The 72,089-nt window shown below is 25.1% G+C and overlaps 2 protein-coding genes across 7 annotated transcripts; both read left to right on the top strand.

Moving 5' to 3' along the window:
* The first annotated feature begins 913 nt into the window (after positions 1 to 913).
* Positions 914 to 2,578, top strand: LOC145836153 (uncharacterized). The gene is made up of 3 exons (XM_082943964.1): positions 914 to 1,073; positions 1,223 to 1,509; positions 1,783 to 2,578. The coding sequence occupies exons 1-3, from the start codon at positions 942 to 944 to the stop codon at positions 2,108 to 2,110; spliced, it is 747 nt and encodes a 248-aa protein (XP_082800090.1). The 5' UTR covers positions 914 to 941; the 3' UTR covers positions 2,111 to 2,578.
* A 24,504-nt stretch (positions 2,579 to 27,082) lies between these two features.
* On the top strand, positions 27,083 to 64,320 carry LOC145835491 (uncharacterized). 6 transcript variants are annotated; one of them, XM_082943113.1, is made up of 29 exons: positions 27,083 to 27,222; positions 31,788 to 31,976; positions 32,675 to 32,730; positions 32,886 to 33,103; positions 33,293 to 33,390; positions 33,569 to 33,779; positions 34,824 to 34,954; positions 36,240 to 36,305; positions 37,489 to 37,701; positions 37,932 to 38,050; positions 41,077 to 41,194; positions 45,800 to 45,989; positions 47,982 to 48,162; positions 48,810 to 48,945; positions 49,290 to 49,379; positions 51,432 to 51,551; positions 51,993 to 52,068; positions 52,235 to 52,350; positions 54,244 to 54,359; positions 54,444 to 54,560; positions 54,685 to 54,721; positions 54,777 to 54,845; positions 56,302 to 56,416; positions 56,848 to 56,954; positions 58,856 to 58,960; positions 59,466 to 59,686; positions 60,984 to 61,149; positions 63,463 to 63,605; positions 63,893 to 64,320. In XM_082943113.1, the coding sequence occupies exons 1-29, from the start codon at positions 27,121 to 27,123 to the stop codon at positions 63,939 to 63,941; spliced, it is 3,675 nt and encodes a 1,224-aa protein (XP_082799239.1). In that variant the 5' UTR covers positions 27,083 to 27,120; the 3' UTR covers positions 63,942 to 64,320. The 6 variants fall into 6 exon arrangements, with proteins under 6 accessions (XP_082799239.1, XP_082799240.1, XP_082799241.1 ...); XM_082943114.1 differs by having other exon boundaries at positions 54,244 to 54,371; positions 56,848 to 56,939; XM_082943115.1 differs by having other exon boundaries at positions 54,244 to 54,371; positions 63,463 to 63,594.
* The last annotated feature ends 7,769 nt before the right edge of the window (positions 64,321 to 72,089 follow it).

The following is a 72,089-nucleotide window of genomic DNA, read 5'->3' as shown; positions in this document are numbered from 1 at the left end:
TTAAAAAATAAGACTACCATAAAATTAAAAAATCATAAGTTTCTAAAAACATTTTAAAATCAAAGATTTTAAAAGTATTTTTGGACTTGCATAAGGAATTTTAAGTAAAACTTAAAGGATTATAGGAGAATATATTTAAATAACAAACTAAATTTATTGCAATAAGTTTGTATTTTTTAAGTTTTGATAAATAAAGTTAAAAGTATAAGTATAATAAACAGTTAAAATTATTTTAAAACTATGTCTAGTTATAAAAAGTTAGCAGCAAAGTAAAAATAAATTTACATTTCCTACAAGTTTTGCAGGAAACAAAATTACAATCTTTCGCTCGTGCGATAAGGCGCTTTGCCTTTCACCCTAAAATATTTTCGCTTCCACGGTCCCCCCCAATCTCGTCTGGTGCACGCGTGGGAAAGCGATCGACGCGAGTTTCGCACCGAAATCCGCCGTGACGTGTGCCTACCACTTGTGCGGGACCCGCTACTCCCCACACACCCCTCCAATGCAACCGGAGCCGCTACTCCCACAGCAAGGCGCACTTTTCAGCTCGCGACTAGCTCATTTTTCTTTCTTTCTTTTGAAACCCGAGAATTGTGGTCTACCCACAAAAAAACTTCCCACGGTCGTTACAGCGAGTGAAAAAATCTCTCTCGTTTCAGTTCTCTTGTTTTTTAAATGATATAAGGTTGTAAACGTAGAACATATATAAATTTGTTTTACGTTTCAACCAGATATTTTTATTTAAACTAAGTTAAAACTCGTATTGGTATACTTTAAGTTTTTACTCAGCATTTACAAATTCATTACACTAAACTTATTTATTTATATCTATAATTTTATAAAGTTGTTGCAATTAGTGTAAAAACTTTTGCTATTTAATAAACATCTTAATAGAAATAAAAATACAGGTTATTTAAAGTAAAAACTAAACTGAAACTAATATGAAGACTCCTAATTCACTAAAAAATGATAGAAGAGCTTCCAAGCCATTAATGGAAAAGCGAAGACGCGAAAGAATTAACAAAAGTTTAAACGAACTCAAAACTATTTTACTTGCAGCTATGAGAAAAGACGTAAGTTTTTTTTATTTAATTTTTTGTTTAAACGATTATTCGAAAGATAATATGTAATAATCTGTAATTTTCTAATAGCTAAATATCTAAATTTTTAAACATAATAAAATGCTAAATTTGAACTCTTAAAACTTTTTTTTTGATTACAGCAAAGCACGTGCCACTCTAAACTAGAAAAAGCAGATATTTTGGAAATGACAGTTCGATTTATGAAGTCAATCCAGCATAGGTGGACAATGGACCCTCACTTAATTGGAGTTGACACTAGCGGTACTGCCCACTTTGGAAACTCTCCAAACTTTCAAAGATTTCCAAACCAGCCGGCTCCACAGCAACAGCCAAGCCAGTCTTCGCCAATTAATCCACGTTACTTGGAACAACAATCAAGAGTAATGAACCAGCAAAATATTTCACAAAATGAAATAAATTCTTTAAGGTTAGTAAGTTACATTTCAAAGACTTTTTTATTTGTTTTGTTTTGCAGCTAAGTATTTAAAGTAATAAAAAAATAAAAGCAATATAAATAACGTTAAAATTTTGTAAAAAATGTTTTATCTGAACAAACATTTTATATTATAAAACAAAATAAAAACTTTTTTGAATAACATGACAGAACTACAGCATACGATAAAATTCAAACATATAACCTAATTTTGAGTACCGTTTTCTGTAAAAATACTGTTATAATAATTTTAGTTATCTTTTTCAGAATGGTTAGTCATCTTGGCAAAAAACCTGATGCAAACCAGCAACAACCAAATATTCAAGCTCATCTTCAAATCATGCAGCATCAGCACATGATGGCGATGGCTAGTCAACTAGCAGCACAGCAGCACCTTCAACAACTACAACTAAGATCGAGATCTTCCTCCTCAGCTTGTTCTTCATCAAGCTTTTGTTCTATTCCTCCTGTAACTACTTCTCCTATCACATCACCTTCTTCTCCTATCATCGATGTTCAGTCAAATGGAGAGGAAGCAAACTATTCTTCAATAAGCGATTCAGAAGAATCGGAAGGAGTTTGGAGACCATGGTGAAAAGAAAGTCTAGTTAGTGGGAAGCTAAAGATAAAAGATGAGCTATGGACATAGTTGAGAGAAGGTTTCGTACAAATTTTAGTTTAAGAGAAAAGATAAGCTTATAGGTGTGTAAAGTTGTTAATTCTTTTTTTGAGCAAAATTTCGACAGTTTAAAAGTTGTAGTACTTTCAAACTGGTGCATTCAACTAAGCTTTTACTAATAAAAAAGCAATTGTTTTTTCAACTCAATTTAAAACTGTTTTTGATATACTTATAGACATTGTGTTAAATGAGAAATGTTGATTTTTATTAAAAAAACGTTTTATATGTGCCTTTTACACGTTTTTTTAACGTTCCTTATGTTGCTTTAATGGTTTTGTTATGAAAAAAGCGCTTATAAAGTTTTCAAATATATGTAACTATTAAACCAATCAACTGTTTACTTTACGATTGCCTTTTTATCTTGACTACAATGCTTTCAATATCGAACAAAAAATAAATATAGAAGTTGTTATTTAGTCATTAAAATTTAAAAAGTTAACCTTTAACTTAAAAATAAACTGTAAGTAATATAAAAATGTAAACTACAAAGTGTATATACTAGTGCTATATGAAAAATATTCTGGATGTTTGTTTGACTTACTTAAAATAGTTATTATATTAGGTTTAAGTATTTTTTGAGCATAAAAAAAAAACTGTTTATGGATACCTAAAGTAAATATAACTAAAATCTAAAACTATAAATTACAATATTAATGCTAGTTATTAAATTTTAAAAGTTTGTACTCAGGTATTTTTTGAAAAAAACTAAAATTTACATAATTTCTTTTAGATCTATAAAAAAAATAAAACGATACGCAATATTCAAAAGATAACTTAAACTTTTTTTTATAAACAAAAGCAGAACAGAATAAAACAATAGGAAAAAAATGCAATTTTTTAGTTAAAATTACAAATTAAACTAGTTGAAAATTGAGTAAAAAAAAACTTTTTTAACAAAAAAAAAATAAAAAATATGTTTAACAAAATTAAAAAGTACTAAAGTTTAAAAGAAAATGCAATTACGATATATTTTTTAAAATAGTTTTACAATTTAATGCCTCAATATATACGAAAAATGTTTTACTAAAGACTAAACAAAAAAAAATATTAGTCAACATCAATTGAAAAGTAGTAAATTATAAAATCAAAAAATAAGTACAAAAAAAAACATTAATATTAAGGCTGATTTAAATACAACTCCTAATAAAAATGTAACAAGAATTAGTTTTAACATTTAAAAGCCTTTACATCCTTTTTTTTTGGGAAACATCTTATAATTATGTAGACGCTGTTTTTAAAATAGTTATGAAATGTAAAGTTGTCTATTAGTAACACATTGTATTATTCATATAATTTTTAAAATGTAAGTTTAAGTAAAGCTGTTCTTCATGAAAAGTTAGTAATAAAAAAGTAAAAAACGTACTGTTTTGATTAGAAGTTAGTTAATGCTTCAATACACAAAAGCCACAATACACAAAAGTTAACTGTCAAATATAGTTTACTTATTATTCTTTAAAACAAACAATTAAACTTCAAACCAGTTTTGGTTTATTAGTTTTTCTAAAAAAAATATTAACTCACCAGTTCAAGTTTATGTTTCATTGATATAACAAAAGTCTTAGACCTCTACTACCAAAAAAAAAGTTTTAAGTGAAAACATTAGGGAATAAAAAAGGTCATACAAAACTAATTAAAATTTATTATAGTTTTGATTAAATATTCCAGTTTCAATTGATCTAAACTTGTTAAAATTAACTTTAAAGTAAGTATATGTTTCTTTAATATTTACTTTAAATAATGTTTTCAGTATAATCAAACTTCTACTTTTTTGAATACTGACTAAAATACCGATTTGTTTATCATTAAAAAAACTGTTTCAGAACCTTATATTTTTTAACAAGTAAATTTTTAGTTTTCCCAAAACGTATAATTCTAAAAAACTTTAAAACAACATTTATTTGTAAAGATATATCTTGATATCAAACAATTATGACTTTAAAACTTACAATTTTAATATATATAAATGTACAAAAGATTAAAAATAAAGTTATTTTATAATAGAAAAAGCAATCTTAAAGTTTTCAGTAGTTTTTTAAACTTATTTAAAAGGAAATATCGCAACGAGCTAGTCAAATTTCATAATTTAAGATTATTTTTTAAACTTCAAACCCGCTTCTCAGCTGCATTTTGACGTCACATTTTGTTCTAAGCGTGAGAAAGCGGTGTTGCCCGCTTTCACATGGCACAAGCGATTATGACGTCACTTCGTTCAAATAAGCCTGCTACTCGCTTGGAGGGGAGTTGGCTTGCTTCGATTGTTTGTTTTGTTTTTAAACTTTTTTAATCTGAAAACAAAACTCGTACATTTCACCTTGCGTGGTTTTGTTGTTTTATCTTTAAAAATTAATTTAAAAAAAAAATACTAATTAATTTATTTACCAAAACTTTAATAGCAGTAACACTTTTTTTAGTATTTTTTCATTTTGTTCAAAAAAATCAAACGGTTAATAGTTAAGTGCAATGCATAAAAAAAAAATTTAATTTGTGTGTATTTTCAATAATCTGCGCAAGGTTAAATTCTTATATTCAATGAGTTACTTTTCTTTAAATTATTTACTATAAGTTTTTGACACTTATAAATATTAAATTCATATTAAAGCTAGTTAAGACTTTACACAAACGATAATGTTAACTTTAAACAACATAAACAATTTTAATATAGTTGTTTTTACTACAAGCTGATTTTTTTTAAATGTTGTACAATTAAATTTACTATATCTTATTGTCTAAGTTTTGAATAGTTACCTATACAAATCAGCTTATTCAATTAGAATTATTTAAAGAAAAGTAATACAAATACTATTGTAATTACATATTTTAGATAAGCAATATAATATTTACTTTGCAAATCATTTTTAAGAATCTGTCAACAGTTTCCAACATGCATAAGTTTGATTAAAAAAACAAAGACGCTAACAAATTCACTTTTAATAACAAAATTATTAACAAGTTTAGAAAATATGCATTCCTAAAAAACTTTTATTATGACATGAAACTGATAACTCTTTGTTCTAAATGCTATCAGTTAAATCAGTTGAAAAAAACGTTTTTGTTGGAATACTTTAAACTCGATACATTTTTAACCTATAGAAATAACAACTTGTATCATTTTGTTTTAATTTAAAAAATCAAAAATTAAGTTTTTTTTTATTAAATTGCAGTGGTTTTATAAATCTTACGATTAAAACAAAACATAACATATAAAATGTCTAATTAAGCCATACATTTAATAAATTAACACTTTTTTGTTTTGTAAAAAAGTTTTAGAATAAACCATTTTAATATAAAAAATACATTAAACAAAACCAGATTAATCTGTAAAACATTATTTGATAAACAAAATATAGTTGAGTATTTTAAAATGTAAATAACTTCTTAAAAGCATAAACGAAAATGACAAATACAAGAAAAGCACATTCTAAATTATTAGTTTTATAGGCAAAGTTCCTAAGTTGTGCAAAAGTATTAGCTATAATACAAAGAAAAAACATACGAAAGTAAATCTATATCTAATTTTATTTTATCCGGTTTCTGTATATACGTTGTATTAAAGAACTTAAATTTTTGTATTTAAATGAATATTAAACAAGTATAAACTTGTTGATCTTATGTTGCTCACCTTACACTTACAGTAAGGATGAATTTACTGGGAACGGGTCTAAATTGCACGAAGACAAAATTGCACGAGGGGACTAAAGTGCACGATAACAAAACTGAACGAGGGCACAAAATTGCACGAAGACGATTTTACACCAAGGGTCAGTTTTGCACGAGTTACATTTTTGCACAAGAGTAAAAAAATACAGAAAAAAAAGAACGTAAAAAAAAACAATTTAAAAAATAAAAACAAAAAAAGCTACTGACTGAGGGTAAGGGTTAGGGGTAATAGTGATAATAAAAATAAGAAGTTAAAATAACTAATAAAAGTTATTTTAAAAAAATGAAATAAAATATTAAAAAAAAAAGCTACCGACCGAGAATAAGGGTTAGGGGTAACAGTGATAGTAAGAAAAAAAATTCAATTTAACTCAATAAAAAAACAAAAAATTAAAAATTAATTCGTGCAAAATTGTCTGCTCGTGTGAAAGTATCTTAGTGCAATTTTGACAGCTACTCGAATTTACTAGTCTAAATATTAAAAGAATTAAAAATTTCGAATAAATAAAAACGCAAACAAAAACATAAAAAAAAGCTATGCTTTGTTTCATTAAATGAAATTACATTTACCTTTAGAAGTCAAATTATTATTATTATTATTATTATTATTATTATTATTATTTTTTTTATTATTATTATTATTATTATTATTATTATTATTATTATTATTATTATTATTATTATTATTATTATTATTATTATTATTATTATTATTATTATTATTATTATTATTATTATTATCATTGTTCTTGTAATGACTTATAACTTAAACAAAACCAAAGTAAAACAGCTAATAAAGACTATATTATTTACAAACTGGTTTGCTATTATTAATATTTGAATAAAAAGATAGTTAGTTTGCACTTTTATTAACATTCAAACAGTTTTACTTAAAAAGTGACTAAGTAGTTTCATCTTAGAAATAATTTAACAATTTAAAATACTTTTTGCCACTCAATAAAGTTTAGTTTAAAAATACTAAACATCTTCAATAATATTGATTTTTTTAATGATATTTTATTTAAAGTATTAATGGCTTGAATAAAGAAATTCGTTTGTTTGATAACAATTTGTTTTCTTGAAAATTTGAAAATTGTGAGCTTATTAATTACCACTGGTTCATTTATTTTCAAAAAATATGTTCAAAAATAATTGAATAACGTTCTGTACCGTTTGAAAACTTTATAAAAGTAGCTAACTTAGATAATTTATTAATTTGATTAGCGTTTGTTTTTTATATAGACCAAAGTTTTTAAAAGTGTACTTATATTTTACTTTACACAAATCTTATCGAATAATAAAAACATTTTTTAGAGGGTAATTTATTAAATACTTTTTGAAAACTTTTGTTTTAGTTATATTAAGTCTTTTTGTATTGTTTTATACACAAAAACATTGTAAACACAATTAATAGTTTTCTTTTGATGAACAGTAGCTTAAAGTATGCAAAGAACATATTTTAATTGATAAATTTAATTTGCACCAAGTAATTAAATCCTTAAAAGCTTAAGGACTAATTGTATGCCTAAAATCTAAGTTATTTTTTTTTCCTTTTTAGTGTTGTAATGTTTCTAAAATATTTTTAAATTAAAAAAAAGGACGTAATAAGATTTTTGGCTAAATTGTTTTTGTTTTAATACAGTTTCTAGTCAGCGTAGTAGAGGAAACATAAGCCTATTTGCTTTAAAAAGTAGTACTTTCGGTTTTACTTATTTGTTTAGTCTAACAATTTCTTAAAACAACTCTTTACTTATGTATAAAATATGGATATACTTATGCGTACAACTACTGTAGTAGTTGGAAAAATGCATATAAATAAAGCAATTTACTTTTTCCTTTACTAATATTATAATCAGGTAGTAAAATCTGCATATTTTAAAACGTATCCGATATTCTTTTATAAATATTTTCTTGCACAAAATAAAAACACAAGCTACTTAACATCTCAATATTTGTTTTACATGTCTTCTCGTATAATAGATAAAAAGAATTTTACAACTTACGATTTTAAGTTTTATTATTTATTAATTTAGTATTGACAAATTTTCTATTTAACTTTTTAATACAATTTATGTTATCAGTCATAGTTTTATAAATAAGAAACTCTATTTTACACAGTTTGTGTGAAATCTTAGTATTCTAAAATTAACAAAACTTGATTTTAAATTACTATGAACTACTTACTGCTTACTTTAAAGACATACTTCTTATTTTTTTTTTTTACAGTTTTGTAAAAAGCGTTTTAACTAAATCAAGCTCTTAAAAAATATTTCAAAATTTCGTTCAAAAACAATTTAAAGACTAGCCTACTTTTTTGATCCATAACTCGAAATTCAAACACTATATATGAAGCTTTATATAAAGCTATCGATTTGATTAAGAAAAATTATTTTAAATATCTTAAGGTTTAGATTATGACTTTTTAAAGGATAGCTATTAGTAAGATGGCGGTGAGTAAGTACTAAACAAAACACGTCCCTTGTAATATAATTTATGCTAAAAAACATTAATTTTATAGTAGCTAGATTTTCAACCCTAAACTGAACAGTAAATAATAACAAAAAAAATCTATTTTGCATTCTATTAACACTTTCAGTCTAAAGAATCTAGTACTTTTTTAAGTGAAACATGTAAAAGTTTTTGATAATATTAGACTTATAATTTAGTCTTTTATTTAGTTTATTCTTTTTTTCTTCTGTAAAACCGATTTCATACATTTTTAAATAGCAATAAATAGACTTTATATTTTCAAAAGCAATACTCTTAACAGGAAACCTAGTTTTAATTAAAAAAATGTATTGCATTATAACTTAGTTTAAAAGCAGTTATAATATACAATAAACTGTTAACCATTAGTCAAATGAAAAATGTTTGAAATGTAAAAATAACTTAATATATATTTTATCCATAGCAAGCACGTAGATTCGTACGTTTCTGTAAATCTGCAGAAAACTTTTTTTTTTGCGAATTAAGGCGCTTTTGTTACAATTATTTAGATTGTAAATACTCTGTTTTATAGATTTAGCATGCATTTATACTTTCTTTAGCACTAATAAGAGATAATTTAAACTTATGTATAATTTTGTTATATTCTTAGCATTTTTGTTTAGTTAGATGTTAACAATAAGATTTATCTAAAATTTTTGATATAAAATTTATAGACTTTATAGATTTTCTAAAATTAAAAAGAATTCTACCTATAAATTTCTACCAAAGTCATAAAACTTTATGTAATGTAAAGAGTCAAAAAAATAGAACACAAGAAGCTCATTCTTAACTATGAAGTTATACACATAGTTTCGATATAACCAGTTACCAGTCGTTAAAAAAAAGTTGGAGTTTACTGGACTCTAAAAAACTTTTTTTTTAATAATTAGGTTCGAAAATGTTGATCGTTTACATTTAAATTTAAGACATAGATTCGAATCATACCAAATGTTTTGAAACTTAAAAAAAAGTTTTTGGCGTCTACTGGGTCCCATGAAAGTTAGGGTACAAGACGTTGATTATTAACTATGGAAATTAAAACACAGTTTTGGATCGTATTAGACGTTTTAAAAATGAATAATAAACGTTTTGGGGTCTACTTAAAACCATAAGTGTTTACAAAACACAGGGTACAAAACTATTGTCAACTATGAAGTTTCACATTTAGTTCCAAATTGTACGAAACGTTTTGTAAATTAAAAAGTTTATGCGGAGAAGTTATTTCATTTAAATTATTACTTTACATTTTTTACATAAAAGTTAAATATGAGAAACTTTTGCTTTAGTTTATAGTTATATATTTTATGTTGTTGAAATAAGTAGTATATATCATTTTAAGAATTCAAAACTTCGTTTTTGTGGTCATGCTTTTAAAATATGGTTTTTTGTGGGACTTTTAATAAATTAGTTGTAAAAAAAAATTCAAACCTTTATTAGAGGTTTTTGTTCTTTAATGTAACCAAAATAGCTAGAAATAAAGCATTTAAGACAATATCTACTTTTCATTTTTTTTACTATACAGTTTTTAAAAAAAGTAAAATAATTGTACTTTTTAAAAAGTAGTCAAGCTGAAAACATCCATATGTTTTTTAATGTTATAAGTTGATTAACATTAATAAACGTTTTGAACTTTACTTTTGCATACTTGTTTTCGTTACAATCACATCCTAAAAATTTAACATTTTCATCTGGCAAAAGCAAAAATTTATAGAAAATATTTTAAGAAACGTTGAGAACTTTATGAAAAGTAGATTTATTTTGCCTAACTAAATTGTTTTCAAAATAAATTTATGTTTTTTTGCACTCATCTAAAGTAAAAATATTAAGAACTGTACATAAAACGCGACAGATGAGGAGTCATAGGAGGTGCAGAGCAACATAAACTGCCTTAAATACAATTATCTCTCATAGATCAATACTAAATGATTTTTATTTTTTATTATAAAGTACATTTATATTTAAGGTAGTTTGAATTGCTCTGCACTATGAAGACATTTAGCGTCCAACCTAACTTTTTTTTTTGCAGCTATGTAACATTTTTGAGCTTGCCACATAGTGTTCTACAGGGGCGTGTCTAGACTTTTGTCAAAGGGGGTTCACAATTTTTTTGTTCTTAATTTCACGCTTAAGTACTACGCATTTCTTAGATATGCACTACCAGTTAAGTACGCAATATTTAGCCGAATTTTAGATAATATAAAACTAAAAGAGCCGGAAAAAAATATATTTATAATAAAAACATTTTTTCAAGTAATTTAATCTATAAAAATTTAAATTTCACTAGAAAAAAAAGCGTAATTTTCTAGGATGATGTCGCACCAATATCGAGCTAAAACTATATTAAATTCAATGTTGTCATTTTTTAAGCAATCTCTTTTACCATAGTTATAGGCTAAAAAAGTATATTTTATAAATACATAAACAGAACTAATAGATATTTTATTGCTTTTATTTTTATAATAAAGCAAATGATACAATAACTTATATACATTTCTATACTGTAAAATAAAATTAACTAAGTATTTTAGTTTATAACAAATGAATTTAATTCTAACTATGTATTTATATAGCTTGTTTTAAACGAAGTATAATTTTAGATCAATTATACAAGGCTTAAAATATTGGTTTTAAGCGTAAAATTATGGTTCAAAAACATATTAAACACAATATAATTTCAGCTTGATATTGGTGTGACATCATCCTAAATAATTACCAAAAATGTTTAGACTTTTACAACTAAATTTAAAAATCTTTAAATTATAATTAAATGTTTGCCTGATGGTGCAGGAATTCTAATAATGATTTTGAAATCTCTCTGAGTTAAAAACTTCAAAAAATCAAGAACTAACTTTGTGGCCAACAGATATACAAAATAAAACAACTTAGATAAAAAATATTTAAATACCATTAAATGATACAAGAATAAATTGAACTTTTCAAGGTTTAAACCCAGTTGGTTGACACATAAACAAAAAACATAAATTTTAAAGTACACAAGCTTCACACAAAATTATTATATACAACCAAATAAGTAAAATAAAATTTAAGTGATTATATTGGACATTTTTTAAGTAAAATTGTACTAAATAGTTCAAAAACAATACTGTATTAAAAGTTATTTACACTAAGTAACAATTTATAGTTGGAACTAAGAGCATCATAGTAAAAAGTTTCCGGGAAAGAAAATGCTACTTTAAAACTTTTACCTATTATGACGTCAGAATTGAAATTTTATTTAAAATCTTTTTCAGTTGGGCAAAAAAGAGCATTTTTTGTTAAGGAAACTTTTAAATCTTTCAGTGTTATAAATTCAACATTCATTATTCAAAGTTTATTTAATAACTAAAACAAAGTCAATAAACAACGTTTTTAGTGATATTCTAAGAATCTTTTTTTCTTTTTTCTTTTCTTTTTTTTTCAGGGGGTTCCTGGTAAACAGGATCCAGTCAAAACACGCCCCTGGTGTTATATAATTTCAACTAGTCTAAATGGTTTGTAAAAAAACTTATTAACTCACAAATGTTGAAAGCTAGTGGTCTTATGTCATAAAACTCAACAGATAACAACGTAAGTTAAAAAATTAAAATGGGATGAAGTTAGTCTTCCTTTTTTGATTTTAAAGACCGGACAGGATTGAATTTTAGATAAACAAAAGTAAAAAATGGTAAGAACCATTAAAAAAATCAGTCACAGTCTGATTCTTATTCAAATAGAATTAATAGAATAGATTCTATTTGAATGAGAATTGAAAATGTTTGTTTTTTAATAAACGAAAGATCTTTTCAAAGTGCTTGTATAAGACTGTGACTGATTTTTTTAATGTTTTTTACCATTTTTATTTTTGTTAACGTAAGTTTAAATCAGAACGTTACAAAACTAAACTTTAAGATATAAAACATAGGATTTATGTTTGTAGCATTTATTGCTTTTATATTAACTACTATGAATAATTCTCGAGTACAATTCCTAAAAAATGTGTATCTAGCTTAAAAATTGTATCAGTGTGCTATTTTAAAATCGATTTGACATAGAGTTTGTATATTTCTCTAAAACTATTCAATAAACAAGTGAGTATGTATTTTTTTTTTTTAGTATTTTTTTAAATAACTTAAGTAATTTTTTAAACAGTATATTCTGTTGGAGAATAACTACAGCAACTATTAACATATAACAAAAAACTATAATTTTTGCTAATTCTTGAAGAATTTCACATCATTTTAAATTTAAATTTAGTTATTTTGAATTTAATTAATTAAAAGTTACACTTTCATTAAAAGAGTTTTATATCTTTATAATCCTTTGAATTATCAATGAACTTGATTTTTATACTAATTTAAATATTTTCCACAGAAGTAGTTCTTAAATTTTTTGAAATACTGTGGATTAAAACAACTGATGTTGATGGCTCAACATAAGAAAATTTAAACTGTGTGGTGGACTACTTGAGGCAAGATAGACGTCCCCAAGACCTTTTTCTAAACGATTTTGCTGCAGACGCGCAAAACGGTCTGCAGCTGATAATTCCTACCCTTATTTTTTTACACAACTTATGTTTATATTTTCAACTTTTACTACGTAACATAAAAACTAAACAAAGCGAATAAATTATGATCTTTGTATTATAAAAAATACACTAGGCACAATATTAGAAACAAAAACTGCAAAGTTATTTATAATCCATTTAAACGTAGTAGTTAAACACCTTTGGTTTTTAAGCTAGAAACCAACTATTTATTTAAATTTTTAACTACATATAAAATCTTTCTTACGTAGAATACCAAAAATTAAAAAAAAACACAAAGAAAAAGCAAAAACAAAACATACAATTAAAAGAAAATCTTACTTAAATAAATTTAACGTAAAAATTTTATTTCAAAGAAAAATAAAGTTTGCTCAGCAAAATAAACTTAGTCGTATTAATTTTTTATAAAATTTATAACACAGATAAATTTCTAAAAAATAAAATGTATGTGTTTTTGGAACAAAAACCATTCTTTTTATGCATCGGTAGCTATTACATTTTTACTACTTTAAAGATATGTCTCTACTTTTAATTTTAACTATAATGAGATGAATTGGATAGATAAAGAATTAACTGAAACTATGTAATGTACTATACTAGTTTTTAAAAAAAAATAAAACATATATTAAAATAACTAAAGTACTGTTATTGTAATACTTTGTCAGAAATCACAGTTAATATTTTATCTATTTATCTTTTCTTAAAACAGATATATGTTTTTTACTTCCACAAAAGAAGTTTTAATTATTGAACGCAATTTTTACTACTAGTTTGAAAATAATACTATTTTTCATAATCTAGGTTTAAATATTGTCATTAGAACCTAATCAACATACTTAATATGGACTAATCTTATGTATATAGAAAATGTCATTATACTCCTAAAGTATATAAAAACGATAACCCAATGAACAGTTATACTGTAAATAGTTGTTCTTTCAATAAAATATTTTTCAGGTCAACATAAAAACTTTAAAGGTGGTGATGATATTTTAAGTAGTTAATCGTTTCAGCCCACACTTAACTACCCAGATAAGATAGACATTTTTGTCACTATTTATTGTAAAATCATTGTAAGAAATAATGTTTTAGAAGATGATGTTCAATGGTTATGTAATTCTTCTATATATCTAAATTAACTTTAAAATTTAAGTGGTGAAAACTCGTTATAAATTTATATAAAAATACGTCTAACTCATAAGTAAACAAGGTATCAACATCTTTCTATTTTGTTACTTTTAGGCTACTTACACATTCATCATATTTTTTATAATGAATACATTTAAGTGATTCAGTAAAAAGTACACTAATTTATATAAAAATTTGAGACAACAATTCATTTTGCAGTTTATTTTATTTTTTGTGAACTAAAAATTTTTCAATCTACCCTTTTTAATAGTTCTTGTAGATAACTAAATAGATTTTTGTAAAATATTAAACTTAATAAAATTGTAAGATTATGCGTCATTATAGGTAAATAAAATTATATGTACTATACGATGCTATTATAAAGTTGCTTAACAAAATTTAAAGTATCAAGCTTAAGTGCTTATTCACTTATCCGGACACGTTGGGTAAGATTTTTCTGTAAACGTGTCCGGATAACTAAAAATCCGGCTAACTACAAAAAATAATTTTTTTCATGTAATAATATAACTGCTGCATATAATGCAATGCATAATAAAAGTGTTATGGTAAAAACAAACACATAGTAATTGTAAGTAATATATAATAAAATGATAAACAATAAAAGCTAAACTTAATGTAAATTAATTTATTTTTTCTATGGTAGAAAAACATCAGACTTCCTAACCCTCTGCAAATATATACATTTTTTTCAGGTCAAGCAAGTAAAATTCATCATTTGTAATTCAACCTGCCCTAACTATAAGTTTAAAAAAATATTAAATTTTTTTTAAGAGAAAATATAAATTAAATTTATCTTTAAAACCAAAAAAAAATGTAAACCTATCTCTTTAAATGAAACGAAAGACTTCTTTTTTTAATTAACAAAACAGACAGAAAGAAAACGGGAAAAGTTGACCAAGTTTAAAGTCAATTTAAGGGAAACATATCACTCCTAACAAACTAGTTTTTATTAGAAGTATTATTAAAATTATAAATAATAGACGTTTGTTTTACAGTTTTTACACGTTTTTCAGCAGAAAGCTTATGGAATTTAAAAAGTTGGGAAATTTTTTGAATTTTCTTCTGACCGAAACTGTCCGGATAAGTGAGCGTCCGGATAAGTGAATTCCGTATAAGTGAATAAGCACTGTACTAGAAATTGAAAGCATTATAGCAATTTTATAAGAGGAAACCGACTTATTTAAACTTTCTTTAAAATATAATTAAACAACCAAAACAAAACTTAAATGATACATGTTACGTCCTTTACAAACAATAGAAAACATATTATCGTTATAGTTTTTTGCGCATTCTATATTATTTAACAAATGTTCACCTATTGCCGATTGACTTTTTATTGGCTTATGTGTCCCATAGATCGTATACTCACTATCACAGTGGTATTTGTACATAAGTAACAAATGCCACTGTGATAGTGAGTATATTGGGAGAACTTCGCAACGATTCCACATAAGAAGGGACCAACACGTGACCAACGCTTTAAGAAACTGGATGATCTATGCTATGGGACACATAAGCCAATAAAAAGTCAATCGGCAATAGGTGAACATTTGTTAAATAATATAGAATGCGCAAAAAACTATAACGATAATATGTTTTCAATTGTTTGTAAAGGACGTAACATGTATCATTTAAGTATTTTAGAATCTATATTTATAAAAACTAATAAGCCAAGTTTATGCAAACAAAAATTTGTTTATAACTTTAATTTGTTTAAATTATTGTAAACTCGCTACTAAGTTTTGTTTTTGTTGTTTAATTTATTTTAAAGAAAGTTTAAATAAGTCGGTTTCCTCTTATAAAATTGCTATTAATGCTTTCTATTTCTAGTACTTAAGCTTTATATTTGAAATTTTGTTAAACAACTTTATAATAGCATCGTATAGTACATATAATTTTATTTATCTTTTATGACGCATAATCTTACAACTTTATTAAGTTTAATATTTTACAAAAAACTATTTAGTTATCTACAAGAACTATTAAAAAGGGTAGATTGAAAAGTTTTTAGTTCACAAAAAATAAAATAAACTGCAAAATGAATTGTTGTCTCAAATTTAAATACAAAGTTAAAACCGAAAAGAAGTTATTTAGTACACTAATTTAGTTAAACAGAGATATTTTTACCCAAACACAACAAACTGTATCTATTAGAACTCATGAAGAGGGAATTAAAAATAAAATATAGAGATACTTTTTGAAAGTACCTTGTTTTATTTCATACACCAATTGCTTTCAATAAGCTAGTTATTTATGATTAATATTTTATATCCAATTAAAACTACTATCTTTTGTAGCACCCAAAACCTTTTAATTGTTTATACTTTATTTAACTAATTCACATATCTTTTTACTAAATTTATTGTTTTTTAGTTGTTTTTGTCTTCAGTTGTTGAATGTACTTAATTTCTATAATACCTAGCTTAAGTTTGTTTTCAATTAGCATATTCTAAATTTTTCGAAAGTTTTTAACTAAGGTTGACCATATATTGTAGATATGTCTTTTGTTAAACTTATGTATACAACAAAGTGTCTTCTGCAAAATTAAGAAATGTTAAACTAGTGTTGTTCTGCAAATCATTAATGTGTATAAAAACCCATTCTAGTCCTAAGACTGAACTTTGAGGCGATGTAATATCAGTGCTTTATCAGGTTAGAATTAGAATACAACCTCGAAATTCATAAAACTGTTTCCTTTGGGTTTGATATGATCTCATTACCAAATGTAATTTCTTCTTTTTCTGTAAAAGTTTAATATCTTTATAAACTATTCTATCCACATTATTTAGGCGCCTTTCTTAAGTTTAGTAAGATTGCACAAACTATTTCACCTTTATAAAACGTAAACCGAACCTTTCCTTAGCGATTCAAGACAAAGCTAAGTTGATAAAATGGCCCTCTCATTAGAAAAATAAGCTTAGAAAATTTTTGTTTTAAACAAAATTAATAACTTTTTCAAAAACTTATTAGAAAATTTTTAGGTTTTAAAGGTTTAGGAAAGTAAATTATTAAAGCAAGTTTAAAGTTTTTTTATTAATTTAAAAATAAGTAATCATTATTCAATATCCGATTAATACAAATTATTTTTTTTAATTAAAAAAGTTCTACAACTTTTATTTACAAGTAAAAGGAATTTTTAAAGAGCTGACTAAAAAATACAGTCGTGTTTTTTTAAATATATCTTGCTAAAGTTAATAACTGCATTCTGCTTAGGCCAATACATACTGTATTAACAAACTATTTTTTTTAAATAATTCGGCTTCGTTCGCTATTTGTGTGAGGCAAAACTGTATTGTGATAGATCCCTTAAAAGTTTTTTAGAAGTATAAAATACCCTTTTGTTATCAAATTACAAAATATTAAGTGTAATCTTGTGAACTTTGTTTAAACAGTATTTAATAGTGTTTGTTTGAACTATTTTAAATGTAACTTTTAATTTTACTTTAGATACTTTTTATATAATTTCCACAAATGTTATTTAAAAAAATTCATGATAATTCTTAAAAACATTTTAAAACGTTTCATATGCAATAAAACAAAAAACCTAAAGTTGCTTTTTGAAGTATACAACTTTACTTCAATTAAAAATCTTAGAATTCTGACAAAACAATAAAAAACTGCATGCTCATGGTGATTCAATATAAGGGTGCTTACAAAACGCATTTGTTTTTAGATCATGAGATGTTAAGTGTTGATAGTAAACTTTTAAGTAAACAAAAACTAAACTTTACAACCCCTTGCAAACGAACAAGTGATAAAACTACTTTAAATTTAATATTTTATATTTTCCCACAAACTGATCACAGTTTGTTTTAAGTAAACAAACAAGTATTTTTGAAAGAACACTTTAAAGCTTTTCTATTTAATTAACATTATATTGCCCCGTGTAAAAGATAAAAAGTTATTATTTTTCCTAAAATACTTCGTTTTCACTATAACCAGGGGCGTAGAGTGTGGAGGGAAACTGGCGCATGCGTACCACCTAAAAAATGTTTCATCTTTATGCTTTTATTATTTAAGTTCCCTGCTTAATTTATTTCTTTTTTCACTGTTTTTATGTAGTATCCTAAAAGTTAAACGAATTTTCGAATACCAAATATACATAGCCGGGTTCCGATGCGTGGAGATCGTTGTGTACCGGCTTTGATAAATAACTATAATAAAAATTCTTGAAATTCATAAACTTCATTAGAATTTAGGTTAAAAAAGAACGCACCTAATATAGTGCACCGCAGTAGTATAACAGTCAGTGGCGTAGTGTGGTATTTTGGTCAGGGGCAGCGCAATTTTTTCTCAAAAAAATCCCCCAAATTAAAACTTTTGTAACTAGCTATAAAATGATCTTTTTATAAGTAATATAATTAAAATAAATTTATTAAGTAAAATAAGTTCGAAGTAACTGTTTAAAAAAATACTTATATATTACAAAATTAAACAACTAAAAAACAGTAAAATTTTCATTAGAATTACTTATACTTGCACAAATGTTAACTTACTAAATGAAAATTGTTTTTACTACTACAGTAAACTTTATATCTTTAAAAATGAATATATTCAATAAAACGAAAGTATCTGTTTTATTCAAAAAAAGTATCAATCTCTTTAATATACAATACAACAGTGATAACAACACCTCATTGCACATAATTTAAATAAAGTTACACAGAAGTTAAAAACGATCAACTTTATAACTGTTATTGATGTTTATTACAACTTTTCAAAATAGTTAAAAGTATACTTTTTAAATTTAATTCATTTTATTGTATTTGTTTTAAAAAATCGCAAACAAAGCTTATTTCTCATAGGTCGACACGCTTTTTCTTGTATGTTTACAAAAATAAAAACTAGCAGTAGTCTTAACATCTATTGAAGCATAAAAAAAAACTTGTAAAATTATTTAATTTTCCTTTAAGCGTGACGTATTTTTGTAACCTTTTTGTTGAAAAATCTGCCATAAGGTTATACTACAGCGGTTCACTATATTAATTGCGTGCTTTTTGAGTTTAAGTTCTTATGAAGTTAATGAAGTTATAAAATTTTTCCTTATGGAGTTTTTCATCAACATCGGTGCGCTCTTTCGTTTGCGCACCGAATCAGTATACTAGGTAATTTTCCTAACTTTTCACTAATTGGTTCACAAAATTATGTTTATTTTTTTGAATACTAGAGAAACATAGTTGAAAAAAAGTAAATTAAACAGAAAAAATAAACAATAAAGGATAAAGATATACATTCTTTTTTTTTTACTTATTTTCTTTTTTTTTGGTGGCACGCATGCGCCAGTGTCCCTCGCCACGCTACGCCCCTGATAACAGTTAATATTGACTTTTCTACAATGACAAATGCTAGCATTTTGTAAATAAACCTTAAAGCTAAACTTATCTTATAGTTATAATGATTAAAGAATAAGCAAATTGTAAAAAATTTAGCAATAAATAACAATTCATAAAGTAAAAATAAATAAATAATAAAAATAAAAAACATTAATGAGAAAATTTCATAAAATAAACAATAAAAAGCAAAAAGTATTTATAAAAAAAAAGAAATAAAATGAAAAAATAATAAATAAATGAACAATAATAGTAAAATTAACAATTTTAGTAAAAGTAATTTATTTTTTTTTATTAAGATAATGAACACAAAAGTTGTTATTCTATCAGCAACAAAGTTGAAAATTTTATCAACTTTTGTAGCAAGTTATTTTAAAAATTTTTCAGTCACATCATGAACAAATTTAAAGTAACTTGTAGAAACAGATCTTTTTCAAATAACTTTGAATTTAAAAGACAAAATTGATTAATTTTAAATTTAAATTAGTTAAATTTTAATTTACGTTTAAAATGGTATTTCAAAAAATCTGCTTTCTACTAATTAATTGTAACATTTAAAAAACGCTTACCCCTAAAGATCTTAGATAAACTGATTTTAAGATAAAAAAAAATTATATTTTTTGTAAAGTTTTAAAAACTTTGAAAAAGTTGACCTCTAAAAAATTATCTTTTAAGCATTTTGTTTTGTATCAGACACTTTTAGTAAACTTTTTCCACACACTCAGGATAACTCAGGGTTTTATGAAATTTTTTGAAAACTTTAGTATGACTCAGTAAACTAAGGATAAATAAGAATATTTTAAGTTTTTTAAACTCGAGTGACTTAAGATAGCTTTGTTTTTTTTATAAAAAACTCAGGATAGTTTTAATGTTTTTAAAAGCTTCTAGGAATTGGAAAGTTTTTTTTAAAGATTATGAATTAGATCTAGCTAATTTAGTTGCATTTTATGTTGTTGTCTAACCAATTTTGTTAAAAAGCTCAGTTTTTATTAGTTTAAAAAAAAATCTATAAAGGAATTTAGAGTGCTAATGATGACTCAGGACATTTTTAAACTAAATCAAGACAGTTTTTTGACTCAAAGAGTGGCAAGGCAATCCTGATATCTTGAAAACTAACTGTTTCGTTTTAATTCTGTAAAATGTGCTATATTATATTTTAAAAATAAGTAAACATTTTTCTGATTAACTTTTAGATTGTTATTTGTTACTAAAATAAATATTGTATGGAACGTTGCAAATCTAAAAAAAATATCAGATTGGAAAACTTAATTAAAAATTGTAGTTGTTTTAATGAGGAAGTTATGAGTTTATTTATAAACAAAAAGAGAGAAGGATGCATTTTCTTTACAAAGGTAAAATACAAGCATTTAAGTTTTTGTTTAGGACAAACTTAGGTTTTTTTGTAACTATATTAACTTTTGATAAATACGACATCTTTCAGATATATGTTTTTTATTATTAGATTTTACCACTTGTAGTTTGTTTTACAAATTCTATGCTTTGTCTGACTAAAATTAACTTTTATTTTGTGATTACCTTTAAAAATATTTAGCTAATTCATATAAAAAATGTCGCTTTCAAACTTTAATAACTTTGGTATTGTTTTTCAAGTTACTTGTAAATTGCAATAGAGTATATCTAAAAAAATACAAAAACTTTTGTATTTTCGTTAAAATTTAATTCGTTAAAAAAATTTTTTTTTATGCTTTTTTTTTTATTAGATATTTAGTTTTACTGTCATAAAGTCTTACGTATTAAACTTGCTATGAAACAATTTTTCACTATGTCTTGTGTTTTACATTCTTCATTTAATGTTTCTTTTTTGAAAACTTTTGATTTGTACTTAATTGAAAAAAAAAGCAATAAGCTAAGTTCATCTTGGTTTAACTTTTTTATAATTCAGATTTAATTTTCTGCCATTAATATCTAATTAACATTAAATAAGCAAGCAAACTATTCTATTTATAACATTTCACTATCTTTTAACAAAAAATAACTTTGTGTAATATATATGATGTGCAACGAGGTGCTGTTATCATTCTTGTGTTGTATTTTAAAGATATTTATATTTTTTTCGTAAACAAAACAGATACTTTCGTTTTATTGAACATATTCATTTTTATGGATATAAAGTTTACTGTAATTAGTAAAAAAAGAACTTAGTAAGTTTATATTTATACAAGTATAAGTAATTCTAATGAAGTTTATGTTGTTTTTTAATTGTTAAATTTTTTATTATGCAAGGATTTTTTGGAACATTAACTACTAATTTATTTTATTTAATAAAATTATTTCATTTATATTACTTATAAAAAGATCTGTTTATAGCTTATTAAAAAAGTCTTAGTTACGGAATTTTTTGAGAAAAAAAATTGCGCACCTCCTGACCAACATACCCTGCTACGCCACTGATTATAACCATATTTTTTGATTAAAAATTCTGACAGACAAACATTTTTTACTTTAACTGAAGTTATAAATTTTACGAGTATTAGACTTTTTAGTAGTAATAGAAAATTTTTGGTTAATAAAAAAACTTGATAACAAATTGATTAGAACTATTAAAAACAAGAAAAAAATCAATTAAAAACTTGTATTGCTTTAGTTATTTATTATAAAAAAAATCAATAAACTAAAAAAAAACTATGCACGAAGGGACACTTTTGCACAAGAGAAAAAAAATATTATTTAATAAATTCTGAAAAAACTGAAAACTGAAAAAAATAAAAGATAAAATAATAAAAAAACAAAAATAAAAAATATAAGTTACCGACCAAGGGTAAGGGTTAGGGGTAACAGTAATAGTAAAAATGAAAAATAAAAAATTAAATAACTAATAAGAATTATCATTAAAAAAAAACAGAAAAATTAGTAAATAAATAATAATTAACTAAAAAAAATTACCGACCGAGGGTAAGGGTTAGGGCCTAGGGGTAATAGTGATAGAAATAATAAAAATAAAAATAACTATTAAAGAAACTATTAAAATATTAAATTAAAAAAAAATAACTAAGATTAATAAAACAATTGAATAAGTTCAAAAAATATTAAACCAGTGAAAAATTATCTTCGTGCAAAAGTGACCCCACGTGCAAAATGGACTCCGTGCAAAAGTGTCTTCGTGTAAAAATGTCCCTTCTTGCAACAGCGTCTTTATGAAAAAGTGACCCTTCGTGCAAAAATGTCTCTTCGTGCGTATTTGACTCCTACCCAGTTTCTTAATTTTAGATTATCCAGCTTCTAGTCTGAGCGAAGTAATTATTTCAAAAAGGTACAAGCTTTAAAACAGCTATATTTAGTGGAACACCATAAATATTACTAAAATAACTTTTTTCAATTTAAGACCTTTATATAACACCATAAAGTTGGTGTTTACTATTATGCATCCCGACAAAGCATGATATACAAGCACTGTCAGAATTTTGACTAAAATTGAAGCTAAAATTTTTTTCAACTTAATATTTTTAAAACATAACTTGACAATATACGAAATTTATGAAATATATGATAAAAAAGAGTTATATAAAGTTAGAAAATGTTGTTCAAATAAAACAATCTCAATGCATTTTCTAAGTTTGTAAAGTTTTCCGAGCTAGATAATTTTAAGAAAACTTTAGTTTAAATTACAAATCTAAATACTTTTGTTTAAAAAAATCATTAACACAATAAGCACTTTTAACGTGTTTTGTATACAAATATGTTTTAACTAGCATTTAACTTTACCCTCATTTAAAAAAAATATGAAAACGTGTGTTTTTTACTTTGATATGGCCATCTTTAACTTTTTCTTCATTTAAGTTTAATAATTTTAAAATATCTGGGTTGCTTGGATTTGTAGGACTGTTTCTTACATGCAGTTTTATACCGATACGCTATAGTGAGTTTATTTATTTTAGCTTTTTAACGTTTACCCAAAACTTTAGTTAAACCTTAACCTATAGTCTGCTTTTTTCAAATAACTTTAAGAAATCAAAGAAGTTAGTATTATGCTAGTAATAAACTATTTTAGATTAAGTTAACTACTTAAAACTAGTAGTAAAAAAGTAAATTATATGGTTTGTTTGTTATACAACAATCATGTAATCCAAAATGTAATAGTATCAACATTAGTAAGCTTTATTTTTAGCTATTTTAACTAGTTATCTTTTTTTTTCTATAAACTAGAAAAATTCAAGTAACTTTTATTTGACCATATGATGTTTGTATCTAATGGAAAATACGTCAGTGGAAAAGACAAAGAACTGTATCTGTTAGGTATGACTCGAAAACTAAAAGGTTTTTTTTCGTACACCAGGTCCTTGGACCAAACTTATAGAGACTTTTATTTGTGATTCTTTGAAAAACATTAATAAAATTTATCAGCTTCATCTCGAAATTATAATAGCCCTACTAATAACAACTATTTACTAAACTATAGTTAGAGTATATATTAATGATAATCACACTAAAATCCAAATACTTTTTTGTTAGATTTATTTTAAGTTAAAGTTTTGATTATGAACACGTTCTAACTTCTAAGTTTATTTCATTTGTCATGATGAAACCAGTAAGAAAGCAGTATTTTAGTTTTACAGTAAGTAGCGTCGCAAGCGGTTTTTAATTTTATAGTAAATATTCTACGCCTAACTGCTTAGTATAAGTTCTAGTGTTTCCTAGCAACATGCTCAGTTTACAAAATAAGTTGTTTTTATCCTAATGCATTTATTAATATTGTTTAACCAGGTGACTAGTTGACTATTTAACTTTTACTTTAGTACTTCATTTTATCATTTCATTACCAAAGTAGTCTTTACTGTGACTTAAAATATATAACTACTTTTACATAAATATTTTTTTTTAAAGTATATTTTAACTAAAAAGTGTATTTATTTTAAAAACTGCTTTTAAAACCTTTAAACTTATATTTTATGTTTGTAAAGTAGTTAAAAAAAATAATCTTAAATAATTATAATATATACTAGAAATATTTAATCGTTTCTTAAGATCTTTGTTAAAAATAAATCTTAAAAAATAGCTTTGTATTAAACTTAACTATATATAGTCCTGGACAAGACGTTAAAAGGTATCCGTGGTGTGCGACTCGATAACAAAAAGGTTCTTTGTGCACCAAGTCCTAAAACCAAATTTTTTGAGCGTATACATAGAACAATACATGTTGGTTAAAATTGTAAAAAAAAAACTGGTTAAGTTCCTAAAACCTTTATAACTATCTTTTTAAAACCTTTATAGAGCAGATTAATAAAAATTGGTTGCAGATTATAACTGTAATTTTTTTTTGAGATTTTGTGTTATTGTTAAAAAATATAATTTAACAGATTTTAAGAGCTAGCAAATTAAATCGAAAATCTATAAGAAAAATTAGTTATTTTGTGTCAGACTAATAAAATTAATTTTAAGTTTAATTTCTAAAAGTTTTTTTTATAACGATGCAATTTTATTTTTCATTTTTAAATTAGTTATAAGGTATTTATTAAGAAAATATTTTAATGGTGTTCTTTATTTTAACATATTTTGTCTTATTTTTTAATTATTTAACACTACAATAAAAAATGTTTTAAGTTAGATGCTAAACTAAGCTATTTACATAAATTATTTTTTTTTATTTTAGGTTTTTAACTTTAGTATAAAAAAATAAATTACTGATTTGGTATTCAAAAAAAAAAGTTAATAGAGGGACAAATTCATATTCAAGTACAACATTTAAGCATGCAATTTTATTTTTATTAAGCTCACTATACAACATGCAATAATTCCCTTAAAACTTATCTTCATGGGTTCTTATAGAATAGACAATTTGAAGCAACCTTATTCTGTTTATAACTTATCTTCTAATTTAAATTAAAAACTAAAGCAGGGGTTGGCAACACGTGGCCCTCGGGCTAACTGCGGCACTCGAAGAGTAAATCTGCGGCCTTCAAGCATGTTTTTATTTTTGATGGGATGCGGCCCGCGAAAGATAATTCCGTGACCCGCGAGTATTTTGATCAGGCACACAAAATTTTTTATTTTAGTAAATTTTTTGTTAAAGTTCTGTATTTTGACTTATTCCATTTTATAACCCTAATAAAAAGTATTCCACTAATTTTACCGCTTAAACTTAAAAAGGCAGATTTTCTATTTTTAAGTATTTCTTCGCAGTAGAACTATCAGGGTTTTTTAGTTAAATCTGTAAGTTTGTATAAGTAAACGTTATAAAAGTTTACTAAACTGTCGCAAGTATAAGATTTTGATTTAAGCTGTGCGTTGCTCTTTAGCTCAATCATTATCATTTGAAAATTATCTGAGACCTTTAACTAGTCTACATCAAATGGAGTATAATTTAGTTTTTAGTAGACGAAAGTCAGAAAGTATAATTTTATATTTTATTAATAATACAATCTTTCACTCGCTTGAACCTAATCAAACGAGATTATCAGTTGAATAAAGTCTTTATTAGCTGATGATCTCATTTGATTAGGTTCAAGCGAGAGAAACATTGTATTGTATACAAAAAATAAAATTTTGAATTGATAATATAACACACCATTAATAAAGTTTACTAAAAGTGAATTTATGTACTGTAAAAAATTCTCCTTGCCATCATTTCGAGAACTTTTATTGTTATCTATTAAATAAAAAGTACACAGTGTTATGTTATTACATTTTGTACTAGTTTTGTACTAAATAGTGTTGTCAAATATTTCGGTTAGCTGAACATTTTTGTAGAACTAGAATACTTTAAACTTTTTTTGAAAACTAATCTAGCTTTATACTTTTATGTCGCAATTCTAAAGCTAGTTTAGATAAGTTCCTTGTTTTGAAAAAGTCTTGTAAACTTTAATATCTTCTAGCCAAGTAGTCAACTACCTATATAATCAAAATAATAATAATGGTGTTGGACTTGATTAGCATAAATTATTTTAATTTGCCTTTATGAATTTTATTTTCATTTTTAAACTATTCAGATTAGATCACTTAGGCTAACTTTCTTGTCTCAAAATTTGGCCCTGCTTGAAAAATAAACAGCTTACTGAAAAGTTTAAAGGTAAGTTTTTGAAATTAGCCTTTTTTTATAAAAAAAATAAATATATTTTTAGTTTATTTATCTATTTTAGTTTATTAATTTGAAAGATTATAGTTTTGTCAGATATTGAAAGTTATTAAACATCAAGTAGGAAAGGATTATATTCAAGTTATTAATTCATTAAAAAAAATTATCAAAATGAGATAAATAAGGACAATTGAAAAAAACTGGCCAGAAATTACTTTTTAAGCTCGTTTGTTTCGGTGCTAGGTGATAGTTAAGTAGTTAAATTAAGCATAAAAGTATTAGTTTATTAGACAGATAGTGAGTTCGTTAAGACAAAAATCGCAATTTTACCTTTAGATAATATGCCCTATATGTATATTTAAAACTCAGACTAACTCATGTATCAGACTGGTTAAAAATAAAACTAAATAACTTTAAACTTGTAAGCATAACGAAGGTGTTTCAAGTTCAAATTTTGGCCCGCGAGTATCTCCAGCCTGCCGACCCCTGATCTAAAGTATTTAAAAAAAATGAAGTACTTCTGTACATTAACAAAAGAAAGTAACTTAAAGTCTAAGAAACACAGTTCACATTTAAACAATGCATAAATAGGACTTAAGTTGTTATGTAAAAACTAAATAAAAATATTTTCTTGATATCCTTTTGTTGTGTATATTTTGCTTATAAATATTTTAAATTTCAGTTTAATATAACTTATTTACTTAGGTAGTCTAGTTAAATTAACTACTTTTACATAATCTAAATTCTACAAATGGTAATAAGAGCATATCTTCGAGGTGATCAAGATGCTTTGCCATTAGTATCAAATACAACTTTGATTGGAAATTCTGAAGAATGTGATGTGTATTTAAATGTAAGTTTTTATCGTTATATCATAGGAGTTTTAGTTTCAAGACTCAAACCGGTAGACTTAAATACATCTGAACATACTTAATTTGATATAGTATAATATTATTTCAAACAATATAAAAAAGACTCAATTTTTTCAGAACAAAATATATTTCATGCTTCTTTCGTCAGTTGTATACTAAGCAATAAAAATAAAATTTCAAATCTAGCTTATATAGTGAAAATGCAATCAACGTAATTAATGATAATTAAGCAAAGAGTAATTAACAATACATAATTTATCGTCGAACAATCTACGTTAAACAATCGTCGACATATCTATAATAAGTTACTTTGTACTTAGAGATCACCTTTCTTTCTATAAAGCCCATAAATATATTTGACAAAGTTGGCCCTAATGGGGAGCCCATGGCTACTCCATCATGTTGGGAATACATTTGTGAATTAAATGTAAATTGTACACCACTAGTGGATAATTTTAAAAGTTTAAGAATTTTTTTTTCCTTATACTGGGTGTCTCAAGTCTAAACAAAGTGTCAACACAAATATCCAATACTTAATCTAGCGGTACATTTGTGAATAAACTCTTGACATCAAAGGATGCCATAAAAGTATTATTTGAATTAATCTTAATTAATTCTTCTTGGTCCAGCAAATAAGTTTGATAATATTAACAAAGTTGAAAATGAAATTGTTGAAATTCTTAAAAATCTACTTTTTACCAAAGAAATTAATGAAAACATTTATAATTTGATCAAACCTGTTGGTTCCATTACTCCAAGATTGTATGGCTTACCAAAGATACATAGGAAAGATGTTCCTTTAAGACCAATCCTATCCATGGTGAACTCTGCTCAACATAAGTTGGCAAAATTTCTTAATGACCAACATTATCCGTTATAGGAACATTTCTCTTCTTATATGTTAAAAGACTTATTTTCTTTTGCTGATCATATAAAAAAGATTAATTCAAATAATACTTTTATGGCATCCTTTGATGTCAACAGTTTATTCACAAATGTACCGCTAGATGAAGTATTGGATATTTGTGTTGACACTTTGTATAGACTTGAGACATCCAGTATAAGGAAAAACAATTTTCTTAAACTTTTAAAATTATCCACTAGTGGTGTACAATTTACATTCAAATGACAAATGTATTCCCAACATGATGGAGTAGCCATGGGCTCCCCATTAGGGCCAACTTTGTCAAATATATTTATGGGCTTTATAGACAGAAAGGTGATCTCTCAGTACAAGGTAACTTATTATAGATATGTCGACGATTGTTTTGTGCTAGGAAAGATGAGGAAGAGATTGATGAACTCTTTAATGTGTTGAACAAAACACATTCTTCAATAAAATTTACTTCAGAAAAGGAAAATAACGATTAATTGGCTTTTCTTGACGTTTTAGTTAAACGACACAAGGACCAATTTTTGACATCCGTTTATAGGAAGAAAACTTTCACTGGGAACTACTTTTACTTTCATTCGTTCTGTAGCATGAAGAGAAAAACAAATTTAATAAGAACGCTCTACCATCGAGCACATAAGATCTGTTCAAGAGAATCATTTGATGACGAAATAAAACATATAAACTTGATACTAAATAAAAATGGCTATCCACAAGAACATGTTAATAAAATTATAAATTTACATCTTAATAGTTTGAACAAAATGATTCCAGCAGGGCCGGAGAAATGCTTGATTCCTTTAGTATTGCCTTATGTCAATAAGAACTCAGGAGTTTTAGAAAGAGAGATTTGTCAATTAGTAAGTAGGACTTATCATTCGGCAAAGCCGATTGTTATTTTCGTATCCAAACCAATGTTCAGACCTGGAGGAAAAGATCCGATAGCAGAATTTAAACAAAGTATGGTAGTTTACCAGTTTAAGTGCTTCTGTGAAGCTAGTTATGTCGGGATGACCTCAAGACAATTTAGCAAAAAAATAAAGGAACATATTCCAAAAAGTATCGATGAATTTTGTAAGATTAATAAGAAAACTAAATCTTTTAGAGTAATAAATGCTTCAAAAAGATCTGCTATTGCTGAACACTTAGTAAATAACCTTGATTATGCTAGTAATTATAATTTTAAAAGATTTAGAATTGTTAAAAATTGTTTTCACATTTCGGATTTAATTAAACTTGAAGCTATTTGTATTTTGTTAAGAAAACTTAAGTTATGTAAACATTAAGATTTTGATAATACTGTTTCGTTGTTTTTTTAAATTGTTTTATAAGTTGTTGCTCTGTTTTATCATTTTTTTAGTTGCATTGTAATTAGAAGTACTTACGTATTGTTAATTACTCTTTGCTTTATTATTATTAACTACGTTGATTGCATTTTCACTATATAAGTTAGATTTGAAATTTTATTTTTATTGCTTAGTATACAACTGACGAAAGAAGCATGAAATATATTTTGTTCTGAAAAAATTGAGTCTTATTTATATTGTTGAAAGAATTTATTTTAGTGTCAAATAATGTTTAATTATCTATAGTAAAATATTATCAATTGCTTTTTAAGATGTAGTCTGTTTTATAAACTTTTATTTCATAAAATTATGAAAAGCAACTAATCATAGTCAATTTTATTAAAAGTTGAAAAAGTTTTTTTAAGAATCAATTCTTCCTAGACTTAAAAAACTTGAAATTTAAATTTTCCCATTTAATTCAAAAAATATCAGATTAATAATTATTAAATAGTAAAAATTTTGACTAAAACTAAAAAATCTTGAAATTTTAAATAACTATTGAAAATATAAATTTAATCGTTTGTTAACAAAAGATCCTAGCAAAACAACTTCACAGGAATATATAATAATAACAAATTGTACAGTATCCTTCTTTTATTCACTGACATATGTTTTTGTGTGTAAAACGAATAATAATATTATATAGTTTTACAACAGTCGGATTTAAAATTAAGTATTTTATCAATTATTAACCTATAAAAATCTATATTTTATTCTATATCTATAGCAGTTATTTTTACTTTTAATGGACACATGTATATACCTACTTTAGCTTCTATTCTTTCCTTACAGTATTTCTTTTTTTACATAGATCAGTTGACTAGTTTAACACACAGAAACATATGTCAGTGATACTTAAAACATAACTTTTTTTTTTTTTTTTTATCTTACTCAAAGAAATAGACAAACATCGAGTAATTTTTATTTGCATTCAGTTGCACTTATGATACATTTTTTAGCTGAGAAAATTCTTAACATTTTTGAAAGTTTTTATCTAAAAACCTATTTTTTAATCACTTATGCTGTTTTTAGAACATTTTTTTTTATTAGATAACAGAACTTTGTTTTGTCCTTGTTTTCACGCGTAAGAGTTACATAATCTATAAAATAAGTTTCAGTTTGTATATGTGTAAATTAATGATTACAAACTGATTAAATTTCATTCGAGATGTAAAAAAACGAATATTTGAGAGGACTCAAATCTAAGACTGCTATTTAATATTAATAAACCTAAACTGTATTTATAATTTAAATTATAAACTTAATATATCCCTTAGTTAAAAAAGGTTAACTTACAAGTTGGTTGCCTTAACGATTCCAATTTGTACAAAATAAATTACTATAATCAAACATTTATTAAACACAAGAAACATAGCTTAATATACAACATAGAAAAGGTAGAAATGAAACAGTAAGTAATGAAGCCAAAGCGCCCACACAATCTGAATACAATCATATTGATTTTGTGTATTGTTATCATAAAATAATAGAGGGGCAGAAAAAAGCTAGCCAATTAGCGGATAATAATTAAAAATTTTTGAAACTAATAAGTCAGGGTTTAAAAAAGTCTGATCTCATTACAGAGATTATAGAACATTAATAAAAAACAGATACTTACATAAATTTTAGTAAAACTTATTGACGGAACACAAACAAGTTTTAATGAAAAGTGTAACTTCAAGTTTTTTAGTACCGTTGTTATTAGTTTATGCTATTTTTAAACTTCAGATCTAAGTTACTAGTTATTTTTTATCAAATTTTAAGTTTGAAGTAGTTATTAGAAATATAAAGTATCATTATTTAATAGGTTCTTTATGAAGAAGACGAAAAAAAAGTATTTCATAAAAAAATTTCTGTTTTACAATTTGTAGTAATTTGAAACCTTTATGAGTCAAAAATTTTTTGACCAAAATATGTATTTGGAGATTTACGACATTTTTTTTAAATATTTTAGTTCTAGTTACTAAACTTTTATTTTTAATTACTCTAAGTTTTTAAGTACTACGTTTTGATTGATATAATAAATTTTGAGGTAAAAATAAAATAAGTCAAAGTATATTGCTAATTGTTTTTTATTGTTTGAGAAAACTGAATATGAAAGGTGCTGTTTGTAAGTTTATATAGCAAATGTTTATGAAATGGACTTAATTAAATAGTCAAATCAAAATTTTATATTTTGTTAAAGTTTAACAATACTTTTTCTTGAAAACAAACAAAATGGTAACAAAAAACTATTATTAATCTATACATAAATCCCTTATTGACTCAATATGGAAGTTTTATCTTTGAAAATAAAATTATGTCACAGGATGAAGGTGTTTCTGAAAAACATTTAGTTTTAGAGTTTTTTGGAATAGATCAAAAAATGCTCTTAACTGATCTAGGAAGAGGAACTTTGGTTAATAGACAGCTAGTACGTAACTCTACAGTTGAAATTGGTCCAAACGACATCATAAAATTGGGAAATAAGTTGTTTCAATTGGTGTTTAACACTAAGGTCTTTCTTAGCTTATAATTTTTAAGCTCTTAATAAGAACATAACTACGTAATATGAACAACGTTGGTTAAACTTTAACTAATAAATCGTTTATTCTTAAAGAGTATATGCATCCATATTTTTTATAAATAATGTTGTTTTATAGTAAAAAATGATTTTTTTTAACTTTTGTAGTTTACTTTACATTATTCAGTTTTACTAAAGCTAATACCGAAAAGGTCTCACGAAACAGGTATAATACAAAAATAGTTAGTTATATAAAGCATATATAAAAACATGGGATGGCTTTAAATCTTTTCTTTAAAAACTATTCAAATAATAACTGTTAATCAGTATTGCTATCTTTTTAATTTAAGAGTTTTTTATTAAAAGCTCAGAGAGACCGACTCATTTATATGTGTATTTCAATAATAAGTTATCATAATTTTCTTATTCAATATTATAAATTAGTATTTCCTAAAGTTTGTACCACAGTAGTAGATCATACAGAAATCAATTAAAACTGCACAGAAATTTTGATGAGTACAATGAATTATTATTAACATTTTTTTTAAATAGTTTAACAGTTTTAAAAGTCTAAGTGTTTGTGTGCGTTGTACAGTGTACATTAAATGCTAATATATAGTACTCAAGAGTTTTAGAACTAAATAAATATGTTTCTTAGTTGTATAAATATACTTTATTCATTCAAATAACAGATAACAAGCGAGTTCAAGTTAGATGAAAGTGTTAACCAAGGAAGCTTAGTTAATAGGTTAGTAGAGTTTTTGTATTTTGATCATGTTTGTCACCGTGTTACTAAGACTTAGTTTGAATTATTGTTTACTTATTATGTTTACGATAAGTTTTTTTATACAAGTTGAAAGAAGATATAAGAACTTTCATAAATAGTTTATCATTTAAAACTAGGGAAAAAATGAAAAGATGTGAAATAAGGTTTCAAAATCAACAAACAGCTGCTAAATTAATGCCCTTAACTTCAACTTACCGACCAAAAACATCAGAATGCCAGTTTGTAGATACGTTACCTACACTAAACTCCAATGGCTGTAACAGTGATTCCAAAGCTACTAAACCTATTACTTATGCTTACCGTTCTAACGCCTACAACCCTTACTACTTGCAAAGTAGGTTTTTGTAGCTAAGTTTTTTATTAAACTTTATCTTAAACTGACTAGAGAATATTACTAATTTGTTGTTTTTATATATAAGTATTTTTTTTTAAAGATGTTGGTAATCAAAAAAAAAACGAGGATATAAATTTACACTACGAAAAGTAGAACTACTACAAATGTTTACTTTTTTTACTTTGATAGATACTTCAACTGAAGATTTGCAAAAACTGGTCAAAGATAAAGACAAAAAAATAGTTGAAATGCTCGAAGAAATCAATAAACTTTCTAATATAGAAGTTGTAAGTTAGAATAGTGTTATATAGTTTTTTTTCGAAATAAGTTGTAATTGTAATTATGACACTGTAAAAACATAAAATCGGATAAAAATTAATAAGTTTTAAACATTTTGTTTTAGTATGCAACACCGAAAATGTATTTTTCTAAAAACATTTCTAAAACATGTTAAAAAACTAAAAGGAACTACGAGAAAAAGATCAAGTTATATCAGCTATGAAACAACATAACTTAAACAACAACTCTGTGAATACGTTAGAGTATAGTTGTCATCAAAATAACTACAGGAACAGCAATAAGTCTCTATTTAAGAAAATAACAGAAGAAAATCAGCGCAATGAAAAGCTAATTAGTGACTTTAATGATGTTAAAAGAAGCTACCAATCATCTCAAGGTTTTTGTAAAGCTTAATTTATCTCTCTTTTTTTTCTTTTTACTATACAAAAGTAGTAAAATAACCATAGTAGTATATTTTTAAGCTTGACATTTTAAACTTTTGTATAAATATGTGAACAACACCTAAATTTAATTTTAGCTAGCTTATACAAAGTTGAATTCTTTTTTTCAGGAAAAAACAATTGTATTTTCAATCTAAACATACTTTTATCATAAATTTTTGCACTAAATTAAATATTTTATTGTAAGTTGCATGAAAACAAATGTTAAGTTTTTTCTAAATTAATTGTTTTGTCTTTAACAAAGCTTAAATTTACCCGAAATTATGAAGTATGAAATTATGGTGATGGTAAATTTAAATTTAATTATAACTATTAACATCCTACTATTTTATTTTTGTTTAGTTTTGATATACTAAATGGGTTAACCTTTAAAAGTTTAGCTATTTAGTTTAAAACAAATAAAACACAGTAATTGATCCATTGGAAAGGTTGAAAATAAAAAACTTGTTACCTAAAAGAAAAACAATCAAAATGTTTCACCGCAAAGCGGATTTTCAAATTGTAGATCTTATTCAAATAGAATCAATAAAACAGAAGCTTTGCGGTGAAACATTGTAAATGTTTTTCTTTAAAGTAATAAATCATTAATTAACATTTAAAAATGGTGTTGTATTTTATAATTATTGCTTGTATAGAATATCATGGTGCATTTTTCAATTATCATTAATTAATAATAACTAAGAAATGCAATGAATTTTTTTAAGTATAAATGAAAAACACACCAATCAAAAAAAAGTAAAAGAAATAAAGTAAATAAGTTTTTAACATTCATAAATTTAAAGAAAAAGGTTAAAGTCTTGGTTTTTTTTAAATTAACTTATTCTTACTGTTCAAAACTTTTATTACAAGTAGATCAATACAAAAAAGTTTTTTACCTTTAGATTTATCTTTTTTTTCAGATCAGCATTTACAAAAACAGAATAGAAAATATTACTGATTTTTTATTTGAATGTAAATTAGAATAAAAACAATTGTTTTAGGACTGGTTTACAGTCTACAAACCGAAATATCAAATAAAGAAGCACAGATACTAAGACAATCAAAACAAATTAATTGTTTGCGCAAGCAATTAAAACAGAGTGATCTTAAAGTTTCATCTATATCTGTTAGAGTAAGTTATTTTATTTTGATTGAACCTTTATATAAAACTATAGAGTAATTGTTTACTAATATGAATTTTGACAAAGCATGACAAACATGCACTATCAGAAGTTTGACAACATAAGAAGCTTAAATAATTTTTTATGATTTTAATTATTTCAAACATAATTTGACTCCGCAATATAAGGAAAAATTTAATTTATAAGCAAAAACAGTTATAGAAAACTAGACATTTTCATTCAAATACAAAAATTTATACCCATTTTTAAGGATTAAAAAATTTCTTGGTGTAGATTATTTTTATGTAAACTCTACTTTAAACTGTGAATCTAAATCAATTTAGTTAAATAATCATTATTACAGCTACATTTTTAACAATGTCATAAACAGTTTATTTAATAAACTAGCATTTTACTTTATCCTTATTAAAATATTTATAAAAACTTAATTGTTTTTTTTAATCGTTTTTAAGTTTAGCAATTTAAGTTTATCTGTGTAGCTTGGATTTTTAGGACTGATTCATTTACATGCAGTTTTATATCGATACGCTTGGCTGAGTTTTTGTTTATAACCCTTACCCAAACCTTTACTTAAATCCTAACCCATAATACCCATATCTTACAGTTTTACCATAAATTCACTAGATAGTGTCTTTATAAATCTGCATGTATATGAAGTAGTCTTAAACACTTGTGTTACGAATCCAATCCTCTTAATTATCTTAACAAGAAGACTGCTTTTTTCAAACACTTTTAAAAAATCAAAGCAATTAGTATTATGCTAGTATGAAATATCTATAGTTAACTACTTAGAAATATTATTTTATTAACAGTTATTTATATCGTTTTTTTTTTTGTATAAATTAAAGTGTAATGAAACTATAACTAATAAGTTTTTTTTTTTATAATAATCACTTAGATATTTAGATATCACCTAGAAAACTTCAACCAGTTTTTATTTGATTATATGATGCTTGTATGTCATGGACAAGACATTAAACTGTATCTGTGATTAATGACTCGATAACTGAAAAGTTTTTTTGTGCATCAGATTCTTAGAACAAATTTTCTGAACTCTTTTTGTTTTGTCTTTAATAAACAATACATACTTAAATATTTTTTTAATTTAAATTTCAAAAACATAAGCTGCTTGTTTAATGTTTTGATTTAAATATCACATAAATGTTTTTTTAAGTAACTATTACGTTTTATTAACAAATAACTTTTTATTACTGAAGTATAAAAATATATTTTTCATCACTAAAGAATAACTTTGAAAAATATTAAAACTTGTAGTGCAAAAAATTAGCTGCGGAAAACAATACAAAGTCTATAGAAAAACAGTTGACAGAAAATAAATCGGTAAGTTTTTTAAACTCTTTACTCCTTATATTCTTTTACGTGACCTTTTAAAACTTTTTGTTAATTTTTTAACTATGGATATATATGCTTATGTATGTATAGTATGTCTGTTAAAAAAGACTACTTACGATGTTGCTTTTTACTTTTTGGTGCTACAGTTATCAAGTCAAAATGAAGTTTATTTTGCGAAACTTTACAAATATTGTTTATATTTGCACTAAGTTTGAAACTTATTAGTGACATAACTCTGAAAGCGTTAAGTAGTCAAAATAAATTTTATATACAAGCTGATTATTTTTAATTATAAAGCAGTCTAAGAGTTTTATTAACTATATATATTTTATTTTTAGTTTTAGATAAGTTTTACATGACTTCAAACAATACTAATTTTTTTAATTTCTCATAATTTTTTAAAAACTATAAATTAAAAAAAGAAAAAAATGAAATAAGATTTTTTGTGATGTAAGAAGCTTTAAAATAGAAATTCATTCAAACTTTAGTTAACTAAATTTATAAATATGCTATAATCTTGAAGCTTAAATTGAAGTTATAACTTTAAGTTATTTAAAAAAATTTGGAATCTATACTTCACTACTATGTAAACTAATACATTTTAAAACTTTGGAAAGTTTTAAACTATCTTTAATTTAGATTCAATTCATCTAATTCATATCTAAATACTTTGATGGTTATTAAAATCAAGCAAATTACTACTTTTAAACAAACAACTTTTTTTGGGTAAAATTTTAACACACCAGTACTAGTGCTTCGTTTCTATTAAATTTGTTTCTAAATTGCAAAAAAAGTTCCGTTTTTAATGTATAAGTTACAATATATTTTTTTCTACAATTCTACGGTTTTAGCATAATATTATGAAATCAAACTACGTCAAATCGCGCATTTAATGTATTGTCAACATAAAAAAGCTTTATACTCATAAAAAATTATAGTTCTACTTATTATAAATCAATTCCAGGCTTTAGTTTAGATGACATTGTTATAATTAACTAAATAATATATATTACTTTAAAAGTTCCAAAAGATTTTTTTTTTACGAATTTTATTTTAGTCTAACACTATTTACAAAAATCTTTAGCAAAATTATATAACTTTCAAAATAATTTTTAATTCAGAAATATTTCCTTAAACATTATACTTAGATAACATACTAAAACATACTTAGAAAGTGCGAACACTAGAAACGAGGTTAGGAAATCAGATGGAGCTGCTTGAGAAATACAAAAACCAGTTAACGATGACCAACAATAATAAGTTGAAGTTCGAAGAAGATAAGAAGAGAACTATAAGGGAGTTAAACGATCTAAAACAAAAGTATTATAATGTTCAAAGAGACGAAAAGGTACTAAAAGTAAAATTTGAACAAAGTGAAGCTCTGGTCAGTTTAAGTTTCTTGTTAAATGTATAAAAACATGAGATTTTGTTTGATAAAGATCGTCTTGAATTTGAGAAACAGCAATAACTAAAAATAGATAATAAATATTCCAGAATAATTGAACACCATCTTGTTTTTTGATGTTTATAAAAAATTAAATTGTGACCTAAGTTTTCTAGCTTATTTTGAATTACACCACTTTTAATACTTACTTTACAATAAATAATTTTTAGTACGACAAATTCAAAACAAAGTTAGTATATCTAATTCGCGGTGCAGAACCTAGATTTTCTGACAACACTTATTCAGATGGACATATAATTCAAACGCTACAAACAGGTTTTAACGAAAGGTAACTTTATGTTTAATTAATATATCTAAAATTACTGTAAACATATTGTTTATTGTCTTTTATACTGGGCATAAAATATTGACTCTTATAAGTTGAAAAGTAACAATTTAATATTTAAGCCGAGTTTATATGAACATGACGACTTTTATAAACTACTAGAACAGTGGTTCCCAACCATTTTGATGCCCCGCACCCCTAAAGTCTCTTAATTTGATCTAGCACCCCTAACACTATATACTATAATTATTCATTAATAATTTGTTTATAAAATCATTGATTTGTTTAATTAATAATTTGTGTTTTAATATTTATGGTAGTGTACTATATTAACAAAAATAAAATACTTGGAAATTCAATAACATAACAGACTATATTCGAAGAAGTTTTATCTATTTTTTATTAAGGTAGAAAACATCAGAACTCACTCTTCCCTCTGCAATGATAAACATTTTTTGAAGGTCAAGCAAGTGAATTTGGAGCTCATCACTTGTAATTCAACCTGCTCCTTTATAAACTAACTAAAAAAAATAATTACTTTTCAATTAAACGAAAAAAAAATCTATCTCTATAAAAATCAATTTTTTTTTTCAATTAACATTAACAAAAAACTAAACTAATCTTATAAATTTAATAAAAAAAAACCCTAAATTACATGTCGTTATATTCACAAGGTGTTTAAAAAGTTCTTAAAATTCTATTCATGTAATATTATTTTGAAAAGACTAAGAACTTAACTTTAAATCTACTCTAAAGTTAATGACTTTTTTGTTCCTGCTTGTTGCACAAAACTCTCTGAAAACGTGGCATTTTGTTGCTGATTGCAATTCGCATGTCTGCCTGTGAATTCAAGCGGTTTCTTGATTTATTTTTTATTGACAAAAGAGTACTAAACCCAGACTCGCATAAGTAAGTCTTTGCGAATGGAATGAGAGTACTTAGTGCTTTTTCACCAAGTTTTGGAAATTTATTCATTGAACAACACGAATATTGTTCAAGAGTTTTGCTTTTAAACTGAATTTTGAGAAAAGGGTTCATGCATAATTCTCAAGCTATTTTGGGCACTAACTCAAGCTTTTTTGAAGCTTTTTTTCCCAAAACATCTTCTGTCATTTGTAACACACATGGCTTTATCAACTCTTCAGCAATTGTATGAGACTTTTTTGATTTAGCTACGTTATCAGCACATGGTAAGAAACTATTAGCATCTACGAGGTTTCAAAATAATTAAGGTTTGCGTTAAGATTTTAAAAATTTAAAAGATATCTAGTCTTAAATTGTAAAAAGATATGTATAAAAGCAAAAACAAAATAAGTTTGTATGCTTACAACATAAATAAAAAAAATTAGATTGAAAAAGGTAAACGGTTTAAGTTCAAAAAAGGAATGAATAGAAATAAAGATGATGCATTGAATACTTTTGCTGATCTATAAAAATTGGTTTCACTAAAGCTAAAAACAAGTTTTCTTAAATGGTATAATATACGGTAATTGATGTTAAATTTTTAAGCACCACTTTCTGCACAACTAAGCTTAATAAAAGATTACATTATAAATGTAATGGACTTAATATAACCTGTTCTTAACAGCTAATAAAAAACCTGCTGAAGATATTAGTTTTTATCTACGTTTTTCTACTAAAATAAATGCTAGCTCATAAACTGTTTTAAACAACTAATGCCCATTTAAGAAAACTAAATATTTAAGAACAGATGATTAAAATTCACAGGTGTAAAACTATAAGAAAACTTTACTGAAATGTTAATTCTAAACTAACAGCTATTAAATGAAATTAATAAAATGAATTTACTTCTAGAAAATCGCTCTTGCTCTATGACGTACTAATAAAATCAATTTAATCAGAAAATTAGCGCCAACTTCTTTTTATAACAAAATGTACTTTTCAACTTTATAAACTTTATCAGAGTGAAAATCTCCTTATTTATCATACAAAAATGAAAAGCCATCTCGCACCCCCTGGAATGCTGCCTCGCACCCCCAAGGGGTGCGAGCACCCCTGGTTGGGAACCCCTGTACTAGAAAATATAAATCACTTTACTTTTGAATTTAAAGCTATTTAATTAATATTTTTAAAACAATACAATAAAGCTTAAGGCTATTAGCTGCAGAAAATATACTAAGTGTACTGTATAAAAAGTAAAAACACACGTAGTTAAGTTCAGAATACTATAATGATTTATGAAATCTATCATATAACGTGTCATATTTTAATGTGACAATTTAAACCATGGGCTCGCAAACTATACTTCTTAGGCTGGCTTCAGCATATAAAGCGTATATCTCGGGCGCGCTTGATTTAAAATAATAAAAAACTACAAAAAAAATCAATTTAAACCAAAGTTATTTTCTGAAATTAAAATAAGCTGTCACTATTTTTATATCTTATATTTTTTATTGTTTATAATGTTATATAGTATTGTTATTATATTGTTTTTTAAGTAAAATTAGAAAACTTTATTTTACATAACTTTAAACTAAAACTGCCACCCTTAAAAAAGTTCATGTATAAAGCTTGGAATGTTAAAGTTTTTTTTTAACAACATTAAAAACTTTACATTTAAGTAAAAATAATAAAATTATAAAGGCATTATACATTATGGTTGTAACATTAATAAATTAAAACTTAATAAGTATGATTAACAAGCATAAAAAGCTTTATTAAGTTTTTTCAACTAATATCGATTCACAAAAATAACAAAAGAGAAGCCTTTATAGTTTCGAGATAAATCATTAAATATTTAAAAAAATGTTAAGTACTTATCTTATATCTTTAAATTCATAATTCTGTGTAAGAATTTTAAAGAGTTTTAATTTTTTTAATAGTATTATAACTTTATAATCTTCTTTAACTACATAGAATGTGAAATTTAAAAAAATAAAAATAAAATTTTGCCATTTAGTTTCTACAATTAATATATTTTTTTTAGTATACTATATTTTTTCATTTTGAAAACGTATGTAATACTATCTACATAAACTTTGTTTTAATTCTCCGAACTAAACTTGCAGAAACGAACTTCAAATGTTGAACAACAATATAAAAAAAAGTTTAGAACAATACAAAAATTCAGAAGAAAATTTCAAAGAAGGAAAGAAAAAAATAATAACTGAGTTAAAACTAAAACTTGTAAGTTTTTTTAATTGATAAAGTTAACTGTATTTACAATTTTAACTTTATAACAGTCTTATGTGAGGTTTGGTAAGGTCAGGGTTTCTAATTACAAGATAAATTCTTGAGTTTTGTATAGGTAACAAAACGTTAGATTCATGGATTTAGTTTGAGATTGTTTAGTTAGCTTGACCCTTAGGCTGAGCAGCTTTTTTTACAAACTTTACTAATATTAAAACATAATCTAGATGAAATTTTAGAGTGCTTACTGTAATTGACAATTACAAAAAAAAAGGTTTTAAAATGTTACACTTAGTTTTAGGTAGTTCTTTAGGATAAGTTAGTTTTATATTAGTTGAGTATTTTTATTATAACAATTAGCCTAGTTTACCGTTTGAAAAAAAGTACTACACCCAAATAATATTTATGGTCTATGTTTGTTTACAGTTACTAAAAACACAGTACAAATATACAGGGTACCTAAGAATACTCTAATAAATGAAAAATCATTTGTTTGTTTGAAGTTAAAAAAAAGTTCATTAACTTTCCTAAAGTTTCTTTTCTTTTCAATTATAGAACATCCTGAATATTAAAAATAAAAATTTGAAAAATCACCTTGATTCTTGAATTTTACACTTATAACATGTTTAACAATCTATTTAATTTTGTTTTTTTTTCAAATTTTATAGATATAAGTACTTATTAATACTTAAAAAATCATTAAATACATATCTGTAAACAGAAAAAAGTGATTATTTTACTATAAAAAAATTAAAAAAGTTCTATAAAAACTCTTTTGTCACAAAAGATACCTTAATATATTTTTTACCTGATTTTTTTTTGCAAGGGTTAAAATAGATTGCTTATATACCATTTGCAACCTATAATATAAAGTTAATAACTACTAATACTATTGTTTTACATTTTATTCAAAACTTTTTGGTATTTAACTTATTTTTGTAAGAGACCGATAAAAACAAAATTAGGTCCTAACTTATAATCATTTCTTGAATATGCTTAAGCTATCATTTTACGAATTCCTTACATGGTTTATATTAATCTTATGACTTTGTTAATAAAAAATCCATTTTGTTGACTTTCGTACGTATTTAAATTTTAGTTTGTAAAAGGTTTTACAGTTATTGATATTGGTATTTAGTTAAAAACCAAAATATTTGAATGACATTGATATAACAAAATGTATAACTATTCAATTTGTATTGCAAGTTGCGAATAGTATAAAATTTGTACTTAAAAACTTCCTATAATAACACTAAATATGTATATACAAAAATACCTGTAATTTTTAATTAGTTTTAAAAAGTATTTTAAATATTAGAAAAAGTATAATAATTTATAAATATATAAGTATCAAATAACTGTTCAAAATATAGTTTTAATCGTTTGTTAACAAAAGATCCTAGTGAGGTAACTTCACTGGAATATAAATAAAAACAAATTATACAGTAATCTTCCTTTATTCTACCAACATATGTTTCTGTGTGTCAACGAATCAACACACTTCAACTGGGTTCTGTAAAAAAATAATAATTACTGTAATGAGAGAATAGAAGCATAGAATAGAATATGTGTATACATGTATAAAATACTTAGTATTAAATCCGACTGTTATAAAACTATATAATATTTATGATTATTAAGTCTAAAATAAGTAAAGTAAGCTAAATTAAACAACAAAACAACAAATTATAATATAAACAAACAACTCACTTTAATGGGAAAGATAACTGATTCAAAATTTATTGTCGTTATCTAATGAAAAATATATTCATTGCAACTAATAATTACGTCACGATGTAAACGAGGTTATTTAAACTATTTAATTTGTATTGCAAAGATCATTAATTTAGTTTTTATGTAATCTATTTTGAACAAAAATAAAACATTAACCATTAGATAGTTGATCAATAAAATTTAATAAAACTTAACGACGGTGAAGGCAATAAGAGTCACAGAAACTCGATGTAACATGTATATTATATATTGAATGTTTGTAATGATTGAATCAAAGTTAAATAGAATTAGGAAGCAGATTTAGTTCAAATGTAAAAATCAAAATGAAAAAATTAAACTTTAGGAAAAAACCAAAACACAAAAAAACAAAATTGTTATTAGGCTTACGATGTACTGACCGATAATTAATTTACAGCGACATACATAAATTCATAATGAACTAAATTTAATATATATTTTATTTTATAATTAATAAAATAATTAATTGGTAAAGTAGGAGTCGGCTGTTTAATTTAAAATATCAATATTACAATAATATAGCTGTAATAATATTACAGATATTTTAAATACTTAATAAGTAAGTTGTGTTATATATGAAAGTTAAAATGTAAAACAACAAGGTAGTCGTATGCTAAGTATAAACCTGCAGTAAAAAACCTACTAGCTCTCTGGGGCGTAGTAGGTAAAAAAGCACGGTTAACCTGTGATTTGAATACAGGCTTTCAATTAAACTTGGAACTTAACATATAAAGGTGTGAAGAATTATGGTCGGAGGGTAAAGTGAATATATGAAATTTCGGAGAATATGAAGATAGAAAAAGACTTGTGTGAAATAGATATAAATTATAAATGAATAAAACTATATGTTACATAGGATATATAATTATATTAATATATGTTAAGTGAGTGTGTGTGTGTATGTGGAAGGTGAATGAAAAGTATGGAAGGTGAGAAGGCGCCAGGTGTTATTTGAAGAAAAACCGTCGGTTGTGTGCACAGTTGTTTGAAATATCACGTCTTTTATTTAGTAATTGTTTACTATCTTCTGCTAAAATTGCCATTCGTTCAAGGTTGCATATTTGGCAGATCTTGCTTGCGCTACTGATGTTATTGTTGGCGTGGTGGAGGATGCTCCATTCCATTTCTGGTTTGGTTCCATACCTATCAAAATACTGCCAAACGAAATCTGACAATCTTGTACTATTCTTTTTATTTACATGCTTAAAAGTATACTTATGCCCGGTGTACCTATCTTTAAAGTGACCTCCTGTCAAACCAATATACACTTTATCCTTATTATTATCATTAACATTATTATTGCTTTTGTTATTATCTTCATTAAGCTTACATTTAACACGCACCTTATACACAACATTTTTAATTAAGCAGTTACCATGTAACGGACAGTTTATTTTATTTGACTTACGACAGTTACAATTTTTACCTACGTTGTTCTTGAACTTAAAACCACATTTAATTACTTCATTGTTATAAGTATTACAGATATTCGTATTTTTCTAGTTACTACAGTTATTATTTTTATTATACTATCAAATATATTTATATGAGATGTTTCAAGGGAGGTCATTTTAATAAAAAAACAGAAACTTTAACACTACTTTTAAATGTAATCTGTGTAATAAGAAAGTTTATGTTTGATTAAAGCTAAGACTTTAAAACAGTATTAAAGGGAAGAAACTTGTTTTTAGTTTCTAAAAGTTAATACAGGCTACAATGGTTGCAAATAAAATCATAAAGAACAACCCTACAAAATTTTTGAAATAATTTTATTTGTAAAACAATCTTTTTTTTTATATTTTTAGTTTAAGCTTACACTTATAAGGTACAAAAAAGTTGTAATTAAAAAATCAAAATAAAATCAGAAAATCTTGACACTTATAAAACTTAACTCACAACCCTTAATATAGTAAATACCGCTTATATGTACGAATAATGTAGGTAAGTACTTTCAAAGTTGTATATTAAGCCTTCAAGAATACGTCAATGTAAAATTAAAACCGGCTGTTTAAATTTCTACTTTGCTTTTAATTGTTTTATACATGTCGTAGACTTATCTAATACACTTTTTAATATTTGAATATATTCAAGTCAATTAAAAGGCACATTTAAGTTAAATAATTTGAGTTATTATGGTAGTTACAAATATTAAAATTTGTAAAAATATATAAATTTAAGTCTTCATACACAGTAAGCATATGTATTATGAATTGTCTAAGTATAGGTCAATGAATTTAAATAACCTAGTTTTACAGAATGTTTATAACATACCTGTTTGTTTGTCTTTTTGGATAAGTAACCATAAAAACTTATAAAAAAAATTATTTTAATTTTTTTTTTTATAACAACTACTTATAGTATAATAAAGATTTAATCTCATGAATAAGACTTAGTATGAAAAATAGAGGTTTTTCGTTTACAAACTAAATAGCAAAATAAAAAATACATTTAAAATAATTTATTTAAGTTGTTGGCAAATTATGCTTAAAATGGCTATGTAAAAATAATGAATGAATTATATAGAAAACATTTTGTAAAAAAAACTGTTTTTTTCGTACATAATTTTTTATGCATTTTATATAGTTTTTATTTTTAATTTTATAAGTCTAAAGTATATTTTAAAACTAAGTATTACTTTTAAATTTAACTAAAAGTCGATATAATATTTTCAATGATGTTAGATAAGATTGATTAACACTTTATAACAGATCAGAAACTTTATAATTCTAAGATGAAATAATAGAATAAAAGTATCAATTTATTATTTTTTACTTTCGATACTTTTATTTTAATTTACTAGTTTATGAAACTTTGACTTTTTCAATTTTCTTATAAAGCTAATATTTGTAGGAAGCCTTACAAATATCTGGTAGAACATGTAAAAATATAAAAAAACATGTTGAAGAAATTTTAGTTGACGAAAGCGAATTTAGATGGGTTAATAGACTTGTTTCTAATTGTTTGAAAGGAGAACTTGAATCTAAGATGAATTTTCAAGAGCATTTAAGCAATCTTGATATAGTAGTTGATGAAGATAAAAGTGATTATGATATTTTACTTATTTAAGTTTTCTCATTTTTGTTGAACTGAAAATTGTTTAAGTTCCTAATTAAATTGTAAACTTTCAATAAATATTACAATAACTTTTTTTGATCTTACAATGATATATAATATGGGGGTGAATGTCATTTTTGCACGAGGGGACTTTTTGCAGGGAGACACTTTTGCGCAGCGTCACTTTTGCACCGAAGGTCACTCTTGCACAGGTTGAAAAAAAAAATTATGAGGTATATATTTTTTTTCTATCACTGTTACTCCTAACCCTTACCATCGGGCGGGAACTTTTTTTTTCCCTTTTTATTTCTTTATTAGTTTTTTTTTTTAGTTTTTAATTTTTTTTTACTGTCACTGTTACCACTACCCCTTACCCTCGGTCGGTATTTTTTTTTGTTAGTTAATATTTTTATATTTTCAATTTTTAAATTGATTTTGATTTTTTTTCTACTCTCGTGCAAAACTGACGCCGTGCAAAAGTGTACCCTCGTGCTAAAGTGACGCTTGTGCAAAAGAGTTGCCGTGCAAAATTGTACACTCGTAGAAAAGTGACCCTTTCCAATAATATGGTAAGCACAGTTGCTGAAAGTAATCTAAAAGCTTTAAATATCTTAAAAATTAAGCACACAACAAACACTAGGTTAAAAAACGTAAGACATTATTGCAACTGTGAATGAATATATAGTGTCTAACAGGGGCGTAGCGTGGGGAGGGACACTGGCGCATGTGTGCCACCCAAAAATAGTAAAAAAAAAGAATGTAATATCTTTTTCCTTTATTGTTTATTTTTCTGCTTAGTTTGCCTTTTTTCAACTATGTTTATCTAGTATTCGAAAAGTTAAACGAAATTTTGAATACCAATTAGTGATAAGTACGCAACTAATTAGTGCATGGCAGTAGTATAACCTTATGACAGATTTTTCTACAAAAAGTTTACACAAATACGTCACGCTTAAAAGAAAATTAAACAATTTTATAAGTATTTTTTATGCTACAATAAATATTAAGACTATTGCTAGTTTTCTGATCTTTATTTTTGTAAACATACAAGAAAAAGCGTATCGGCCTATGAGAAATAAAATTTGTTTGTGATTTTTATTTAAAACAAAAATTAAATGAATTAAATTTAAAAAGTATACTTTTAACTATTTTACAAAGTTGTAATAAATTGTAAGAACAGTTATAAAGTTGGTCTATTTTAACTTCTGTGTAACTTTATTTAAATTATGTGCAATGAGTTGTTGTTACCACTGTTGTATTGTATATTAAAGAGTTTGATATTTATTTCGTAAATAAAACAGATAGTTTCGTTTTATTTAATATATTCATTTTTTGAGATATAAAGTTTACTGTAAGTAGTAAAAAATTATTATTTAGTGAGTTTACACTTGTGCAAGTATTAGTAATTCTAATGAAATTTATACATTTTTTTAATTGTTTAGTTTTGTAATATATAAGCATTTTTTAAAACAGTTACTTCGAACTTATTTTACTTAATGAATTTATTTCAATTCTTTTACTTATAAAAAGATCTTTTCATAGCTAATTACAAAAGTTTTAATTTAGGGGATTTTTTGAGAAAAAAATTTGCGCACCCCCTGACCAAAATACCACGCTACGCCACTGGTGTCTAACATATTTTCTTTATGTTACAAAAGCTATAAAACTTAAGCTACTTTACCTTTTGAAAATTATAAGAACTATAAAACTTTCAATAAAAAAATACTTTAATTTCTAACTAAATATATAAGTTTTAATATTATAACTAAAAACGTAAGCAGTTTAATTTTTTTTTGACTTAATAAAATTTATCATTGTTGGTAAAACTTAAGCTCTTCTTAACTACAATGTGCCTAGAATTTATAACTATATTTACATATTTTGCTAAAAGTCTAAAATTAGGAATATTAAGTTTTTATTTGAAATTTTAACTTTTGCCTTTAAGTTAAGTCTATTAAACATATTACTTATTTTGCAGCCGAAATTGAATACTTATTAGAAATCAGTAATAAATTATTTAAGTCAAATGAGTCTATAAGTGAATATGAAAAAGAAATACTGCGTTTAAAAAACGATCACAGTTTTCAAATAGAGAAAGTTAAAAAAGATATACACGAGACTTTGTCAAAAGAACACCAGATAGCATTTGAAAAGTCAAAGTAAGTATTATCAGTACATTAAAATTACTCTAGGCCACTTTTATTGATAAACAAGCTTGCATAACTCTTTTTTTTAAGAAACCTTAGTCGTTTTGTGTGATTATCAAAATAACTGTCCGATACTTACTTTGTTGATATATGTCCTAATTATAGTTTTTAATATTCACATATCTGTATTCCACACTACTTGTATATTACTAAGTTGTCGAACGTTAATATGTTTTATAACTCTATAAACTTACTTAACTTTTCTTAACATCTTTAATACTCGAAATATTAATGCATAGAAGAAAAATCGATTCTCAGTTTAGACAAAATTGCTTTTTGGTAAACTATAAATTACAAACTAGAATGAAAAGTTTTTATACTACTTTATTTGTTAGAAATTAAAACTAGCTTTAGAATTCACTTAGACTTAAACTTGTCCTGGACAAGACGTTAAAAGATATCCAAGTGGTGTGCGACTCGATAACCGAAAGGTTCTTCGTGCACCAAGTCCTAGGACCAAATATTTTGTGCGCTTTTTTGGGTCGTTCAATAAACAATTTAAGTTTTATTACTTATGTAATAACTAAAAAGTATGCATTCCAAACATAAAATTATATTTTAACTTATAGTTAATTAAAAATAATAGTTTAGTTTTAAAGGCAAGAATTTCAGTTATCTTATGACGATCAACTTCAAAACGCTCTTAAAGAGCAAAAATCTGAAGTAGAAAATGTTCTTCAAGACGAATGTAAAAAACTTGAGACAGCTGAAAAGAAAGTAGAAGAAAAATATATAGTTTGTGTAAAACTCTTGTTATTAAGAATTTCACTGATTTTTAAAACATTAAATCTTAATGAATAATATGCTCTATAAACAAAAATAGTTTCAATTAACCAACTATTTTAGTTATGAAAAGCTTTACAATATTCACTACAATATAATTAAATTTATAAAAACTTTATTTTACGAGAAAATATTAAATGTAAATTTTACGTGTAAATTAAATCAAATGGTTAAATAGCTTTTTTATCTTTAAAATATTCTATAAAGTTATGCATTATATCTATAATAGATTATAGTTAGTTTTTGTTAATAAATTGTCATGTACCTATTGCTTATTTTATATTTTTATATTACAGTTGTTACAAGAAAAAGAAAGCAAAATACTGGAACTTAGAAACATGTTAGATAAAGCAAATAAAAGTATTAAAGAAAAGACTACCATAGAAGTTTGCTTTATACTTGATATTAAATTAAAGACAAAGTTTTATACGTTTAACAAAATATCTCAAAAGTTACTTTCTCATATCATAAGAAGATGAAAAAGTTTTATATAACCTTTTATCGAAAAACGGTGTATTTTCTACAGTTTATAGTATCAAGAAAAGTAAGCATCTAAGTAAAGATCACTTAAAAAGTTAATGTTTACTTAAATTTTAGTTACAGAACTCTAGCTGTTTATTTTTTTGAAAACTGGTATACAATTTCTTTTTAGCTCCAACAATTTCCTTTTTTGTTTGACATAGATTTTAGAGCTTTTCAGCTCTATTACTTTTTATATACAAGTTTTTTTATATGCAATAATACAGTTTATAATGTTGTTGGTAAAACTACTTTAATTTAATTCATAAAATGTTTTAATAATAGTTGATCCAAATACTGTTAGTCAACTATTTCCTATCATATTAAAATTATCAAATTAAACATCTCGTGTAGCTAAAATCTTAATCAGATGTGGTTGAGTTTGGTATAAAGCAGTGGCGTTGCATGGTATTTTGGTCAGAGGGTGCGCATTTTTTTCTCAAAAAATCCCCTGAATTAAAACTTTTGTAATTAGCTATGAAAAGATCTTTTTATAAGTAGTATAATTGAAATAAATTCATTAAGTAAAATAAGTTCGAAGTAACTGTTTTAAAAAATGCTTATATATTACAAAATTAAACAATAAAAATAAAGTATCAACTTCATTACAATTACTTATACTTGCACAAATGTGAAATTACTAAATAGTTATTTTTTACTACTTACAGTAAATTTTATATCTCTAAAAATGAATATATTAAATATAACGAAACTATCTGTTTTATTTACGAAAAAAAAGCAATCTCTTTAATATACAATACAACAGTGATAACAACACCTCATTGCACATAATTTAAATAAAATTACACAGAAGTTAAAATAGACCAGTTTATAACTTTTATTACAATTTATTACAACTTTGTAAAATAGTTAAAAGTATACTTTTTAAATTTAATTTATCTGATTGTATTTGTTTAAAATAAAAATCACAATTAAAGTTATTTCTCATAGGCCGACACGCTTTTTCTTGTATGTTTACAAAAATAAAGATCAGAAAACTAGCAATAGTCTTAACATTTATTGTAGCATAAAAAAAACTTGTAAAATTATTTTATTTTCTTTTAAGCGTGACATATTTTTGTAAACTTTTTGTAGAAAAATCTGTCATAAGGTCATACTACAGCGGTGCACTAACTAGTTGCGTACTTTTTGAGTCTAAATTCTTATGAAGTTAATGAAGTTGAAAAATTTTTTCTTATGGAGTTTTTCATCAACATAGGTGCGCACTTTCGTTTGCGCACCGAATCAGTATATTGGGTAATTTCCCTAACTTATCACTAATTGGTATTCAAAATTTCGTTTAACTTTTCGAATACTAGATAAACATAGTTGAAAAAAGGCAAATTAAGCAGAAAAAATAAACAATAAAGGAAAAAGATATTATACATTCTTTTTTTTTAACTTTTAACTTTTTTTGGGTGGCACGCATGCGCCAGTGTCCCTCCCCACGCTACGCCCCTTGAAAGTACTTAAATAAATTTAAAGAAAATGAAATGCATTCTGTTATATATTTTTAGTAAGTTATGCACCGGAAAAAAGCTGTTCAAACTTTATTTGTATGGGTAAATTATTACGACTTTGTAGATTAGGGTAGACAACTTTAATCGGGCAATAATTAATGCAAAATATCTTTCACGCAAGGACTTGTTTAAAAAGTCTTCGCAGGACGTCTAACTTTGAAAAGTTTAACTGTAGTTTTTTAGTATATAAAATCATAAGGATAAAATTAAGAGGATATTTAAAACATTTATGATATAAAAATTATTATTTCATTCATTTTGCACATTTGTTTTCTAGCTGAAAATTACGTCGCGGACCAGTAATCCCTGCTTGAATCCGATCAAGCGCTACTGTAGACCTTTTTATTACACATGTTTACCTTTAAACACTACTATTTACTTATTAGTACGCAAATACAGGAGCAGAAAAGTGCGGAAATATTTTCTATCCAGGAGGCTTGTGAAAAACGTGTACAAGAGGCAAAAGAAAAAACAAATAAAATTTTCGAGGAGGCTAAAGAAAAAGTGAAACAATATGAAGTATTACTGTTTTTAATTTTTAGATTAATTCTACTTGTATATAGAAGAAAATACTAGAATTTAATATAAATTTTTACAGAATTAACAACTCTAACGTAAAAAAATAAGAAAAAAACTAATGGTAAGATTTTTTTTAAAGTAAGAGATCAAAAAAACTAAACCAACATAGTACATCATAAGAATAGCTTAAAAATCAATTAGTTTAAAAACATAACAGTAACATTTTAATAATACTTTTTTTATCTTAAAGATCATCTAATTTTAGTAAAAACTTTTAGTTGTTCAGAAATTATGACGTTGCTTTTTTTTTATTGAATAATCTATTTGTCAAAAAGTGCTTAAATATGTTGGAGGCTAAATAACATATATAGGGATTAGCAAGTATTTGTAAAAGGTAAACGGAAAACTCAATACATTTACTTATTTTTGAAATACTTAAAGGAAGAAACCAAGCAGCACGCACTAACTATTGTGTCATTAGAAAAGAAAATTAAAGATAAAAAGGAATATGAAAAAAGTTGGTAAACTTTGATATTAGTTAGCTGTATTTTTAATATATTTCTACTAAAAACTTTATAAGTATTTTTTCTATATACTTCAATAAAAATAACGTTTCAAAAACACACTTATAGAAAAAAAATATTTTTTAAAGTCCTAATAATAACAGAAATTTCAAAATTTAGAAATAAGAAACTCAAGGTCAACGCAAACTCATAAAACAAGTGAAGACACTACTAGTACAGACTTAGCGAAAGGGAATTTAGTAGTTGAACTTGATGTCGCGAGACAAAATTTACAAGTTTTTTTTTTGATGTTTATGTGTTTACAAAAAAACTTTAACATAATATTTAACGGTGAAAAAATATAATTTTAAAAAGTTTGCACTTGCGATTGACAGTACTGAATTTTATTTGAGCTCAGAAAACTAGTATAAATAATCTAATTAGAAATTAGAATTTATTACATTTATTTATTGAATTTATTATTATTTAATTACTTGAAATAACGTCGTAACCAAATAATCATTACACCAATACTAAGTTTACTTGTTAACTTAAAACTGTGATTCTTGAGATCAAAAAAAACTTGCTATAACCCCGAGGAAAGGTCTTTCCTGTACTGAAACGTGTCTGGACCGGATGCATTGTTAGGTAATCAAACCCTTACCATAGTTTAAATGATACTTAATTGTCACAGACTTTGTTATACTAGTTTGTTTTGTTTTCATTGATTATTCTTTTTGTACCATCAACATGTTTAACAAATGTCAAATATGGTAAAACAGATCATGTACACTGTTGAAGTTTAGGGCTGAATATTTAATCAACAGACCCATGCTTAGCAACATTTACAATAAAAGATAGCCACATCAAGTATTTTTTGTCTAAATTACTTAAGCTAAAAAGATAAAAGGCGTATTTCTTCTAAAATAGTGTCAAAGGCCTTTAAAAATTTTAGAAGAAATTTTGTGTTAACCATAAGCTTATAAATTTGCAATATTCTACTTAGAAAAAGTAGTTGTTTTTTTAGATTAGTTTTCAATTGATCAAAAAAAAAGTAAATATTTACCAAAAATTACCGTACCTGGCAAGTTTTAACTTTTAAAACGGAAAAACCTTTTTGACAAAGACTTGCTACAAAATAGGCCTATAAGATACTTTTCATGGGAAATGATTCTAATAAGTTAATGAGGTATTTGCTATATAAGGATTTAACCCTATTGGCCTACGTTAAGGGATTACTTTTACATTTAGAGTTAAAGCTCCTCTTAGTCTTATTGTTTTTTTTTAACAGCCAAACGCTTAGAGCTTACGATTTAGTGTTGACAGAAAACTGGGTCAAGCAGTACAAAAACTTCTTGTTGCTTGATTTTATATATGGTCAAAAAATCAAATTATTATAGTGCAATGTTTTGCAGCCGTTTATATATTAAAAACAGTAAAGACAACTATTTATCTAATTATTACGAAAATACCTAGGTTTTCTTCGGGCAGGTTTCAACTTTGCACTGATGACTTTTACTCAAAAACTTAGCATTATTTTTAAAGCTATTGAATTTTTATTGAATCTAACATTAAATGTACAAAATGAATTATAAAACTTTACAAAAGCTAAGTCTAACGTTTAAACATAAATTAAACTAAAAAAAAGTTAAATTTGAAATAAACTATAATTCAAATATTTTTTGTTAAAATATTAATATATATTAGAATACGCAATTCAAAAGTTTTACAAATATTAATTTCAAACATTATTGTTAAACTTTAGCAATCTATCATATTTAACTTTTATAATAGATAAATAGTTTATAAAGTATGCTTTAATTGATGCAATTTAAAAATGTAATTTTTGAAGCGTATACAAAATTATTTAAAGTAACTAATGTTGAGTAATTTTTTTTAAAGTGATCATTTTAGAGTCCTCTGCCTATAAAAGAGAATGAGATACATACTTTCAAAAGTAATACAAGCTCTAGGAATCCAGTCTTAAGCCACTCTTGAACAATAGTATAGTCGTACAAAAGCTAATACTACTTCAAACTTTTCAACACACTAAAAACGTCACCATTATACTATCACTCCATTTAAATAAATGTTATTGTCTTTATGATGTTTGTTGATACATTTAAATACAACATTTTAAAAGACATAAGTATAAAAACATAATAACTTTTTACAAAATCTTTATTTAGTATCAGCAAGACCGAAATACAAAATTGTCGAGAGACTTAAAGTCGGCAGAGTCAAGATTATCAGATATGAAGGGAGAAATTTCTGAAATGTATAAAGTAGAAATCGAGTTTAACAGGTCTGTTTTAAAGTAAATTTACAAAAATCAGATTAGAGTATTTAACTCTTACTTTTTAAAAAAAAATTAACAACTACTTAATAGATCAACTGTGAAGAAACTTCAAGTTGAAAATTCCGAAAGTCAGAAACAGCTTCTCAAGCTCACAGAAATTGTGAAGGAACAGAAAACAGAAATAAGTACATTGAACAAAATTAACAAGTAGTTTTTCAAAAAAATTCTTACGATTTTATAGTAAAGCTAGTTTTTTCTTATTTTAATGTTTAGTTCTTTTCTTCTATTTATAAACACGTTAAAACTATACGTTAAAGATTTTTTTAATTAGAGCCAAAGAAGAACAAGTATGTCAGCTAATAAATGAAGTAAGTACTTTTTTAGAAAATTTTAAGCTTAGGCATTACAATTATCTACTTATAGAAACAATTGCAAGTTTCTGAAGAAAAGCTAGCAACATCAGACCAAAGTTGTGAAGTCGCCATACCAGAGGTTAAACAGCCTTATTACTTATTGAATTTATTTCTTATTTCAAATATTATTATTTTTTAAATTTATATGGACAATTTTTTATAATCTGTGACATATATTGCCAAAATCGGTTTTGGAAACAGTCAGATTATTTTGTGTTTTTTTGGACTCTCGTATAAAAAAATTAAACCAAAAATTTACATTTAAAAAGGTATACAAAGTTTTTTATAGTACTTTCGAGTTATTCTCTTCCTCGGAGTACTGTATACAGCAACAATAAAGTTTAGACTTTGTTGCGGATACTTATCTTTAAATTATCCTAAATTCTTGCAGACGGAAATGAAAACGTCTGAGTTTTTACTAATGCATATTTAATCTCTATTTCCAATAATGCGTTTGACGCAATACTCATCAAGGTACAAAGGCTTTTAAGTTTTCGATATCATTGTCTTCGAAATCTTTAGTAAGTTTAGTGAAGTTGGTAACAGAAACATGTTCTGTACATTGTATTTCTCTATCGTAAAGAGAAAATAATATCAGGAGTGAAAGTTTAAACCGAATCCTACATTGCTTCTCGCGATATACTTTGCTTCTGCTGGCAAAGGAAAACTAAACATGCAAAATTTTTACTCAAAAAAGAAAAACTTTGCTATGTTGATGCAATCCTATCAAAAAAGTGATGTTTTACTCGAAGTTATGATCACGCACGTCCTTTGGCGGCATACCTTGCCACTATTTTTTGACTAAAACATCTTGTAGAATAAGTGATAAGCAGGGCCATATTTAGCGCTAATAAGTCATCAATTCATGTTTTTTTTGACATTTTAAAAGTATAAATTTTTAAAGTTTGTATTTAAACGTTTAATTATTTTCCTTTTAAAAAAACTAGATAATATAGTTCTTAAAAGGGAGAAAAATTTGTGTAACAATTTTATTTTTTTAGTGGAAAACAAAACTTTTTTTATTTAAACTTTTTTCCTATCGTTATTTGATCTTGAAAAATACAATAAAACTATTTCTTAACCTATATAAGATTATTTTTTTGCATCAACACATTTTTGATAAATTGTCTTTTCTGAACATATCATAACAAAAAAGAATCAATAATTTTATCCAGTGGCGTCACGTGGTATTTTTCTTAGGTTGTGCAGAAAAAAAAAACCGAGTTGCCGGTGCTTTAATTGTCCCTACTCCAGTTGACCCTGCTCGAGTTGTCCCTGCTCGAGTAACTTTTATCGAAACTTATACAAATAGACATTTACTGGTAGTTTTACCTAGAATATCAATAAAAGTGTATAACTTTGTATATTAAACTTTTAAGTTAATATGGTTTATATACATGTGAAAAAGCATACTAAAATTTTATAAGCATGCATTTGTTTAAAAACGAAAATTTAAAAATATTTACGTCTACTTACAAAGTATAATTAGACTAAATATAAGAAAACATAAAATAACACTTGATTTTGAAAATTAGAAAAACAATCCAGAATGGGTTAAAAATCGTCACCAAGAAATAATAACTCGACAAAAAGAAGCAATTGTTGACTTAAGGGAGCAAGTAAAAGCCCTTAAACAACTTCAAGCTCCATGTTTGTTTCTATTTTTTCTTAAACATTTCACGGTTGTATTTTACCTTCGTAAAAAACTGTGTTAGCTATGTTATACTTATCTATAAATTGTATTAGTTAGGAACAAAATTTATATACCGTTTGCAACTTATTATTAAGAGACTACTCATTTTGTTTTATATTTTATTTTACAAAGCTTTTCAAAACTATACAAGTTGAATTTTAATAGTAATAGTTGCATTTAATAATAAGTTGCAAATGGTATATAAATACATTTAAAAACCTTCCTATAATAGTACTTAGGAACAAAATATTTTGTAAATATGAAATTTTAATACTGTAGTAAGATAAATACTGATATAATAGTTATGTTCTTTAAACATATTAGTCAATTGAAAATTTCTTAAAGTATTTTTTTAAAGATTTTTTTATATTTATTGTATTACTTACAGTACCTGGTAAACAAAATTCACTGGAACAAGCTGTGATAATGAAGCGTGAACTTGCTGAAATAAATGCACAGAAATCCTCCAATAAGGAAGAGGTTTGTAGTTTTAAAGTCAGTTTCAATTATCTTTTTTTAGTTCTAATTTAAAATACTGTAATGCACTTTTTGAATGTTAGACTAAACGATATAAAAGTATACAACACTAACTAATAATATTTTACATATGAATGAGCGAAAAAGAGCTTAATATTTGACAATTAAAAAGTTTTGATTGCTTTAAGTTTTTTACAAGGTTAATTAGTTAGTTTTTTTTTGCTGAAAAATCCAGGATAAATTTTATAGTGTGATATTTATAAAGTTTTTTTAAGATTTCGTTAAACTGTCCATTTTCAATCGGTTGAGAAGTATGTAAGTTCAATTAAGTTTAACTGTATACTTATTTTAGTATCTTACGGCTATTACTTTTCTCGATATTTCATAATTTTTCACCCTAGTATTATACAACCTCTAAGCTAAGTTTTAAAAGAATTTTAATTTGATAAATTCGAAGTTAACAATAAATATGTTTTTTGGAGACCTTTTGTCTAAAAATGAAACATTTTTGTAAATTTAAAACCTACTTAATTAGTAATTAAAGTTTTAGGTGTTTTATTTAGTTAGATAAATAGAAAACCTATTTAATAATTTTTCTTAATTTTTTTTTAGTTTAAAATGTATTGTATCAGGCACGTGGCTTGGTAAGTTTCTGTAAATCTACAGAAAAGTATACTTATATGTGAAAAAACTTGCTTTTATTTCAGCTTAAAAAGACTCTGCTTTCTTAGCTTTAAGTATTCATTTAAACTTAGTTATGCACTCCTGAGAGATAATTTCGACATGTATGTATTCTCTAGCGTTTTTAGTGTCGTAAAGATTAAACGAATTAAATACATCAAAATTGTAACATTTAGCGCGTTAAAGCTTTTAATTTGACAAAAAGCTGCATGCAAAATTGATCCTAATGGAAGCTGTAGCTTCAAAAACCAAAATCATACAATTTTATGTTACAAAAATTCGCATAACTTGTTGTTACTATTGACTACGTTAAATATTTGATTTAATGATTATAAATGTTTTTGAGTTAAATTGTTATTATTTTATACTTATTTTTAATAAATGTTTTCTGGGTTTTCACAAGTTGCAACACATAAAGAGTCATAGGGGGTGTGGAGCAAAATAAATTGCCTTGTATACACTTATCACTCATACTTCAACATTCCATTTTTAATATATTAACATAATTGAAGAGTTTCAGATTAAGTTCAATAACATTAGAGGTAGCTGTGTTCCCGCTAGGACGTTATCACGCGTCATTCCATATGTTTAATTTTTTGTAGATTCGTAACTTTTTGAGCTAGCTACGTCCCTGTATTGTACAAATAAATTTGATCGTGTTCAATTTTTTTTTAATATTTATCTGTATAGTTTAACACAGTTGTCTTGTCAACAACTACTAAAAAATTGGAATTTATTTTTAAATTTGTTAAATAAAAATTTTAAGTATCTAATAATCTAAAAACTTCTCAAGTTTTTAATTTAAAAAAACCTTACTAAGCTTTTTTACCTCTTTGAAATTATCTTCTTCTTTTTTTTTGAGATAGTTTTTTTTTAAGAATACTGTTCTTTAATTCTATCTTGTTTTGCTTACCTGACTACATGAAAATAAACTATTGTTTCTTACTCATACTTTCTATTTTACACACTAATTTTCCTTTTATTTAAGGTTAACTGGCTTTAATTGGCAATGTAGGCGACTTAATATACTTAGTAGTATTTTCTTTTTTTTTGACTATTCTAAGAGGACTTTTTTGTTATTTGTTTCTAGTTTTATTATAAGGTTCTATCTAATGTTGTAATATAACAAGTTAGGTTTAGAAAAGTTTAAAAAGCAAGCTTTTATTTATTTTAGAATTAGAAGTTTGTGGTAAACTGTGAATTTGTTATGAAAATAATTAAAAATATTTTTTCTCTAGGATAGTAAAGCAAACCATTTATTGCTAGCAGCAAGCGCACAGGCAGATCTTGAACGAAATAACCAAACTGAACTTCTTGAAAGCGTAATAGCTAGCGAAAAAAGCGTTAGTTTAGATAATAAATATTACAATTTATTCATGGTGCTCAGTAAAACAGAAATAAATAGTTTGTGCACATTAAACAATCTAGCACATGCTATTTTACCACAAAAACTAATTTTGTTGTTTCTATATTCTTAACTAAAATTAAAGCTTGTGAACTCAAATTTAGAAGTACTGCTTTTTTTTTAATGATATTACTATTAAACTAAATTGATGTACTTAGTAGAAAAAATTATACTGCACTGATTTTTAGAAAGTACAAATAAGCGATTTGTAAGATAAGTTTTATAAAAGTTATTTTTTTATAAAATGTATCATTTCTTTAACCTTGTTTATAAAACACTATTACATTAAATTTAAAAATACAATACTAAGGTTAGTACTTTTTGACTAGTGTCATGTATTTTTATTTTAAATGCAACTGAATTTACTTTTTTGCTAACCTTATAAACAAATATTATATAATAACTAAATTAAGCTTAGAATCTTTGAAAAAACTTTTTTTCAGTACCTGGATGTAGTTAATACAATTTCTCAGCTTATTGGCTTAGACCATTTGATAGCTAACCGATCTTTTTCTAAATTACCAAACGATGAAAAAAACAAACTAGTTGAAGATCGTAAAAAAGACTTGGAAGGCATAGTGAATCGACTGACTAAGCTTCAATCTACTATAAAAAACAAAGACCAATTGCTGCAGGGTTATGAAACAACCCTCAAAAAAGTAAGGTGAGAAAAATCAAAAGTTGTTGAAGTAAACGACATTTTAGAACAGCTCAATCTAAGTTGTATAGTCTTTTTTGTTAACTCGAAAAATTATTTTTTATTAGTAAGGTATTTGGAAGATATGCTTAAAAGTGCAAATAATACAAAACAGTATGAGTGTAAACTATAGATACATACACTTTATTTAAACAGTATTTAAGCTTTAGTTTTGAATTTATAAAAAATGACCAAATTTACATCAAAGTTAAAGCAATTTGATTACGCAAAAAGCAAAAGAACATAAAAAAATATATATTTTAAAAGTAAATAAAACCAAAAAAAAAAAAAAAAACAAAGCAATAAGTAAGCTACCTTGTACATAAGTTGATTTTAAGATAAGCTAGCTAAAATTATTCAATTTTAGTCATGATGTGTTTTTTTTGTGATTTTTTGCTATGTGCTTTATATTGTTCTGATGAAACGTGTTGTTGAAATTTAGTAAACAATACGAAAATTAGTTGTTTTTTTTATTTTATAAATATATTTCAAAAGTAGATAAAAAAAGCAAGACAAAATTAATTTAAAGCTGTGTTTATACTTAACAAAAACTCTAAAAATACAAATATATCAATTTGAAAAATTTAAATAAATTTTGAAAAGTTTGATATCATAAACAGCGTACAATCTTTAGAGTTTATATTTTAGCCTTTACAAATTATTAACCTTTTTATATATACTAATAAAATTTTGTGAACGTTTATTAGACATAAATCGAGTAAAAAGATTTTTTTATGAAGCATTGAAGTCTTATTTGTTTCATCATTAAAATTATATTTGACTATTTTGTTAATTGTATGAAAAGGATAGGTTTTTTTACCGAAACCGGTCACAAATAAAAAGATCAATTAGCATTTTGTTACCATTACAATTTTCTTTTTAATTTCTCAGTTTATATACCTTAATTTAAATTTTTAATAGAGTAAAGTTTTGAGTTTTTGTTATTTGTATTTACAATTTTGATAACACAAACTTAACTGTTAGCAACTAAATAAATAAACCTTAGTTTTTATATGTTTAAACATTATAAATACTTAAAAAATTTATATAGTTAATTTTATTTTGAGTTTTAACCAATAAAACTATGACTTTGTTTTTAGTTTTTAATCATGTAGTAATCGAACTTACTAATATATGAATTGATATGTAAGTGTACTTACGTAAACTTCAAAACAAAAAAATGTATAAAGTTTTTTTTTTTTTATAAAAAATTATTTTCAAAAGTACGATATGTAAAGCATATGATTTTCAAAGCTGTTTTTAGAATAGCTGATGAAAAAGTAAAGGAAAATGTTAGCCACGTTGAGCTGTTAAGGAGAAGCTTAGTAGATAAAACTGAAAAAATAAACCATTTAAGAAAGGAATTGGATGAGACTAGAAACTTACTGAATGAAGAAAAAATACTTAACAGTAATATAAAAACAAGAAAAGTTAGTATTAGCTTACTTTTAACTATAAAAAAAAATATTTGGTGTTATGTTTAGTTAACAAAAACTTTGGAATTACCTACAATCAAAAATATTGTCGTACACATAGCCTTTAATGACTATGTAATAACGAGTTTTTAAGATGACAGATCGTTTTTGTGGTTTGTGCATATGATTAAACTTAATAGAGTAAGCCAAATCTATTATTGATTCAATTAAACTATGTTCAACCCGGGTAGCTGTCAAAATTGCACGATCGTACAAAGTTGCACGAAGATACTTTTGCACGAAGGGTCACTTTTGAACGAAGACACTCTTGCACAAGCAGACAATCTTGCAACAAGACAACTTTGCACGGATTAAATTTTTCTTTTTATTATGTTTATTTATTTGTTTTTTATTTTTATTTTTTTTAATATCACTGTTACCCCTAACCCTTACTCTCGGTCGATAGCTTTTTTTTAATAGTTTTTTTTTTTATTATTTTTTAGTTTTGTTTTTCTGTTTATTTTTTTATCTTATTTGCTGTATTTTTTTACTTTCGTGCAATAAAAATATAACTCGTGCAAAATCGTCTTCGTGCAATTTTGTTCCCTCGTGCATTTTTGTGCCCTCGTGCAAATTTGTTCTCGTGCAATTTTGTCCCCTCGTGCAATTTAGACCCGATCCCGTTCAACCCATATGTTACCTATGAAGTATTATTATTGTTCAATATTCCTGACTACAATCTTTTTGTTTTGAATAGAAGACGATGTCTAGGAAATGTTAATCATAGTATTATTAAACAAATATGTAGCTGTTTAAAGTAAACTTAAAAACTTTCATAGAAAGAATTTATTGTACAAAGCGTCACAACAGCAAAGAGACTTTAAATATCAAAAAAACAGCTGTTCTTTACTTATTTTATAGTTTATTGAACGATAAAAAAACATGCTCAAAAGGGTTGGTCCTAGGACCTGGTGCACGAAAAAAACTTTCGGTTATCGAGTTGCACACCACGGATACCTTTTAACGTCTTGTCCAGGACTGATAATCTATATGGAATAGATTGATAAACAAGAGTTTTTCTAAAGTTTTTTTTAAAGTGAACAGTTGTGAAACATAAACAAAATTATGTGTATACTAGTCACTAGTGTATCAGATGTAAAAATACAATACTTTTTTTTTTGTTTAGATATGTTAATTTTTCTATTTTAAAACCTTCAGATACCTTTAAAACATTATATTTAAACTGATTACTTAAACAATAAAAAGTATTTATACTAGTTTTAGAAATGACTTAGTTAAAAAATTAACCCTAAAATGTAAAAGCTTGTTTTGTTTTTTATTATTGTATCGTTTTACGTAACATAGACCTTATTAGTTACAGCAGGGGTCGACAAACTGCAGCCTGTGAAAGTTAAAACTGCGGCCCTCGAGAATGTAAATCGAGCTCGCTAAACCACAAGTTTTTTAAGCTTATCTAACCTGATCATTTCTAACTAGATTATTTTTAACTAAATGAGTAATTTTTATTTCATCTTTAGTGTTCTTAAATCAGAGTTTATTCTAAAACAAGCTAAACTTTATAAAAATATTCTTTAATTGAAATATAGTTTTTTTGTTTTAAACAAAACATAGAGCTTATATTGTTTTACATAATATATATTTTTAATGTTAATTTCGTTTCAACTTATTACTTTTCTTGTTTTGACTTTTTTCTTTATATTAGTCTGCTAAAATCGAACTTTTTTTTTTGATTTATAAGATTTACGACAAGACAAACATCAAAAATAAGGAGAAATTAGGGTCTTCTTGCTAAAATTTTTTTATCTTAATCTAAATTTACTGACGAATAAAAATATACTTTTAAGCATTAAAAAAATGTTAAACAATTTTTTTCTAATGTGTTACGCAAACTATGAAGCACAAAAGAGTCTATAATTGTTTTTTTAGTTTCCGTAACACTAAAAAAAAGTTTTATTTAGCATTTTGTTTTTTTTTGGTTTTTAACAAAAGTATTGCTACTCGTCAGTGAGCTTGATGTTTTTTTTGTTGACTAAGTAAGAAGACCCTAAATAAAATAAAAAAGTAAAAAAAAAGGCCAACATACCAAAAATATTAAGTTTATATATAAACGAAATCATAAACTATTGTAGTTATATTACTGAAAAATATTGAAAAGAAAATTAGTAAAAATTATATGTAGTTTTTGAGGTATGCTACGTAGACTAAAAAGTTATACAAATAAATACTGATAACTAGTATTTATAAATAATATACTTAACAATTAAAAAAAAAATAATAATTAAATTTTTATTTTTACTTTAATTTTAGCAATACAATTGTAAAGAACTTTATCCAACAACAAACTCAACTAATCAAAAATCGCCCTGTTCTTTTTTAAGTAACAATAAATCAGGAAATAAATCGAAAGAAACAAAAAGAAGAAGGAACTACGAATTTGAGGTGCTAAAAATGTAATTTCTATGCTTGACTTTCTATATGTTTAATAGTTTTGTAATACAAAAGATCTATGATTACATATAAGTTTTATTAAGTTTACTTTGAGCCTTACTTAGATACAGCCTTAATGATGGTTTATCAACGTAATTAAATAGTATTATAAATATTATACGTATATGTAAATAGTTTCAAAAATATCTTTTATTTCCAGTGTAAAACAGAGTAGCTGGTGTAATGATTAACTACACTTCTAAAAAACCTAAACTTACTTCTCGTTTCAAATATTGAATATACTTAACAGAAACGAAAAGAAAAAGCAGAGAAATTGTACTAAACTACTATACGTTTAGTCAATCTTCAAAGCTATGAAAAAACGCTTAAAAAAAGATTATTTTGATTTTATTTTTTTAATTTATGTCTAAATTATTTTGAAATTAATTCCATATACAACAATCTTTTACTTCCTAGTAGATTACAATTGTTTTATTTTACTTACATGTGTTTTTACTCTACAAACTAACAATCCAGATGAGAGATTCTATATAATTTAAAAATAAATGTTTGTAAGCTATTTAACACAACTTATTTTTACATGTTGTTTTTTATAAGCTTAATTTTATTTTTTTTGTTGTTTTGACTAAGGAGACATTTTAACTTAGCACACTTAAAAAACATTAAAGTTAGTTTTCATCTTAAGCTTATAACTAAACAACAACAGAAATTTCTTTACACTACCATTTAAAGGTTAATTTTAAGTTAAATTTTTAAAGTTAACTTTTTTTTTTTAACATTTTATACTGTTTTAATGATGATCTTATATTTTAATATATAGAAAAATTGTCTACGTAAACAATACTAACGTTTGGTGTTGGTAAATGCTTACGTTTTTTGTTTGTATCGTTTGTAATAATTTAATTCCAATAGCAAATGGAACTAATGTAACATTAATTAAGCTCGTTTACAACTTTTAAACCTTTTCATTTCGTTTTTTCTTTAAAAATTTGAAGAACTTAAAATCAAATTAAAAGTAGTTTAGTTTATTGTAAAACTTATACTATTTTATCTCATGGATTTCTTATGCTTTTTTGACCATAAAAATGTTCATTGCAATACAACTTGTCGCTAAAAGAAATATTAAGTACAAAACTAACTCTTAAAAGTTTAGTTATAGGAGAATTTCAAGACAATAATTTGATGAAGTTTCTTGTTTAAAACTTGTGATAAAGGTAGTCTCTTAAAACAAATGTAAACTAATTACAGTATTCAATTTATTCCAAGTACCAATATTAATTAAAACCTTCACTATATTACAAATTCTTTAAAATTTCAACTGAAACAGGTTACATATATAAACTAAATGGATGCAAACAAACATTTACTTTTCGATTTTTAATATATACGTTTCTAGTAATCATGCGATGTTTACAAATTTTAAAATGCTTCGGAACCTTTATATTTAAAGGACACATGTTTCTTGTTCAAAAACTACAGTATTTTTTTGAAATTTTTTAACGCTTTTGTACTAGTGTTTTAACATTGCTGATGCAATTATATGAAAATTTACGATTGTTATCCTTTTATTTTAGTTGTTGTTTTCTTTAAAGTATCGTTAATGAGCTGTACGAATATTTTACCTATATTGTTTTACGTATTAATAACATCGTAAGTTTAGTTTTCTGAGATAAATATATTGAATTAAAAGTTTATGTTTTAATTTAATCTTTAGCATATTTGAAATTAGAGTCATTTTGTATAATTAGGTTTTTCACAATGGGTTCGTTTAGTATTTTTTTTATTTAATATTTTTCCTATTTATTATATTCTAGAATTTTTTTATGGGTTTTCATTAATTAAATCCTTGTTTATGAATATAATGATGATATACATTATTATTTTTTCTTTATATCCAAGTATCCTCAACAAAACTAAATGTTTTTCTTTAATATAAATAGCTATGTCTATGGTCCTTATTGTTTTCTAGTTTGAGCATTTTAACTTTCATTTTCTGATAATTTCTTATTCTGGTCAGGTAAGTATAATTTTTTTATATAGTACAAAGTCATTAATAATAATGGTGGATAAAAAACAAAACTTCTATAAAATATAAATTTTTAAGAAAATGATCCTATAAATACGTTGAGTGGAAAATCTTCGGAAATTTTTTTAAGTACTGTTTTCGTGTGTGAGTCTAGTTTTGTACGCTTTTTCCAACAACTTAATATGTATTTCTTAAAATATTTAACACTAATTATTTAAATAGTATTTCGAATCTACAAACCATTAATTGAACAACCTTACTATGAATAAAGATGAAAAAAAATTAGTTAAATTATCAATAGTAACAAAAAAAATACGCATAAAGTAATTTCAATCTAAATTAAAATTTTAAACACGCAAAACATTAATACAAACGATGTCAATTAAAGTAAGAAAGTTATATTCTATTTTACCATTCTGCCACTAAGTTTAAAAATTTATAAAAAAATAAAAAATCAATTAAAACGTAAAGATATTAAGCAAAATAGTAAACAGTAGAAATATCTGCAAAATTCCATGTTGTTGTAAAAGTGATGAAAAAACACTTAAACAAAGACACAAAAATAGTTATATTATATACTAAAACAGGTGGGAATCACAACTATTTTAGTTGTTAAACTAAGAATATGCATTTGATGTTCTAAAGTGGTAGCTTTCAAGTTTATTTTGGTTGCATATAGTAGATAAGTAAAAAAAAAAACCTTACCAAACTTAGTCATGAAATAACTAGTTTTTTCAAATACACTGCAAAACTTTTATGGTAAACTTGTGTTCACTGATATGTACCATATCTAAATTTGAATAACAGACCACCTTTAAAATCACAAAAAATATAACATTATTGTTTATTGAACGACAAACAAAGCGTTTAAAACGTTTGGTCTAAGGACCTGGTATACGAAAAAACCTTTCGGTTATCGAGTAATATACCACGGATACAGTTTAATGTTTTGTCTAGGACATAACAAATATGAAATACAATACAGAATATAAGAGATGTAGTTTATAAGTACATTAAACCGAAATAGAAATAAAACATTTTAAGGCCTATTAGTTTTTTTTTTAATAAAGTTCTTTCTACACTTAAGGGATGCAAGTTACTTATTTCAGTTAAAATAGAAAACTTGTTGTCGTTATGGTGTGTACCAGGGGGAGCGGGTCAGAATGACACAGCGACAAAATGACACGGTCGTCAAATAGACACGGTGCGTCACTTTGGCACAGCGACAAAATGACACGGTGCGTCACTTTGGCATAGCGACAAAATGACACGGTGCGTCACTCTGGCACGGTGCGTCACTTTAGCACGGAGGGTCACTTTGGTACGGCGACAAAATGACACGGTGCGTCACATTGGCACAGCGACAAAATGACACGGTGCGTCACTCTGGCACGGTGCGTCACTTTGGAACGGAGGGTCACTTTGGCACAGCCACAAAATGACACGGTGCGTCACTCTAGCACGGTGCGTCACTTTGGCACGGAGGGTCACTTTGGTGCAGCGACAAAATGACACGGTACGTCACTTTGGCACTGAGGGTCACTTTGGCGCAGCGAAAAAATGACACGGAGGGTCACTTTAGCACAGCGAAAAAATGATACGGTGGTTAATAAGGGAGGGAACGATTTGTTGTGAAACTTTAATCTTCATTGGTATGGAAAACGATCTTATTTTTCTAGTAAAATTTTTCGGTTTCCTGTCTTCTAACCGGTTTTGTAGAATCAGCAACAAACACATTGATTAACTTTAAAAACAAAGACCGCAGGAACTTTTGATTGTGACTTCATAAAATAAAGTGAAACACGTAATGTTTATACCTTCTATTGTCCATCGTCGTACTTATAAACAATATACTCATTTTTAAGCAGTAGCAAGGTGTTAGCTGTGCTTAATAAGCAACAAATAATTATTTGTATCAAACAACGTTCACAAAGATGCAAAAGTAGCAACTTTTTAAACAAAATACGACTGTCAAAATTAAAGGGAGTTTATTTTTTATTTCTTTCGAATGGAAAAACTTAAGCACAACTGTATACTTGAACTTGAAACGAGTAATAAAATGTGGCAAGTGACTTGCCATTTTGCAATTAAGAAAGATGAAAACTCATTCAAACATATTTTTAAACTTCAGCAACTTTCTGATTTAAATCAAATACAATCTATACTTTAGAACAATCAATCAGCATATCAAATCAATAAACTAGTAGTAGTAAACACATAGAAAAATTGTTTTATCAGCTAAAACTCAGACGTTAATGAGAACAACTATTCTGCTGTTGTAATTCTAGATTCTAATGCGGTTCTTATTTTACGTTTTTATGCTTAAAAAAGTAATACTGGCGTTTTGGCGACTTAATAGGTTGCAATTTTGAACTAAAATACTGCGTTCCCTGACGATTTACCTTAGTAGCAACATCTTCAAAAAATAATTGTGCATTTGACTTAAAAGATCGAAATTTTGCGCCTCTATGCGACTTATGTTAGTTGCAACATATAACGTGCACTTAGAAGTAGAAATATGATGCTCTTTCCCAAATAAAATCGTGCACCTAAGCACTAAAAATGCATAGATAAAAGTATAAGTACAAATAACCGCAAGTAAATTATTTTTTTTTAGCAAAACATTCCCTACATCAAGCATATCTTTAAATAAAACTCAATAAACCACTACTACACATTTGTAATACAATTGTAGACTTGCTTTAACAAAGTACAAATCTTCTTACTATAATAATAGCAAAACTTTGCAAAATAAAACATTATCGCAATTAATATTGTCAAGATTTTAAACTTGTTAAAAAATTGATTAATAATTATCTAAATTATTTTCTCGCTGCGTATACATTTTCAGAAAAGAGTTTTAAATAAACATCCAAACTTATTTACTTTTATTGAATATTTTTTTGTATGTTTTTAGAAATTTAGGACTTTACATTAAAAAAATTTATTTTTAACTGCTCGTAATAGATTGTTAAAGCATGTGACTTACGACTCGATAACTGAAATGTTCTTTGGTATAACTTTTCGAGCGATAATCTTCTGTCGTTTTTAAAACAGTAATTAAAAAAGTTTATATTTAAACAAACTACAAGGTTAAAATATTAAATATATTTAATATAACTGGCTAGTTACTACAAAAGCAGCTTAACTCTGTATTTTTTTCAAAAACTAGAGTTAAAACACGCATGACTTAATCTTACCACGAAATAACTCTGTATTAAATCAAATCTTAATTATTTTTTAATACAATTCCTGATAATAATTAATTAAACGTTTAACAAAAAGTACTAAATTTTATTCATTACATAATTATGAAAAGTCGTGAAACATAAAAAACAAAACTTAAGAATTTTTTTGTTTTTATGCTATGACTTAAATTTTAAAGCATTGTATCATATAATTTCAAATGTATCAAGCTACTATAGTTTGGAAAAAAAATATAATAAATTATTTGTTTAACTAATTACTATCAAAATTTTACAATTAAAAGTTATATTACTGAAGAAGTTTAGTTTTGCTTATAAATTTGTTATATTTTGTTTTATAAAACTGAATGAAAGCTTAAAATAACAATAACTTGTTACATTATCGAACAAAAATTTTCTACTGTTTGGTTAAGCTTTTTAGTTTTGTTTGTTTAATAAACTATCAAACGTATATATTTACAACGCTGTAAAAACTATTTAGTACAAATGTTTTTAAAAATAATTTAAAAAAATTCAAAATAAAATTGTATTTTAAAGTTTACCTACTTGCATATTTAATGCGCGTTTGTTTTTAAATTTTAATTTAGTTTTCAAACATGTGCTTTGAATACTACATTTTTTGAAATATTTACAATTCGAATTCAAAATGTGTTACTTTTGGAGTAAAGATAATAACTAAAAGAATAATTGGTTTAACTCCAACTTCTGTGTTGTTATACTCACTTTTCCCAATTTTGCTTACAATTTTTACACGTACTATAGAGGAACTTTCAAATTAAGGTTTTTAAAAGTTTATTTCAAGCAGTTATAACGCTTATTGCAAAAATAAAAAATTGAAAGACGTTCAGAGCGAATATAGATGAAAAAAAAACGGTGCATAATGACAATCTATGCTATAGTGACGCACCGTGTCATTTTGTCTGTGTGTCAAAGTGACGTATCGTGTCATTTTGTCGCTGTGCCAAAGTGACGCACCGTGTCATTTTGTGGCCGTGCTAAAGTGACGCACCGTGCCAAAGTGACGCACCGTGTCATTTTGTCGCTGTGCCAAAGTGACGCACCGTACCAAAGTGACCCTCCGTGCCAAAGTGACGCACCGTGTCATTTTGTCACTGTGTCATTCTGACACCCACCCGTAGTGTGTACTGTGTAGAGAATTTGAGAATTTTAGATCATTTAACAAACTATCTCCAGCTTTTGATTTCTTCATTATTTCCGAAGTCAGACCTCAGAGAACTTATTCCGATATACAGACTATCAAAATGAAATTCAAATCTATGAAAAATATTATTCATTTAGGGTTCAAGAGTAATAGCAGTTCCATTCAAAAATGTTATACTTAAATAAGTAAATTGTTAAGTTTACTGTTCCAAATGTACTGTTATACTCTATTTTCGAGGAGCTTTTTTTTCGTCTGAACAGAATCAATCAAATAAACTTAAAATAAATGTTCAAATAAGATACAGTAAATAAAACAAGCGAAGTGTACTCTTAAAAAAATTAGATGGTTAAAAGTAATGTTATGTTTTATTAATACTAACTAAATTTGTTGAACAATTAGTTTTTCATTTTGATTTTAGGAAATAAAATTTATTTTTATTTAATGCAGTGTGTGTAAACTTATTTAATTAATCATTTTTTTATATTTAAAGTTTAGATACCTATTAGACTTTACCTAATAAAACATTATTCTTGCTTTGTAAATTCGTTATACAAATTGAATATATTTAATTGATAATTTAAGAGAAAACAGGTGCTAAAATAAGTTTTTAATTAATCTTAAGTCATATATCACGTTTTAATATTTTTTATTTTCTTGTTCATTTTTGACTGGTATACTTAAAGGTCAGTCTAGTTTGCACATTTACTGATTCAGCGAAAAAAAAACTTTTACTTTAATAACTTTTAATTTTTTTTATTACGACTTTATTTTAGATTAATTTTTAATACCTTTGAGCAAAGTTGCTTAGGGATAAGGGTATAAATAACTAAATAAAAATATTTTAAAAACGTTTACCGACTCAACAAATATGCAAGTCAGTCTGAATTTAAGTATACTTTCCGTAATTTTTTACTCAACTTTTGTCACTTAAAAGTTGTGTCTTGTTTATATGTCCTAGACAAGACGTTAAAAGATATCCAAGTGGTGTACGACTCGATAACCGAAAGGTTTTTTGTACACCAGGTCCAAGGACCAAACATTTTGAGCACTTTTGGTCGTCGTTCAATAAACAATATATAAATGGGTGCACAACAATCAAAATTTTCTTTTTATTTTAAAGGGCTTTAACTCAATAAGTATTTTATATTAGAAAAAAATTAAAAGTACACACGATGATCTTATTAATATCTACAACTACATTAATTCTTTTTTTTCCAAAACTTTTAAAAATTTGGGAGATTTATAAAATGAGTTATTTTTAGGTATTATTTAATATCTTAAAATCATTTTAAATAAAATAAAAAAAAATTGTCGATTTTAGTAAGAATTATGTATGTATTTTCTCATTTTCTTAGACTAATTTTACTTTTTGAGATATAGTCTCTTAGATATATTTTAAGAGTTAAACTGTCGAAATTCGAATTGTCGTGTAACCTTCAGAATTGTACTTAAGTTTTCTCTAATTATCCTCTGTTATGTGTACATGTTTCACTATTAATCAACCTCATCCAATTTAAAAAGGTTTTAGGTAATACTATAGTAAATAAAAGCATTGTAAAATTTTTCAAACTTAAAAAATGTAACTTTTATTTTTAATATACTAAGTGTGACATACGGTTTTAAATCATTTCTAACCCGCGGTAATTTCGAACCCGATCATCTCTAACCCGATCATCTCTAACCCGATCACTTCTAACCGTATCACTTCTAACCCGATCATATCTAACCCGATTATTTCAAACCCGATCGTTTCTAATCCGATCACTTTTTTTTTTTGGAGTTATTTTAATCAGTGTTTATTTTGAAACCAAAGTAATGTTAACAAAAATTTTCTAATATTAAAATATAGTTTACTTTGTCTTAACAAAGGCTTAATGTTTGTATAGCTTCAATTAAAATATATTTTTAATAATCTTTTTATTTTAACTTATTGTAATTTCAAGTTGTTTTTCTTATTTTTAGTTGGTTTTTCATATAAACCTGCGTAATCAAACTTTTTTTCAGATTAAATAAGACTTACTAAATTGTTTTTGTATATTTATTAAATTATGCTTTGTTGAATTTGTTGAATTCATTAAGTAAGCTGTTTTTA

The sequence above is a fragment of the Thalia democratica genome, chromosome 5 (genome assembly GCF_965202585.1).
Source record: "Thalia democratica chromosome 5, ktThaDemo2.hap1.1, whole genome shotgun sequence".
NCBI lineage: Eukaryota > Metazoa > Chordata > Thaliacea > Salpida > Salpidae > Thalia > Thalia democratica.
This window is presented reverse-complemented; position numbering and strand designations above follow the sequence as displayed.

What these genes read in the sequence shown, in the direction of transcription:
- LOC145836153 (XM_082943964.1), top strand. Translation starts at nt 942, where the DNA reads ATGAAGACTCCTAATTCACTAAAAAATGATAGAAGAGCTTCCAAGCCA. An exon ending in TTGCAGCTATGAGAAAAGAC is followed by an intron (nt 1,074 to 1,222) that starts GTAAGTTTTTTT and finishes TTTTGATTACAG; the next exon opens with CAAAGCACGTGCCACTCTAA. An exon ending in AATGAAATAAATTCTTTAAG is followed by an intron (nt 1,510 to 1,782) that starts GTTAGTAAGTTA and finishes TATCTTTTTCAG; the next exon opens with AATGGTTAGTCATCTTGGCA.
- LOC145835491 (XM_082943112.1), top strand. Translation starts at nt 27,121, where the DNA reads ATGGTAATAAGAGCATATCTTCGAGGTGATCAAGATGCTTTGCCATTA. An exon ending in CAACCCTTACTACTTGCAAA is followed by an intron (nt 33,104 to 33,292) that starts GTAGGTTTTTGT and finishes TTACTTTGATAG; the next exon opens with ATACTTCAACTGAAGATTTG. An exon ending in CTGAGTTAAAACTAAAACTT is followed by an intron (nt 41,195 to 45,799) that starts GTAAGTTTTTTT and finishes TAATATTTGTAG; the next exon opens with GAAGCCTTACAAATATCTGG.